General features: G+C 37.1%; 4 protein-coding genes, 5 non-coding genes and 1 pseudogene across 11 annotated transcripts; 7 read left to right on the top strand and 3 right to left on the bottom strand.

Annotated features, from left to right (window-relative positions):
* Positions 1-3,965: 3,965 nt before the first annotated feature.
* Positions 3,966-12,216, top strand: LOC130418277 (Y+L amino acid transporter 2-like; annotated as a pseudogene).
* A 5,024-nt stretch (positions 12,217-17,240) lies between these two features.
* Positions 17,241-30,967, bottom strand: ccdc39 (coiled-coil domain containing 39). Its single transcript, XM_056742126.1, has 23 exons — positions 30,519-30,967; positions 30,314-30,433; positions 30,072-30,218; positions 29,755-29,913; positions 29,363-29,455; positions 29,152-29,280; positions 28,763-28,954; positions 28,315-28,418; positions 27,639-27,771; positions 27,063-27,257; positions 26,801-26,965; positions 26,399-26,536; positions 25,997-26,205; positions 25,511-25,634; positions 24,943-25,102; positions 24,397-24,503; positions 23,356-23,496; positions 22,292-22,471; positions 22,055-22,143; positions 21,047-21,918; positions 18,371-18,649; positions 18,017-18,108; positions 17,241-17,878 (listed from the first exon to the last, which is right to left on the bottom strand). Exons 1-20 carry the CDS (start codon positions 30,606-30,608, stop codon positions 21,753-21,755), a joined length of 2,841 nt encoding a protein of 946 aa, XP_056598104.1. The 5' UTR covers positions 30,609-30,967; the 3' UTR covers positions 17,241-17,878; positions 18,017-18,108; positions 18,371-18,649; positions 21,047-21,752.
* A 150-nt stretch (positions 30,968-31,117) lies between these two features.
* Positions 31,118-37,712, bottom strand: dcun1d1 (DCN1, defective in cullin neddylation 1, domain containing 1 (S. cerevisiae)). Of its 2 annotated transcripts, none has more exons than XM_056742168.1 (8): positions 37,578-37,712; positions 36,974-37,087; positions 36,183-36,396; positions 35,925-36,093; positions 32,512-32,642; positions 32,338-32,420; positions 32,150-32,246; positions 31,118-31,839 (listed from the first exon to the last, which is right to left on the bottom strand). In XM_056742168.1, the coding sequence occupies exons 2-8, from the start codon at positions 37,049-37,051 to the stop codon at positions 31,763-31,765; spliced, it is 849 nt and encodes a 282-aa protein (XP_056598146.1). In that variant the 5' UTR covers positions 37,052-37,087; positions 37,578-37,712; the 3' UTR covers positions 31,118-31,762. The 2 variants fall into 2 exon arrangements, with proteins under 2 accessions (XP_056598146.1, XP_056598155.1); XM_056742177.1 differs by having other exon boundaries at positions 37,617-37,710.
* Positions 37,713-37,987: 275 nt separating this feature from the next.
* eif4a2 (eukaryotic translation initiation factor 4A, isoform 2) lies at positions 37,988-46,719 on the top strand. Its single transcript, XM_056742137.1, has 11 exons — positions 37,988-38,053; positions 38,829-38,886; positions 39,824-39,956; positions 42,651-42,790; positions 43,236-43,404; positions 43,597-43,706; positions 44,798-44,941; positions 45,251-45,388; positions 45,681-45,770; positions 45,846-45,925; positions 46,010-46,719. The coding sequence occupies exons 1-11, from the start codon at positions 38,025-38,027 to the stop codon at positions 46,152-46,154; spliced, it is 1,236 nt and encodes a 411-aa protein (XP_056598115.1). The 5' UTR covers positions 37,988-38,024; the 3' UTR covers positions 46,155-46,719.
* LOC130418567 (small nucleolar RNA SNORA81) lies at positions 39,094-39,279 on the top strand. Its single transcript, XR_008906376.1, has one exon. It is a non-coding gene; the product is annotated as a small nucleolar RNA SNORA81 (small nucleolar RNA).
* Positions 43,066-43,133, top strand: LOC130418572 (small nucleolar RNA SNORD2). Its single transcript, XR_008906381.1, has one exon. It is a non-coding gene; the product is annotated as a small nucleolar RNA SNORD2 (small nucleolar RNA).
* Positions 43,463-43,529, top strand: LOC130418575 (small nucleolar RNA SNORD2). Its single transcript, XR_008906384.1, has one exon. It is a non-coding gene; the product is annotated as a small nucleolar RNA SNORD2 (small nucleolar RNA).
* Positions 44,990-45,175, top strand: LOC130418565 (small nucleolar RNA SNORA81). Its single transcript, XR_008906374.1, has one exon. It is a non-coding gene; the product is annotated as a small nucleolar RNA SNORA81 (small nucleolar RNA).
* On the top strand, positions 45,536-45,606 carry LOC130418576 (small nucleolar RNA SNORD2). The gene has a single exon (XR_008906385.1). It is a non-coding gene; the product is annotated as a small nucleolar RNA SNORD2 (small nucleolar RNA).
* A 449-nt stretch (positions 46,720-47,168) lies between the features above and the next one.
* On the bottom strand, positions 47,169-52,249 carry LOC130416054 (lactosylceramide 1,3-N-acetyl-beta-D-glucosaminyltransferase B-like). 2 transcript variants are annotated; one of them, XM_056742149.1, is made up of 3 exons: positions 52,112-52,223; positions 49,566-49,653; positions 47,169-49,454 (listed from the first exon to the last, which is right to left on the bottom strand). In XM_056742149.1, exon 3 carries the CDS (start codon positions 49,228-49,230, stop codon positions 48,094-48,096), a length of 1,137 nt encoding a protein of 378 aa, XP_056598127.1. In that variant the 5' UTR covers positions 49,231-49,454; positions 49,566-49,653; positions 52,112-52,223; the 3' UTR covers positions 47,169-48,093. The 2 variants fall into 2 exon arrangements, with proteins under 2 accessions (XP_056598127.1, XP_056598134.1); XM_056742156.1 differs by lacking the exon at positions 49,566-49,653 and having other exon boundaries at positions 52,112-52,249.
* Positions 52,250-71,312: the final 19,063 nt, after the last annotated feature.

The following is a 71,312-nucleotide window of genomic DNA, read 5'->3' as shown; positions in this document are numbered from 1 at the left end:
AAGTGCCAACTAGTTCACTATTCCTTCTTTTCTGACACTTTTATTTAGACATTTGAAATGCTATTGTTACATTCTCTTAATCACAGTTGTAATCTTTTACAATTCTTCTGCCCAGAAGAAGCACAGAAAGCCCCTTGCCCTTTGCTTTTTTGACTACTGTAGCAATACTAGGTGCCACAAATGATAAAACTGTATTGACCCTCAGAATGTTACAATAGAGTCTGTAACTTTATGAGAGCAGGCACGATGCAATTCATCTAAACTGGCCAAGGACAACTTTAAACTTTGTGTTAGCAAACAAGCACTTCTATCTACATTAAAGGGATAGTTAATCCAAAAATGAAAATTCTGTCATCTATCAGTCAACCTCTTGTCATTTCAAACCTAAAAGATTTTCTGTCTTCTGCAGAACACAAAAGAAGATATTTTGGACAATGTTGGAACCTTACAATGTCGATACCCATTGACTGCACTAGAAGTGTATGGGTAACACCGATGTTTGGTAACCAACATTCTTCAAAATATTTCATTCTGTGTTCTGGCGAAGAAAAAAGTCATACAGGTTTGAAATGAAAGAAGATGGGTCAATTATGACAGAATTTTCGTTTTTTGGGTGAACTTTCCCTTTGAGTTCTTGTCGTTCTCAAAGATACACTTGACTTGCATGTGTTTGACCTCATCTGCCTATCAAACCATATGCAGCCATTCATGTTAAATTCCTTAGGCAAATTCTGCTTTCATAAATTAAGTGTTGTGCCATCCTGCGTAAAAGCAGACAGGTGTACGCTGGTCATGACCGGCTCCAGATGTAGCAGAATTTAGACCGTTTATAGCACTTTGAGCATAGAGCAACTGTCAACATCAGCACAACTGGATATATATTAAAAAGCTCCTACTGTCAAAATGTTCATTTAGGAAGTTTTGAACAAATAGTATCTAAGTCTTTAGAACAGAGTTAATTGTTTAGACCATCTGATTTTCTGTCTTGTTTGAAGATATTGTTTGTAACTCTTAGTTGTTTTTATTATAAACCAAAGGGAATGTTTTAAATTAACACAGACAGAACACAAATTTATGATGTCATGAACTAAATTTGTGACTTTATTCTTCAATGTGTTTTTGGTCTACGGGATCAGTCATGTGCTTGATAAGTTTTGTGACACCTCTTATTTATCCTTTTTTCAGTGTTGAGACTTGAAATTCCTGTGACAGTGATTGTGCATGTTACTGCTAATTTTCCCTTTATGCAAACAAGCATTATACAGGCCATTGGGTGGACTTCATGTCCTGGAATGTCCTGAAACTGGCTGCTCCATTCATGTGTTCCTCTTCTAAGCTTTTAATCTGCTTTGGGACTTTTGCTTTCAGTAGTCATACAGAAGACTCACAAATAATGATTTTAGAAAGTTGGTGTTTTAAGATCTGTAGATTTTTCTTTTGTGAGGGGTTGGGGACCATTTACAATATCAAGAGTATGTTTGTTTTGTATTTATTTATATAGTCATGTATACCATTTAGTGATAATTAACATTTAAGTGGTTTGTGATAAGTTGTTGCTGTGTCTTTTTTTATTTTAGTATCAGGCTTTAAGTGCTGTGCCAATCCAGTGATGCTGCATTGCTGAATGCATCTTTAGTCTCATTCTCTTATTCGGATGCTAAATAAACAGTGAGTGTCGGCACACAACTTAGCAATACAGTATGACGGCCAAATTCTGAATCGCCTAAACAGAATTTAGGCTTGGATACAGAAGACTTGGTTTATCACAGTGTTCTACATGTTCTGTAATATGTAACATCACACTGGCTGTGGATTTACAGTTGAAGTGTCTGTGCTACTTATTTCAACATTCATGTCTGCCTTTGAGCTTTTAGAGTTTCTTAGAGTGTTGTCTTTGACAAATTTCAAAATATAATGACAATAATGTTAAACTTATGTAGCACTGTACAAGTAGCATCTGGGTTCTGTTTCTGTGTGATAAGGAACTTCCGAAAATAGTCAAGTTTGAAGTGTTATTAAAACCTGTAGTATTTACTGAATGTAAGTGTGTTGTCTTGTTTTGTGGTACCTGATGCACAGAAAAACTTTCTGAATCTGAATTCGTTGCCAGTTGTTTAGACAATGACTAGGTTACATCCAGTTACAGATACCTTTTGTATCTTTTACAAACGTGTGTATTTGAACACCTGTTGTCCCACTGAATTACAAAGAGGGTTTTCTTTGCACGTTCTTAAAAATGAATGTGCCGAAAAGACTTGACATTTATAGTTTAAGAATGAATGTTTGAAGTTTTAATCACTTGATACATTTTAACCTCTTTAAACAATGTTGTCCTTTTAAAACCAGGGCTTGAGAAATATTTTATGATTAAAAAGCTTTTATGTAAAGAAACAAGGCTGTTCTGTATACATGTTCTGTATACATGTAACAGTTTTGTTCATTTCTAACGAAACTTTCTGCTTCTCTGCAACGGGATACCGCAGGGATGACATTTTTTTTAATGCTAAACCCAGAGACGAGTTACAATTTAGCAGTTCCAGTTCCATCGCCCCAAAGTCAATGAGTGCGTTAACATTCACAAAATATACAGATATCTATCAAAAATCTGCTTAAAAAGAGACAAGGGATTCACCGATATTTTACCGATAATCGATAATTCTTTAACATTGGAAGCCAATAACAGATGTATTGTCCGATAAACAGTATCTAAATATTAATATAAAATTCCCTAAGTCTGAAGCAAAAGGCATAAAGTGAACATCTGCTTTTATTAAAATGCAGCGGGAAAACTGTCAGAAGCTATATTTTTATATCTCTTCTCATGTCCGCACTGCCTGCATATGCAACAATAGTTCTTAATTTTGACGTTTCTACTTCAACTGCATGATTCCAGAGTGGACTTTTATGTGTTCTTTTACCATTACTTCCGTTAGGGACTTTTACTATTGCGCTGTAAGGCATGCGCACATAAACAAAACTAAAGGAAACCCTGTAAATGCTTTTTACATGCAACTGTAAACTGCAAAAAACTACCTCTGTCGATCGGGTTTTGCTTACGCGATTTATGATTTTTCACCGATAAAAGAAAAATGTTTTACGCGTTTATATGACCTACTTTTTATCAGCGTATTAAGCATAATTGGAATAAGATTGTCCATGTAGATGTACTCGATGGGGATTTTTTTTTTATGGATTTTTGGTTAATGCCTAAAATCAGGTTTGTAGTTAACAAAACGTCGAAATATTTTCACGTTATGTTCTATGACGCAACACAACACAATTATAAACTGCTTGTAATTTGATTAAAGCTTTATTAGGTCTTAAAAATGCTTGTTGCTGACATGTTGCTAAAAGCGACTGCATCCTTTGGCAGGGAGATTAAACGTGATCACACAATAAAATCGTTTAAAAAATACATCATGCACAAAAAAACTCTAAAAACATGGATGGGGATTCATCCACAGAGTAATTACTTGCCAAGGAACACAATTTTTACAAAATCTGAAAAAGTAGTTGAAGGTCAGGAGAAGATAATGTTGAGTGACCGTAGTGTAGTATGTTCATAGTAATTAATAATTGTTAGGTGGTTGCTGGCCCAAATCAAAATCCCCAAGTCTGTAATATTCTGGTCCCTATAATACCAGGTCCCTTCTTTAATGTAGTGCTTCCCCAAATTCTTTATGTACTGTAACTTATAGAAGTAATAACACACCGATCTACAATAAGATGCCTGATTTGTTTTACCACACATATAGCACACACATCTAAAATGAGTTTTTAAAGAGTACCTAGGAGATGAAACGGATCAAATAACAAGGCATGCTACAATTTTACAGGCTTTAGTTTTGAGCTACTATACTATCAATGGGAGGGTATGGACATTCTCTTGCACTCTCTCTCTCTCTCTCTCTGTCCCTGAGAACAGACCTCTTAAAATAGACAGAGGAACTCTAGAAGCCATCTTACTTGTGGTGGAAAACACATCAGGTTCTCTATGCGGTCAGGGATTGCGACAGCACTTGTTGTCACAGTCTAACTTTCTCTGTTCTAACCGGGATTACCATTGTACTGTTAACTAGCATAACCCATCTGTTCATTCTTACTCTCCAAAATCCAGCCGCTTGATATTTTTCAACAGCATTCCATCTCGCATGAATAAAGGTAAAGTATGACTTAGTTTATTGAAAATGGCCCTCAGTGTCTGTGTTGTGTATTGCTGTCAGTAAGTTCAAACTTATAGCTTCTCTTCTACATACATGTTATGGTCTTACTAACCTTAGACCTCGATAGCTACAGGAAGATAACATATAATCCTCTATACACATCATGAAGTTTGCTTGCTTGCTGAAAGATTAATTGTAAAATTAAGTAATGAAGTTTCTGGCTAGAAGTCAAAAGCAAGAAATCAAGTTGATTATAAAACAAATGAAATATAATGGAGACAAAAATAATGCCTTTAATACTTTTCGTGTTCCTGCAGCATGAATAATCTAATGTCTATAAGACAAAGGCTATGTCCGGGGTCAAAAGAAGATTCAAACCTGGATCTAAAGAAAACAGCTGATTCCAGCAATGGTCGAGATAAGCAGGACGAGAAGATGATCATGAGGAGAGAGATATCGCTCTGCAATGGCATCTGTTTAATCGTGGGTAACATGATTGGCTCTGGGATTTTTGTGTCTCCAAAAGGTGTGTTGATGTACAGCGCCTCCTACGGTCTTTCTCTGGTTATCTGGGCTCTCGGTGGCATATTCTCTGTATTTGGCGCTCTGTGTTACGCAGAACTTGGAACCACCATTACAAAGTCTGGAGCTAGTTATGCGTACATCCTGGAAGCTTTCGGTGGTTTCCTTGCCTTTATCCGACTGTGGACATCAATTCTACTGATCGAGCCGGCCAGCCAAGCTGTCATCTCACTGACGTTTGCCAACTACCTGGTGGAAGCTCTCTACCCCACGTGTCAGCCTCCGTATGATGCTGTTAGACTGATAGCGGCGGCTTGTCTCTGTGAGTTGTCAATGAAAGAAATCGTGATTGCCTCTTCCACCCAAATGTTCTCTCTTATTGTATGTATATATTTTTTTCTGTATATTTGTTCTGCTGAACCCAAAATAAGACAATTGGAAAAACTGTCGTGGAGTAATTAATGACAACAACATTTTCATTTTTGGGGTGAATATCCCTTTAAGGTCAATGTAAAATTGACCCTATTCACTTCCTTAAAGGTGCCATTCCCCGCGTTCCCATTTGTTAGTGTAATGCCAAGCAAGATATTGTTTTTAACAGAATAAATTTTTCAAGGACTACAGAGAACGCCTGGAATCGTGCTACAGCCCTTTACTTCCCAGCTTATGTCACTACTCTGAGTGTTTTAAGTAACCTCCGCCCACAGGAATACTTGTGAAAAAATGGCCAATGCTTTCCCTAGAGAAGAGTGAGAATGTGGAGTAGTGTTTGTTATCAGAGATTCTAAACATTCAACTGAGCTGCGCGCTTTAATATTTTCACTTTCATCACAGTACAGCTGGTAATAAGAATTCAGCTACACACATTCTAAGATAACCAACGGTCAAATAAAAGCTTCCATGACTTTAACATCAGGCGAGAAAGCTGTTCTGTGTAATACACTGATATTCTGTGTGTGCGCATACCTCTAAAACACTTCTATGACACGGCCTTTGAAGTCCTGCTTGCAAATGTCTCCTAGTCAATCTGCTTGTTTTATTATCCAACTCGGGTCCAATATAAAAAGGAAAAACTAACGCTTCTGATATTAGTGTTAATTAATATAACCAGTCTGAAGCCAATCAGTCAGGTGTCACTTCCCTCGCCATAGCAGGAAAAAAAACCTGCAATCTCTAACAAAGATTGAGGTTTGCACATGCACTAGCAGACCTCCGTTACACTTCGATCGATCGGCATGTGTTTAACTGATGAAGTGAAGTTGACGCCATTGTTACTGTTTATTGCTAAAAGTCAACTTTTATTACTACACGTGCACTAAGAGGGGACCGACCAATCACAACAGCCTGAGAAGTGTAAGCTCGCTGATATGGTACGGGTGGGACATCTTCACACACTTTTTATTTTCTTCTTTTCTTCTTGTTTTTATTTCATATCCTGGTACTGAATGATTTCAGTAGGTGCTACAAAGAATGCAAGTGCAAACAGATTATTACCTTGAAAGTGTATCATTTCTTCAAAAATGTTCTTTAGTATGTTATCAGTTTTTGCTGACCCTTAAAAGTTTAAACTCTGCCACCTGCAGACCCACAGCTATGTTCAATATTGCATCATCAAATCTGTAAGTTTTGGAACACAAAACTGGACATATATGGCATATTTTATAAAGGCTAGAACCTCAGCTTTCTTGCAAGTCCTATCAATTTTGCATTTATGTCATAAAAGAAAATAAGGTCTGCATTTTTCTATCCAAAACCAACCCCACTCCACACATAACGTTGAATAGTTGTCAAACTATTGTTAAACAGTCAAAATTTAGATGATTTTCTGTAAAACGAGACCATTGATACACTAATGTATGTGGGAGCCGTCTTTTAAATTCAGACAAAAACTGCACCATATGCAACAGAGCTGAGGAGATTCAGGAAAATTAGGAAATTCGGTCTGTTGAATTCATAGCCTACAGATACAGTATACAAAGAAACTTTAATAGGCAACTTTTAGTTCTTCTTTCAACTGTCTGGAGATAATTTGACAGAACCTATTTCAACTTTTTCTATTGCTGAATTGACACCAAAGTTAGCATTTCCTTGAGACTGCCTGTCTTTCACCAGATTTATTGCACAACCCATGGGGAAATTCTTAGTAAGCTTTCCACAGGCTTTTAATCTTAAGGAACTAGAGGCATATCTGACAACCCATACACGAGGACACATGGATGTTTAAGAGTGGCTGTGTCAATGCTTCAAAATAATAATTTGTGGAACATATTGGGTATTGGCATCTTATATCTAGAAGCGTTTTCAATATAGATGGACACTGTGTTGTGACCCCTATGTCTCTGAGAACCAGGCCGGATTTATTATTTTAGTTGCACTCAAACCCTTTTTATGACTCAGCAGACAATTCTGGTATCTAGGTGAAAGATCAACAACTGAGACATCCCTTGAAAACCATGGTACAAAGGCGCTATCGGTTTCATGCCACTCTTATATATAGTATACATCATAGAATTGAATAATAGTCATAGATGATATAATTTGAATACCTAATACATGCTAGTATAGAAACCTCTGTATGTATTTATTTTGGTAGGTCTAAACCACTTTTCCCATGTATTACAGTAGCAGTATTACTTCTTCATATTTCTGCCACATTTTGACTGGTATAATACATGTGACAAAAAGTTTTCTTTCTCTTTCCTTGGCAGCTGTTGCCTTCACACAGTTTCCAGACAGAGCAGAATGTATTCTCAGAAATCAGGGATATGATCCACCCAATGCACGTGGACAAGTTGTAACATCACAAACAATTGACTTACAAATCATGCAAACCTAAACTTGTGGTTGCTGAGTAAAAGGAAACCAAGACCAAACAAAAGAGCTGCTTTCATAACAGCTCTGTGTGTATTTAGAGATTCTGGGAGTGCATGTTTGCAAATGATTTTTGGAGAATCCTTTAAAAAAAAAATCTTCATTTCGAAATGCACTTGGTGTGAACTGCAGTAGTGAGCGTATTTGACAGACATTTTAATTTTATTGATGTTTCAGAGAGAAAGTAGTCATTGTTTATTCACCCTCAACCTGTATATGACCTTTTCTTCTGTGTAACACAAACATGATATTTTGAGAAATGTCTTGGTGGTTTTGTATCCATACAATGGAAGTCAATGGGGGCCAACGTTGTTTTGTTACCAACGTTCCTCAAAACTCCTTCTATTTTGTTCTGCAGAAGAAAGAAAGAAAGTCAATGACAAAAGAGAGAGTAAATAATTAAAATTATTTTATTTTGGGGTAAACTATCCTATAAGTGATGGTAAACTGTTGTCTCTCATCTTCCCGCAGGTATTCTGATCTTCGTAAACTGTGCTTATGTGAAGTGGGGCACTTTGCTTCAAGACATATTCACATATACCAAGATCATGTCACTAATCCTTGTCATCACAGTGGGCATCATTAAGATAATAAATGGTAAAAGAAAGTTTGGATGTAGTTTTGTAAGAGAGTTTTTCTTGTATTTGGGTCGTTGACAATAAACCGTAAATGTGTCCTACGTGTGACAGCACCAAACTGTTGATTACATATTATTTATATGATTGTTATTCATATCTATAATATTAAACAGCATTAGAGATTTTTTTGCCATGTCACACCATATAGCACAAATGTACAGTATGGTTTATTTGTCAACTACCAAATTACATTTGAACAGTGAACAAGGAAGTGTTTTTTTTAAACACGTTTCAGATTCTGCAGACTGGTTATGTTGTTTGACATAAACTGGTACCTTAAGCACTTACGGTCTGATCAACATTTAAATTTTCTCTCTCTTTTCTCTCAAACGTTAATGTTCTCCACAGGAGAAACGAAGAACTTCAACAGTCCATTTGAGGGTTCAACTATGGAGGCGGGCAACATTGCTCTTGCTCTTTATTCTGCTCTGTTCTCTTACTTCCGGCTGGGACACGCTTAACTTTGTCACTGAGGAGATCAAAACCCAGAGAGGGTCTCATCACAAGACGTTATTTTTACTTCACTTTTTTTACTTAACTCATCAATTCAACGCATAGACCACTTCAGTTGATGCAAATGATGCTGGCTTAACACTGGTCCAGAATAACTTCTTGTTTCAGTTTTTTAATGCTTCACTAACGTTTGAATAAAATACAACAGGACAGAACAACAGAACATGTATAACCACATCAAAGTGTATAAATATATATTAAGATGACATAAAGGAATAATTGACCCAAAAATGTAAGTTAAATTCAAATGAATTATCGAAATATCGAAACATTTCATGACCAAGCACATAAGGCATCTACATTTATAGTTTTTTTTCACTTACAAGACACTAAACTTTAAACTTACAAATGAGAAATAACACAACACAAGTGATTTATCCTTATTCATTTTCTCCCTGTTTGTTTATAGGAATCTACCTCTCGCCATAGCCATCTCCATGCCAATAGTTACCATCATCTATCTACTGACCAATGTGGCGTATTATGTGGTTCTGGACATACCTTCTTTTATGGGTAGTGACGCAGTGGCTGTTGTAAGGATTTTAATTTGAGTATATTATATTGTTTCGTGAGTGAACTGTATTGATTTAGTCCTCAATTTCTGTCTCTAAATTTAGACCTTGGGGAATCAAGGCCTTGGTCCATTTAGCTGGATCATGCCCATTGCTGTGGCCATGTCTTGTTATGGAGGTCTCTATGCCTCTGTTATAGCTGCCTCGAGGTAAGATGTTCCATCTTAAATTAGTTGTTCACCTTCAAAATGAAAATTCTGTCATCATTTACTCGCCCTCTTGTCAGTTCAAACTCGCACGTCTTTCTTTCTTTCCTCCGCAGAACACAAAAAGAGGATATTTGAAAAACGTTTGATAACAGAACAGCACAGCAGCCCCCCTTTCACTTCTATTGTAACCAATGTAAGTGAATGGGGGGGCTGTTAAAAACATTCTTCAAAACATCTTTTGTGTTCTGCGAGAGAAAGTCAACAGTTTGAAATGACAAGAGGGTGAGTAAATGATAACAGAATTTTTATTTTGAAGGTGAACTACTCCTTTCACAAAAATACAAATATCAAAATATCAAAATGGTTATTCAAATCATCCTTGCTAAAGCTATACAGTATATGTTCTATATTATGTTATGTTATGTTCTTTAACCAAAGCATCACTGTGTCCTATCAGGTTGTTTTTTGTGGGGCAAGAGAGGGTCATCTGCCCAACAGTTTAAGTCTGATTCATGCTGAGCGGTATACACCAGTACCTGCTCTTCTCTTCAATGTAAGTCATAACAGACTCTTTATTTCTACTTTAAGTATCGTGTAGACTCTTTAAACCAGATAAATAATACTAAATATAATTAGCTGTTACTGGTGTCTTATTCAATACTGTTTAGAATTTGCTGTTTACTTAAAATGTTAGTCATAGATTCTAACCAAAAAACTGTAATTAGTTTTTAAATGACGCGTCACCTTTTTTACACCCTCTCAATGATTTTTATTTACATTTACATTTATGCATTTGGCGTTTTTATCCAAAGCGGCTTACATTGCATTATCCTACACATTTGTTTCTAAGCTTGAACCCACAACCTTGCGTTGTTAATGCAATGCTCTTACCAACTAAGCTACAGGAAAGCTAAATGAGTAAATGAGGTTTATCATTTATAACCTAATCAAAATAATAAACAAATATCTTTAAGATAAAATAACCCATCCATATTGTAGTAAATGTGCTTTTATTCCAAATATGCCTTTGTTGTTATGTATCAAGATTACATATTTCCTTTCCTGTGATCTTGTTCCATTACCATTCTGGTTTTACTTTTTAAATTAGCCATGTGATACAAGATATATTGTAGCTTTTGTATCGCAAATTTCTTGTGATGTTCCTCACTGATGTTAGTAAGTTAGTAATGTCAATTCCTCCTCACAAGCTCACAACCCTTTTATTTTCAACCCCAACCCTTCAAACCGTCTGTCACAAGCCTCTATCCAAATAATCCTAATGGATAATCTCCCACCTACATATTTTTTCATTGAATATCCTGTTTCGCTCACAAATATGTTACGTCAGATGCCTTTTCAGGTCTTTATGAATGACTTTGCTATATATGATACTGTATGAATAAGAGATGGGTGTTTTGTGGGTGTGTTTGCAGGGTGTGATGGGCCTTATATTCTTGTGTGTGGAGGATGTGTTTCAACTCATCAGCTACTTTAGCTTCAGTTACTGGTTATACGTGGGTCTGTCCGTGGCAGGACTCATTTACCTGCGGATCACTCAGCCTGACAGATACAGACCTGTCAAGGTAACGTGATTCATACGTTTTTATCCAGTTCTTACATGATGTGTTCATTTGAATTGAATTATTGGCGTACCTGGTTATGAGAATATATTCCTCTGTCTTTTGCAGTTGTCATTGTTCTTCCCCCTTCATCTACTGCTTCTGCAGTCTGTTCCTGGTGATTGTTCCACTTTACAGCGACACCATTAACTCACTGATAGGAATAGGAATTGCACTGTCTGGAGTGCCTGTCTATTATCTGTGTATCTATCTGCCAGAGGAGAAAAGTCCCAAATGGGTCGCTAAATTAAATGGTGAGCATTTTACACATGTATTAAATATATTTTTGTGATGTAGCAACCACTAAAAGCTACATGCAATGCAACTTTTTTGGAGAATCTATGGAGAGAAATGCAATATTATATACATAAATATGTCTTCAGAGGCGTATCGAGATATAAGATAATGAAGCGTTATGTTTTTATTACCTTCGAATGAGCTATTTCTGTCTATATTCACCGCGGTTCCCCTTGTGTGTACTTGTTGTTTCTACAGTAGCCCTAAATGGACAAACTGCTCTACAAAGCGCGTTTTGTAAATACTCCTTTGGGAAAGAAGCGTAAACATGATGACATCTTGAGCCATTGGTTGCAATTCGCAACCTCACAGCTAGATGCCACTAAATTGCATACGCTGGACCTACAAATGCACATTTGAGATTTTGTGTTATATTAACATACTCAAATGAAATGTGAGAGAAATGTGCATTCTCTTTTACAGTACTGTACAATAGTATGATTGTACTGTTTTACAGTTTTAAAGTTCACATAGTCATGCGGTATAAGAATGATAGCAACAGATGCCATGTCTCCACCCCAACAAACACATGACTCTAGTTCATGCAAGTTCACAGTTCTGCTTCATTTCTGCATCTGTGTGAGAGCATGAAGGACGTGGCGAATTACAACGTTGCAGTTTATTCACAACCAAAACACAACCAACCATCAGACGTGTTCTCATTTAACAGAAGAACAGCATCACATCTCTCAAATGATCTTCTTGGCTTATGGCTTGTGTTTTTACTCTCTCTCTCTCTTTCCTCTGTGCCAGCTTCTGTCACCAAATACACTCAGATCGTGTGTTACTGCTGTTTAACTGACCTGGATGAGGTGCTAGAGAAATCAGGAGATGCTAGGACTCAATAACAGTTTCAGGAGAATGTACCTGGGGGAATACATTTCAGCTCTGCATCACAAAAAAAGGAGGAAGTATTTGTCAAATACTGCATATATCTGATTTATAAAATGTTCAGTAAATATCTCATGGAGATTAAATTCTTTGATTTCTCAGATATATCTATCTTACTCAGTGTAAATACAAAAGCAAAACACTGTGGGAATGCCTGTTTTAAGTTGGCTATAGTGTGTTTAATCACTTGTTTATTGATTTTTACCTGCAACCAGATCGTTATGTTTTGCAAGGAAGAAATTTTGATGTCTTTATTATTCTGATTGTCAATTAAAATAGATGTTTTGTTCAACTAAAAAAAGATCTTTGTACAAAAGTATATTGGCCAATAAGAGACTATGAGGCAAAAGACTGCTTTTGGAGCGGATCGAAATAATATACATCTGCCATCATGGGACATGATATGTATATATTAGGGATGCACCAATGTGTCGGCCGCCGATATAAATCGACCGATATTGGATCAATTTAACACCATCGGCATATCGGCAATAGCATGCAAATGGACGATACCGACGCTTTATTAGGGCCCTATGATTTCTGTGATGCGGAATAATAAAGTAGCAAACACGGATGGAAAGTAGCAAACACGCAGTGAATGAGAGGGGTGTTTTTGTGTAGGCTACTGTTGTGGACTTTTTAGCATCTGGTGGACGCGAACACATAACCTGAATCAGGCTTGCTTAGAGTTTACCTCGGGCAAGGGCAGGGAATCAATTCCAAAAATAATTGATTATCTCGATTCCAAGGCATTGAGAATTGAATCGACTCCTCTTTGAGTGCCTCCGATTGTGAGAGAACACAAGCCCCGCCCCTTAGCTGATGTCATTGGTCAACTAAATAACATCATTTTCTTGTTTAAAACAGTACAGACTTTAGACAAAAAGTGGGATGAAATAAAATATTCTGCATCCATAAAAGCAAAAGATTTGTTTGCAATGCAGATATAATTACATGTATCCACATATTTAACAAATCATATAAACACGTTTGCTTTTAAAACGGACTGTAAACGGCCGCCTTCTGTTACTCTCGATGAGCTCAGTATGTGCGTGAAGAGAATCACATGTATATAAAGCACAGTCTTAAAACATATTTACTTGGACGTCTGTTTAAAGCTGTTAAGGATAAAATATAACAAACTAAAATGTAATTTATCTTAAACTAATATCAAGATGCGTAAGTTACCGAACTAAATGACTCACACAAGTCACAAAAGCTAAGTTATAACAACCTGGGCATAAGGTTACAGACTAGCTTTCCAAACCTAACGCAGCAAGATGGTAATATTACGTCGTCAAAATAAAACTCCAGTTAACCGCATGACAAAACTGCCACAAAAAATTTACAATACTTGTAATTAATGTAAGTAGACTTAAAACAGAAAAAAAACATAAGATGTAAGATACTGGTTCATATTCACATACTTGTACACTATAAACAAAAGAAAAAAAAGAATTCAGAAAAATAAAAATGAAACTGGGAAAAGAAATATTGGATAGCAAAAATCACCTTTGAAGATTGTCATGTTGTTTTTTATCTCAACTTACATTTAGGCACATTTACACTTGTGCCTCTATTAAAATGTTTAATGGAATCATTTCATGTTCAGTAAAATTAGCGGGATCTGCAGAAAAAAGAATCATTTTCGGTGCATGCCTAATATATATTGTTGAATCTCTTTTTTTCTCTCCTCCTTTTTTTTTGTTTGTAAAATCGAAGTAATGAAAAACCAAGTGGAGATTGTAGAAATTACTTTTGTAAATTTGTTATGTACTTTTTTTGCATGACCACTACATCATTTTTGAAAACAGGAAATGTTGCTTAGATGTGGCTTAAATAAGCGTCCCACGCATTCGAAACATTTATTTTTTTGGTTCCTAAGTTTTCACACAAAGTTTACCTTGGATCTGCTGTCCTGACAGTGATGTTCATTTAACACTTTATGGGTTGTGACATTTTTGACCGTGTTGTACTTGATCAAGCATGGTTTGGTAACTTACAGACAAATAGAAAAGAAAAAGATATGGCACTGTGAAAGATCTGGTGTCATTGTAAAAGATGGATGTTTCTACAGCACAACAATTTGAGCTTTTGGTACAATGCTTTTATGAAATGATTTATAATTTAAGCAGTTTACTTTGTTAATGATGTATTCTGTTAAATTTAGGCTTGCATTAAGTTAGAACTTTAGAATAGTATTCAGGAAAACATTAAACCCTGTTTCAAAACACTAAAGCACCTCACTGCAATGCCTCATTTTCCAATATCTTTTGGAGATCAGAATTTATAATTTTGTAAATGTTTATATCACTTGAAAATTTTTTATTGCAATGTATGTTTCCTGTTGTGGTCTTTGATTATAGAAATACAGTTTTACATTGGTTAAAATCAATGAAATTCACAGCATGAGTCATTAACTTTTATGATTTCACTTTTTAACAGAAAAGAAATTGAAGAATTACACTTTTCACATTGGCAGATGAAAATATACACGCCATACAAAAGATGTTCTGAGGGCCAACGAAAAGTCAATTTGGTAATGAAAAATAATGCGTCACATGTTTAAAGTTTGAATGTTTTTTAATCAACAAGTAGCCCTCTAGATGATTTTATCTCTTCAGGTAGCTCTCGCTTACAGAAAAGTTGGAGGCCCCTGATTTAGAATAATGTAGAATAATGTTAATAATATAGGGGATAATATCAGAGAATAGAAATACTCGGTAAAGGAAACATCTGTATCATATTTTTATACAAAATGCATTCACCATAATGTCAAACACGTGAATGCAATTCAAAACTTCTAAAATAACAAACATTATTTGTTCAACTTGTTTTAAGTAATTTGAATAAAGTGTATAGACAAAGGAGATCAATCAAAAACTATGTCTATGTCTATGACTAAACTGTAGAATATGTCTACAAGACAGATCACAAACTTGTGACTTGCCACAAGGGGTGGAATAATCTCTTGTTCACCATGCAAAATAGGCAAAGTGAACCTTTACTAACTAACTGATACCAAAGGCCCCACCATTACAGATGAATAATGTGTCTCAACATATATAAATTGTCTGGATTATGTTCCATGTATGAGAACAGTAGCTGTTACAAAACTTACAAAGCCATAGGTCTACTGCGTCTAGTGGTCATAATCAAGTTTTATACGGATCCAGTTTTATTTTTTTGGCCGTTTTACTACAAAGATTGTCAAAACAGAAGATCTAACTCACCAAGTCAAGGAACATTGAATTGTCTGTGTTTTCTCCAAAAATTCATTAGGTTGAACCACGGTAAGATTCTACATGAACATGCCATTATGTTAAACCGTACCTCTCTCATTTCTAATAGCTATTTGGGATCCCATGCCAAGATGTTTTGATTGTTTTGGTAAAGGCTTGGAGAAGTGTGGCTGTATGCTGCATGTGGTAAGATCATCTGTTTTTAAAGTATATTAGGATTTCAAAGTCCCTGTAGTGAAGTAGGCAGGACGAGACTGTGAGTCGAGGCCGGTGAGTGAGTGATAATGAGCATCAGCTGTACGCGCACCGGTCTCGTATCACGGAGGAGATCGGGAGCATAAGACGACGAGCGACTGGACCGTCAATGAGAGAGGACCAGGCCTGGATTTTAATTGTGGTTTGTGTTATGTTTGATTGGATGTACATAAACAGCCATTACATTTTGAAATGGAACTGGCAGTAGTCTGAAAGTTGAAGGGGATGAATAAACGATGCTAATATACGTAATTTAAAATGGATGGTCACTACAGGACGGAAGCACATTTTCAGATTTTGATTAAATTTTATGAGGGCATACGATTTTTAAAAAGAGATGGACCCACATTGATAAACTATTTTAAATAAACGCAGTAATATTTCATCAAAAAAATACTAGGTATTGTACTTTTTAATTTCACTGGGACTTTAAATAGCTGTCATCTTCTTCAGCTGGTTTCCTCCTAAACCTCCAGCGTCATACCCAAACACACCTCCAGAAGGTGGAAAGCAGGATATGAGCTTTGACCTGGTGCCCACCGAGGGATCTTTAGTTTTCACAGTCATGGAAAACTCTCTGCTGCCACTATATTGCTTGACTGATAGTGTTTGCAGTGATATTCTTAATTATCACGTAGAACACTTTTGATGATTATCATGTTTGTGATGTTTACATTTTTTATATCTTTCAACATGTAACAAATCATTCTGAGCGAGTGCAAGAACATTTGTATTTCTCTTGTGTCTGTAGGCAGGAAGCGTTGAAGGTTATAAGGAGTTTACAATGAATGGATTTGTCTAGACTCAAGAGCATTCTGCCAACTGCACCATCTACTGATCAGGGGTGTGTTTCCCGAACATCGACATAACTCGCTGGTTAACCACCATAGTAAGATGTATCGTTGGGTAAATGAGCGATGGAGCTCATGACGACTGTTTCCTATTTTTGTTATCTGTTGTTTCATTTCATGATATTTAATTCATTTACAAGTTTGCTCCTACGTCTTTCCGAACATGGATTCCCCAGGGTCCTAGCGCACGTTATATACGCACTTTTGTTATTTCCTTAACAAACTTAAGGATGTCCAATTAAATTTGTATATATTGAGTGATGGATATGGAATGCAGTGCATGTTGCCTGCTTAATTTGATCAAAAGCTTGATGCATGTAAGTCTACATGTAATAATAATAAGGAACGATGCTTCTAACCACAGCTTTGCGTTCCTGCTTGCGATTGATCGTTGAACTGTGCGGGAATGACGGAACTTGAGACCATAGTTGGCTAACGATGCTTTTGGGAAACGCACCCTAGATGTGCTTCTTTTCATGTGCATAAATAACTTACTGAAAAACACCTTGCAATATGATGTTTTTGAATTTCCTGGAGCACTTCATTTTTTAAATGTTTTATTTCTCATTCACAATGGTTAACAAATTCACCATATATGAACCAGCATGTATTATTTTTTTAATGTCAAAAAATAATCTCAGGTTATACACGCATATATGTTTTGCATGACTGGATTTTGAGTGTATGACATTTTGAGGACATCTTCTCAATACAGTGGTTCTCCAACTTTTTTGTTGTAAGGTCCCCTTTGTGTAGATAAATTGCTTTGCTTTTTCAATTTCAATATTAAGTAAAATGACACACAATTTGTGGACCCCCTGGATCCATCTAGGGGCCCCCAGTTTGAGAACCACTTTCCTCAACATCTCAAAGTTTCTAAATCATTTTTTAACAGTGTGTGCAGCACAACAGCAGAATTGTGTGACATTTCTATTGTTCTATAATTATAATAACCAAATAATGACTGGTTTGGTTATAGCAGGCTAATATATTTATTATGGAGGGGAACTCAAAACATGGGTGGTGAACAAGTGCACAATCAAAACAAGAAAGACAGAAATTAGAATGATAAAACTACAATAATTTTTAGCATCTTATACTGACAAATTCCTCTTATGCAAAAGTCAACCATAAGTAAAGTGCTAAGATCAACTTGTAAAACTAAGTTTTCTACTCATTGGAAAAATACCACAGTCAAAATAGCTTACCAACTAATATGAACATTACAAAATAGGCACTTTTTGGATGCTTTTCACGGTGATGTTAGTTTCTGCAGGAGAAATTAGATCCTTAATCTAGAACAAAATATATACATAATAAATCTTTGTACACAGTTCACATGTATAGACACATGTTGACACAAAACATTGAAACCCAACATTTGTGTTTGTATTATAGATCTATGCTTTAGAGTCATGTAAATATAACTATACCGTCTGCAAAAGGAACTGAAGTTCAGGTGAATCTCTGGACAGATCAAGTGTAGATCTGACCGCTATTCTTAACATAGCAAGTACTCCAGGGCCTGTGAAAAAATCAACAAAAAGCTTTTAATTGTTACAGTAATTGTGACCAAAAATATCGTTTCAAATAGCTACATGAATTAAGAATATTACTTAAATTACTATTTCTACAATTATTACTATTTATTGTATAAATTACTAAAAGAAGGGTGGTGCTAATTCCACAGGTAAACAATGAAAACCTAATCTTTTGCTTGTTATTAAATGGTATCCTATCAACATGTTGTTTGGTTTTTTAGAAGCTAAAAAGGACCTTCTTCATACCAGAGTTGGGTGTTGGTGATAGTGTTGGTGGAGTTGGTGGAATTGGCCAAGTCACAAATGGTTTGGATGTTGTCAGTCCAACTGTTGTATTCACTTCGAATGCAGTATTTCCAGGTTGTGTTGGTGGAGTTGACCACCCATCTGTTAATGGTTCAGATGTTGTCGCTTCAGATGTTGTATTCACTTTGCTGGGAGTGTTGGCTAAAGTTGACAAGTTTGTTGTTAATGGTTCATATGTTGTCGTCTCAACTGTTGTATTCGCCTCAGTGATATTGTTTGCTGTGAATGACATTAGCCGAGCAAATTAGAAGGAAAAGTACAAGTTTCAAACTTTTAAATAGCATACAACTGCTGTAATAAGTAAAAATCACCTATTAAAATAGAACTATATTAGTTTTAAATATAGCTGGTTTTAAAAATATAAGAAGGGGAGAGCGGGGTAAGTTGTCACATGGGTAAGTTGTCACACTGTTCATAACTCCAACACTAGAGGCTCTATCTCAAAAATCAAATAGCCACTTTGTGTGACTTCTTTTTCTATAGTCAATTTCCTGTTCACATGTGGTCAAGATCACTCTAATCTGATATTAGCACAACTTTCTTATTTTTCTGCTTAAAAAGTAAAAAATTGGCACTTTAAATTTTATGCAATACAACTTTGTTAGATATGAATGATAAAAATAATTATCTTGCACAAAATAGCGTGTCTTTTGATACTTTAGCTGACGTGCTATGTTGAGCTAACCTTAAGATTTAGCCAACATTAGCACACATGTCAGTTTGGGGCAAGTTGTCTCAATGGCTTTGGGGCAAGTCGTCACATCTGACAACTTGCCCCAGTACAAAAATATATAGACATTATAGACAACTCCTGATCAATGGGCCACCTGGCAGCAAAGGAGGGGCAAATTCCTCTGGATGGATGAAAGACACGCACTTTGTTGACTTCCTGAAACATTTTAGTGAACATACCTAGTGCTCAAACTAGAAGCCCTGTATACTCCTTTTGGACAACCACGAGTCTCATCTGTCCATTGATGGACTCAATTATGCAAAAGAAAATGGCATAATCATGCTGTCATTCCCAACCCACTGCTCAGATCGGCTCGAACCATAAGACAGGTCTATCTACGGGCCACTAAAGAGGCACGTCAACAGTGCGTGTGATTCCTGTGTGAGGAACATCCCAGGGAGGACAATGTCAATTTATGACATTCCTGGGTTTGTGGCAAATGCCTATCCTCTGGCTGCAACCCCCTGAAGATTCAGGTTAGCTTTAGGGTGGCCGGGGTTCAACCTTACAACAGAGATGTATTTCTGGAAACCAAGTTTGCACCATCCTAGGTCACAGATCGCCCCATTTAGAACCCTGCCAGGCCCAGCACCAACTCTGCTCTTTCTAGCATGCCCAGTAATGCTTCTGCTTCCACCAGCTCACCCTTATCCAGCAATGCTATTGCTGACAGCAGGCTACCAACTCCAGAGGACATCCGGCCATATCAGAATGGATCTATGTGCAAGCCACCGAACGTTTGAGTTTAAAGTTCAAAGTAATGCGTTTTGATTGAAATGTGTACAGTTTGGCTTGAAATAATTGTTTTTTTGAATTCTCTAGGCAAGATTGTTTATATTTCCAGTTCTGGTTTGAATATAAAAATGAAAGTCAATATTCACAATTATGTTGTTGTGTTCTTATTCTTAGATAATCTAGTGTGACAACTTACCTGCTGATGGGGCAAATTGTCCCAAGTGCACATCCTCTATTCATCTCCTCTATTCATCTCCTATTCGTCTACATCTCCATGAGATAAGATATGAAAATGTAATGAATACAAATTATGTGCCCAAGAAGTCATTCTTTCATTTGGTATAACATTTATACCGCTGTGATGTATGGTGCTCAGTAAATGTTACACAGTGTGAAAAGTGTGACAACGTGCCCCACTCTCCCCTATCCAAAAGTACAACTAAGAGTTCAAATAAACACTTAATTAAAATAAAATTAATTTATCTGGTAAAAAGTGAGGATCCATAGAAAATGTTTAGTAACATTAAATCAGTTCAAAACACAGTCTTGTAAAGAAAAACAGAAACACTTTGCAATAAGGTTGTATTTTGTTAAATTTGAGTTAATGATTTCACTAACTTGAACTAACAATGAGCAATATAGATTGTCAACATCTATTAATATTTGTTAATGTTAGATAATATCATCACAATCTCTCATGTTAAAATAGTGTGCATTAACTAATTATAACAGAAAATTTGGATTTAAAAATGTATTAGTAAATGCTTAAATTAACATGAACTAAGATTAATAAACGAATAGTAAATTTCTTGTGAATAAACAACCTTACTGTAAAACAATATTACAAGAAAACAATATAAAAATATACTTAATCATTTAATTCAATTAAAATAGATATATTATTATTGTCTTTTCGTGTAGAAAAATAGAAAAAAAAACACACTGTTTAATCAATCTCTCATGTGCCATTAATTTTCAAAAATGTGATTACATTACTTTACCTTTAAATAGTATACATACGTAAAAAATAAAATGTTATTGCAACTAGAACTGTACCATACATAAAAATGAACCTTAATCTGTTATGATAAATTCTTCAGTAGTTTTCAGCATATTGCTACAAACAGTTAGTTTCATCAATCACTTACCAGCCACTGACAGCCCCATAGATAAAAAGAGAAATCCAACAAGCAAGATAAAGTGAAACATTTTCGCAGATGACCTGCAAACAATCCGTTAAGAAGGAGTATGTTCCTGTAGAAACAATCTGTGACGCAGCAGGTTTATATGCTGTACGGGGGCGTTACAGACTCATGGGTTTCCATGAATAGCGAGACTGGACACACCCCAACACTGCCAGTCCAAATACAATATGCCTTAGATAATAGCATTTCTCTAGTTTCTTTAAACAGATTCTCCTGGGGTTGAAGCATTTCGTGCAAGTATTGTTTATTGCATCTTTGTTCAAATGATACAAATGAACACAGTCCCCAATAGACTCTTAGTAGAAATGAAGGAAAAAAGAAATAAAGCAATGAAAGTTACACATAATAAATGGTCAGTAATTCCAACGCACAAAGTGACTTTAGTCAGGTTTCGTTTCATGTATTCTTGGAAGAGGTTCAGTGTGACCCATCAACAAATTCTTTTGTTTACATTAAATGTCTAAAGTAAAACTCCTTGAAACTTCTAGGAAGTTAAACATAATAAATCATAGATTGTTTCTGTCTTCAACTTTGTCAGGAACTACAAGTGAACCTTGAAAAAATATAAGACGAATAAATCAAAATAATTGAGAGTCGTTTACAGTGTTAACAGCCCTCATTGACAGCCTGTTCTTTATGAGGGTCCGAGTTATGAATCTGTCTTAGGGCTCTTGCACTTGTTGCTTCTGCTGCTGCCACTGCTGGATGGGCGAGACCCTTGAGCAGATGTGACGGAGAGGCCCAGGCTCAGATCCACTATCTTCACTGGAGCAGATGTGGCAGATTGACTTCTGGGGCTGCTGTTAACTGAGGAGCTGATATATGTGCATACAAGACAACATTAAACCATGTCAGAAAATTTGCACTTGATATGACTGTACTGTTTAATAACATTGGATGAAAAGGTGAAAGCTTGATATATGTAAATAATAATGATAATACTGTTTTTACCGAAGTGAAGCAGAACTCCGTGCTGAGCTGATCTTTGAGCTCATGCGACTGGATGGGGTGGACGCAGGAGAGGGCAGCGACAGACCAGCCTTTAATGTGAAAAATAACTTATTAACCAGAAACACGTGGATTGTTGAAATCAAGTTCATCAGTTCCTCAAGCAATTGCAAGAACAACATGAATTGCATACAGTTCATTTAAGACCACAGGGAACATTTTCATCATGTCAAACTGTACCTTCTCGAAATGCATCTGTAATAGAGATGACAGCTCAGGATTTTCTTCCATGGCTTCTAGGAGCATCTTGTTTATGGTTTTGTTTAGTTCTTTGAGTTGACGTAGCTCTATGTCACGCTCCTCAAAGGTTTTCTCCTTGGTCTTTTTAGCTGAACGAATTTCTTTGGTGTATCTGACACGCTGCGAGATGACAAAGTATAATGTATAATCAAAACAATTGGGGTACAGTCGGCCATCAGTGGCCCTATTAAGCAAAGATATACAGTATAAGGAAGAGCGGGACAGTTTTTAACATGACCTTTCATACTGTAATTTATATGTCTACTATTCTTGTTCCTGTTGTTCCTCTCTTATCAGCTGAAAATAAAGCTTTGAAACATGACTATTGCATTCTTGCATTCCGATTCAAAGCTCACTATGACTTTTAAAATGGTGTATTTTCTCAAATGGTAATTGTTTAGTAAAACAGGAAAATAACTAATAATATCTGTGATTTAACACATGGGCAATTCCAGCGGTATGGACGTGACATAAAAATGCTCAGACAATGAATTTGTTACGATTATATTGAACCATCTGTTTATATTTTTCTGAACCCTTGTTGATCAACAAATGTCAGTCTATGACAAAATAATATATTTAAAAAAAGGGAAAAAAACATGCGACAGGATGTGACAAAAAAGGACTGTAAGTCTGTAGGATTTCTGTCAAATAAAATGCACAATCCTAAAGTAATAATACCCAAAAAATGGAGAAGGGATGCCTCATCATAGAAAATAAAATAGTTACTTATATTAACTTATATTAATTGGAATATGTAGCGTTACATCATGGCAATTACCTGACTATGAAAAAACATGCACTTAAAATAAAACAAATGCTTTACAAATTTGAAGAGAGATCTCACATGGGTATTTGAACCACCAAATATTAAAATCTTTGCTGATACCATAGTAAAAAACACTGGTATGAAATCTTTCGTGGTAAGGTTGACATTTTCGTGGAATTGCCAATGTGATTTTCTAAACACAGAGAGGTATGTATTGTAAGTTTCAGTGTAAGACCTGTTTAACAGCTCTATTTAATTTCTCCTCCTGAGAGACAAGATCTTTTCTGAGACAGGAGATTTGTTCTTGGATTTTCTCATTTGTCTCATTCTGGACTTTTTCCTCCTCAAGGAGAGCTTCGAGTGTGCTGGACATTCCCTGAAATATAAGACAGATTCTTAATATGTCTTTAGGTCTCTTAAAAATTTGCTTCATATGTAAACCAGTAATCCAGTGGACTATTGTAAACAAACTTTTAAATACTGAGTTCGAAAAATCTAAATTCTTTAAAGTCTATTCATATAGTCTAAATGGCCCTTTTTATTAATAGGTTTATATTATGTTAATCATGCAGAAAACTTAACATATAACAACATTAAATAAAATGTGACATACAATATCATGTGATATGAGAATAAAATGTTTTAGTGACTTATTTGCTCATGTGAGCATGACACAATACAAATCATTATCACACTAATAAATGCTAAATACAAAATAATATTTGCTTATTTTTGCATGATTGTTAGATGTTTCTTTGTTTAAGTGTAAAACCAAAGCCCTAAAACAAAACCAGCTGAGTATCCCTGATCCAAACAAACTGATTTTATTTTATTCAAAGTATTTTGGTCGAACGGCATTTCAAGTTAATTATACAGGTACAAATGTCTAGGCTAAGAACATACTTTTACTTTCAGTGTTGATTCACAGAAACCTGCTTGATGAGTTGTGACTGAGGGGTTTTTAAAACATGTTTGATGGCTGAATAGCAGTTTAACACAATAAAAGGGTCACAGTGCACAGTTTAAAGTTGTAAGCCCATGTTAATACAAGATAATTAAATGTTCTATGTAGTTATTTAGAGGAACTACTTATGCCTAATTGTTATTAATTACTGTTATTACTAAAATCTTTTAATGGGGAGAAATTATTGCCCCACAGAAAAACATCTATGATATGAATCATTAAATATTTTCATTTAAACATATTAGTAGTATTTTAGTTCAATATTAGGTTTCAGCTGAAAGTAATTTGAAGGGTAAACAGAAAAATATTTACTTCAATGTCTTCGTCTAGTTCTCTGATTTGTCGTCTCTTGTACTTGTATTTCTCCTCAGCAGCTCGTCTCTCTTCCTCCAACTTTAGTTTTTCCTGATGCTCTGGACCTGCAGCAACATCATATCAAAGCACTGAGAAGTCTGAGTAAATGAAACAGTTTTTTTTATATGAACTTTGAAAATCCATATGTTGTTAATATGCCAAATTAAACCTTACGCTGCATAATACTGCAACTACACTGTTAGCAAGTAATGTTTGATTACAGAAATGGTAAATTATAATGTAGTAATGTTCATTAAAATGAACAAGTCAAATCTGTGGTGCTCATGAATAGCCAACCACCCACTCTTGTTTTAGAAGCAGATGTGCAATAGGACAAACAGTTTAAATTGTCATTATACTGATCAGTAATGCACAAGCATTATATACGATTGCCAAACACCACTTGAATCAGAGACACCGCTTTTCCTGCAACTGTAGAAAAGCTCCATTTAACATGTACATTGATAAACATACATTTTTTTTTACATATTTTAATGTACATACTAGACTCTGACACTTTGCCCAGGGCTTTGCGATAAGTTGAATTGCGATCATTGACAACTTTTAGGGTGTTCTCCAAAGCTTTAATCTCCTTCTCCTTCTTGCGGATTTTAGCATCCAGTTCATCCCCCTGATGCTGGAGTTCCTCTTTCTCCTGAGCTGCCTTTGGAAAAGTCAAGAGTTAGTCAGATTTTTTCATCTGCTATTAATTCTAATATTGGGGTAAAATACTGGTGTAAAAGTTACATTTATACAAACTCAATGTTTTGCATTTGTCCCCCACATACAGGAGAAAATAATTACTTTTATAGCATCGCATTTTTCTTTAAACAAAAATCTTCTTCAGAACAGGGTGATCAGAAAATTTGATCTAGTTTAAATAATTAAAGTAATTTCAATAGATTGAAAAAGTTGGCCCAGGAATCAAGAGAAAGGAAAGTAAACAAAACGACGTAAAAAATTAGATTAACTTGCATGTTTGAGAGAATCCATTACTCGTCTCATAAAGATGAAAAATAATGAAAGATGGAAGGAATAAAATTATAGAAAACAGGTAAATACAGCTTAATACTTTTATTATGAAGTACGCCTGTGATTTCTCTTCTTCGCCTTCAGGGGCTGCCATGGAAACAGTGAGAATCTCGTACCTCTTCTTCATCTTGTCGATTTTGGACAGTCTCTCGCTGAGTTCGGCACTAACCCATCAACATAAAAACAAAAGGTATTGTACACTTGCAATTTTTATAATCAGAGGTAAAGGACACATGTTTATGTACTTTATGTTCAAAATCACAGTGGAATTCTATCTTAAAATATTTTAGAAAGCAAAATCACTATTAATTAATCTTCCTGATTTTTTTTAGAGTCAGGCTAAAAATAAATACAATTTCAAAAGACATGTAATAGTGTATACCTAACCTTTCACACGATTTTGATCATAACCAAAAACTTAACTCAAAAACTATAGGTTAGGAGTGGACTAGTTAGGTTGCTTTAATTTAGCCAGAAATTCAACTTGAATTTGACTGTGCATGACAAATTTCATTTTAGTTTGTACCTGAGCTTTTGTCTCTCCTGCTCCGTGAATTTGATCTGTTTATAGAGCATCTCTCTATGCACATGGATCTCCTCTTCTCTCTCCTTCATGGCTGTCTGGAGCTGCAGTCGTCTCTTCTCCAGACTCAACACTCCATCTGCTCGGTCATACAGCAAACCTCTCCGACGTTGTACATCCATCTTTAGCAGGTCTTTCTCCACCATGGTGTCCTGTACAAAAGTTTATGGATGATGAGCATTCGAATTGTGCATAAATCTGCAGATCTTCTGCGAAACGCAGGCTATATTAGTAATTGTATTCTGCACTGAGCTTTTCACTCACCACGGCACACGTGCTGTTGGTGATGTGACAATAAAAATGATTCAATTTGATTTGATTTGATGGACAATCAAAATTATTCACCTGTTTTTTTAGCCTCAGCTTCTTCTGCTCTTTCTCTGATGTGTCAATGAAGAGCTGCAGTTCCTGGATCTTGGAAGTCAGATCTCTCTTTTCATTTTCGGTTTTCTCTGTCTCTTTCTTAACACAACGGATATCGTCCTGGAAAAACAAATATATCATTTTTAAATTACAGACAAACCCAAAACCATATCGAGCAGGGTAAATCTCTCATCACATTCAAGAAAAACGTTGTGCACTTACATTTATGTATTTGGCATACACTTCTATCCGAAAGTGCATAATACTACACATTTTTTGTTTCCGAGTATGTGCAATCCCCGGAATAGAACCCGTGCCAATCGCCGAGCTCTAACCACTGAGCTACAGGAAAGTATAATCATTCATAATCACACATGCTCTCACCTGAAGTTTCTTTAGCTGTTTGGTGAGGCTGGTGGCTGTCTTCTTCTTCTCCGCCAGGGCTTCAGTTAGATCCGAGACCCTCTTCTCCAAAGCCTCCTTCTCATCAGTGTTCACCCGTCCCTGCAAACGTGACATCTTCCTCTCCAGCATCTGGATCTGAAAGTCCTGGACCAAAGAAACAACACTTAACCTCAATGCTACAATAAACAATCATCTAATTCTGCATTTATTCAGAGTTCTTGTCATTTCACTGTACTCTTGCCTGGTTAAAAAGTATTCCCTGCTGTTTTAGAGAGTTCTGGTCCAGTTTGCGGAGTCTGCTGTCCTGGTTGGAGAGAGCTGCCCGGGTGCCATGGATCTCAGCTATGGTGCTCTTCTCTTTATCGCGCAGCTCCTGCAGTTTCTGATTCTCCTTGAACATGACGTCTCTCTGACGGAGCAGCTGAGCATCAATTTCCTACACACACAAAGCCATCCTTATTTCAAACAAAGCCAGATTTACTTAAATAAGAAAGTCACAGTTATTTCACCCAAAATGGACAATTTATCATTCGCAAGTGTAAATTCGGTTTGAAGGGCAAACTTTATACTTAAATGTACACCAATCATAATAAATCTATTCATCATTAAGTTAGACATAATAAAGGTAACCCGTCATAAATTAAATGGTTTGTTGGACAAGGAATATCAATGCATGTTGAGTAATATGGAGATTATTGTGTTTTACAGAGCATCAGAGCATTACAAAAAGATCTCAAAATATCATTGGGGTTACACGGTCTATGTTAGTCTATCGATGGAGGTGAAATGCTGTAAAGTGTCTCATTTAGAGTTCAACCCTGATTCTGAGCTCCTGATCTTTAAGCAGTTGGTCCATCTGTAGCGCTTGCTCCTCCCCGTCCAGCGCCGCCTCCGTCACATGTTGAAGTTTCTCCTCCAGAGCAGCGTTATGCAGCTTTGCCTCTTCAACTCTACACAAAAGAACAATCAGTGTTGTGTTACAACTTCTGACTTCATATCATATTCTGTACATGCATTTATTTACTATAACGGTGGTGGGGTGGGGTTGCATGTTTATATACAACGTGCATTTATTAGGAAAGTGAGAAAATGAGATTGACATGAAATGACCTTTAATGATTAGACTCAAATGTGCTTAGATTGTTATTTTGAAACATGTTGGTAACCTATGACCCCGTTTACTTCCGTTGTATGGACACAAAACCACAGAGACATTTCTCAAAATATCTTCTTTTGTGTTTCACAGAAGAAAGAATCGTAAACAAGTTTAGAAAAACATGTGGATAACGATGACCAAATTTTTGTTTTTGGAGGAACAAATCTTTTATGATTAAGGGTATACGATTTGAAATTGTTACAACACTGAATAACAAACTCGCAAGCTTTCAAAACTAAGCAAGGACAGATTGGTCAATATTAGCAGTATGTCTCGAGATTTAAAGAAAATCATGACAAACATCGATTGATATGATGCAGTGATAAAAAGGTATTACTTGGCAGTCTTGTCCTTAATTTCTTTTTTCATACTGGTTAACTCAGATCTGGTGGTCTCCACATCTCCGGCAGTTCTCTCTAAATTTCCCTTCAGGGTTTGTAGCTGAAGAAAAATAACACATTAGTTTAGTCAATTTTTTTACAATTTGTGTTTGATTTACTAGAATACAGAAAACGCTACGTTACTATGAAAACACTGTAGCACTGTGGTACAGTAATGTATCAGATGACAAGATCATTGTATTGAATGATTGTCATATTTATACGATAAAAATGTAAGAAATAAAAAAGTATATATAACAATAAACAATCATCAGAAACAACAAACAGCATTGAAACTAGAATCATTTAGACTAGAATAACATCATAAACCGTATATTGGTTTGGTCATCAGTTTTAGTTGTTGAAGCATGAGTTTTAGATAGGGTTAGAAGCTGTAGAAGATACCTCATCCTTCAGACGTCTGTGGTTACTCTCCTCTTCCTGAAGCTGCTGTCTGAGTCGAACTGCCTGCCGTTCAGCTGTGGCTATCTTCCTCTCCAGCTCCTTATTGTTTTCTATCTCACGTTCCATGAAGTCCATCCTCTCCTTGATCAGATCGTTCTTCTCCCTTATCATTTGCTTTTTCTCTGCCAACATCTGCCAGATTAAGTGATTCAACAGTTGAATAAACCCTATTTATAAGGTAACAGTCTTATATTCTGGAAATGATTCTCAACCTTTGCCATGGATTTAGTATGTTGAAGAATACATTAAAATGTTTCCTTTCGTTCAAACCTATTCCAAATAGTGTGGATTTCAAGAAGTTTAGTATAAAAACGCCATCTTCAGGTTACCATTGCTGACTGCTGTATCTCTTGGTCTCTCCTCCTCATTTGTTTAACTGTGTTCTCCAGCTGGCTGAGCATCTCTTGTCTTTCAATGTTGGCTTGACGAAAACTCTCTAGTGTCTTGTCCAGAGCAACCTGCATTCCAATTACATCAGCTCAGACTTCACTTATCTAATTTCAAAGTATTCACAAGCGAACACGAAATTACATTTATTACCTGTGCCATAATGCTCTCTGTGAGTTCACTGTCTAAGGTCTTTCTCTTCTGGTTGACTTCAATAGTCAGTTTCTCAATCTTTAGTGTCAGCTCCTAATTGAAAATAGAAAGCAGATATTATCTCAGTCAAGGAATGATATTATTAAAAAAGCTCATTTTATTTTACATTGAAAAAAACCCATTTGTATAGAAAATGGATTAATTTACCTTTTTATTTTGGGATAAATATGATGCAAGCATGTTTTTGTGAAATTTACCCATGGCACTCAAACAAGGCAATAGCATTTGTGTTCACTGGAAGCGTTTAAATATTATAATGTCTGATTGTAAAAACAATCTCCACAATATCATTTTGACGGTAAGGTCCTTAGTTATAAGACTATTGAACTCACTCGAATCTTGCTCTCATCTTGTTTGGCATACTTAATGATTGCCATGGTGTCTTCATCCTTTTGTGCTGATTCCTGCAACCAGGCATCCAAAGTCTGCTGATCCCAGTTCAGTTGATTTTTTAATTCATCAAGGTTCTGGGTGGCCTTAAAGATGTTGTTCTGTGCAAAAAAGTTGAAGGCAAAGGTTGTGTTGCACATGCAGAATTGTGATTAAAGCATTCAAAGTGTTATTTCACGTGTCATATTGTGATTTCTTATTGTTTTATTGAGCCACTCAGTGGACAGGAAAGTGTTGCAGTGGATAGGACAACCGGAACCTCTTGGGAGTTTTTCTTCTCATTCAGTGTCTTCAGTTCATTGTCGAGCGCCTTGATCTCCTGCTTCAATCGACCCGACTCCCTCTCTGCCAGCGTTCGGAAATGCTCCTCTGATTCGGTCTCTTTCTCTCTGGCTTTGCACAGAGCCTGAACTCGTGCAAACAATGACATTAATCACAAGCTCTACTAAAGACATACAAAAGTCATAAATTCAAGTTTAACTAACAATGGCAGACCGATACCTGAGTTTGTGAAAATTCCTGTCTTAGGTTTTTGAGATGTTCTGACAGAGCATTAATGATGTCCTTATGTTTATTTAGTTTGTTCTCGAGGTCGACGTGTTCTTTTTGCTTTCTTCTGACCTGCGGATTAAAGATATATTTAAATACACGCAATGTCTGAAACATCAAGTCATTTGTCAGATAGATAACGTTAAACTTGACTGACCTCCTCCTCTAGCGTCTTGTTTTCTGCATTAGCTACAGGGATCGCAAAACCCTCGTCCCAGTCAATTTCAGCTAACAGAGAGTCGGACATTTCTTCTTTATGTTTTGGAAACTTTAATGGAGAAAGTCAGAAAAATACAGTTCAAACGACGAGACGTTTGCCAATAACGTCGCTTTACGGCGGTGTTGTCACGTTTCGTTTCCTAGCAACGACGTTAACAAATGGCCTCCGCTGTGCGCTTCTGCAGATAGATGGCTCCAAATGCTTCTCTTTGGGGAAAATGTGTTTTAATAACAAAACTGCTGTCGTCGATCTTAAGTAATGTGACGCGGAGCGATATACAGATTTAAAACGTGTATTTCTGTGGATTGTATTTAGTTGTAGTGTGGAAAGTCTTAACTGAAAATTATGACTACGCTTTGAATTATTTCCACGGCCATAGGACTTTATTCATTAACCTGATTTTTAACTATAACCTTATTTTTTAAGTATTTACTGATTTATTGTGTGAATTGTGTTACTTATTTAAGTGCTCAACGGACTGCAAAAAACAGTGCATCAATACATCGAATGGAGTCATTAATCAATGAAAACTGAGGAAATGTTCAAATTAATATTATTTCTATGATTGTAAAATATAATATTCTCAGTTAATATGACCTATCCGTATTGATCAAAACAAGCAATGTGAACTCTGGATATCAACAGAAAACATACATTATCACAATAAAACAAAATGGAAAGAAACTCTGACTGGTTCTCACCAGTAACTGTTTCATAAAAAAAAGAGTTCAATCAAAATTCTTTGACTCACATTTCCATAAAAAACAAACAGAAAAAACAACATTCAAAGCAAGAATGCACATGGAGTATTAAAATTAGGATTTTGAATTTTGACATTTCCTATCTGAGCTCTGGACAAGGATTAACGTGTCATTGTACATGTCAAAGTATCTGTGACAGCTTGCTCTTGTCAAACTGCTTCATCTGGATAAGAATACTGCTGTCCCAGAGATTGAATCAGATCCTGCATGATGTCGAAAACAAAACAGATAATAAGCCCAAACCACCATTAGATGACTGAAGAGAAACGATGCCTTTACAATGTCTCTGGTTTGTATAAATGTCTCAGTCCTGAGGGCTTGTAGAAAAGGCAAATGCAAATCCCACTTCAGTCCACTGTGCCCAGCAGAAGCTGTGTGTGTTTTTGTCTGAGGATCAGATGTCCCTCTGAGAAATTGCAGTTATACAGCTGTACTTTTGGTGCCAATGTACGGCCTTGCAAACTCCACAAAGTCATCAATGAGAACTGGCCATGCTCCTGAGGAATAAAGAAAAACCATTAAAGGGAAATTCATTTTGAACCTTGATAAGCGTGTTCCTATGTGGACTAAACACATGGATCAATACTATCCATTCTCACTTTTATCTTAACCACCCCCAATCTTGAATTTGCTTAGCAGTCACTATCTGTAATATCTGGAATCTCCCCTTACGTTTGTCAACTTTAAAGTTTATCTAGATCATACTCCCCCCAAGTTAGAGCCAGGTCTTGTTATGCTTGGGTCGGATTTTATAGGCAACGTAGGTCAAGGATTTGGTTGAAACTTATTTGCCAAAGACAAACTCACCTTCCTCATCATAGTTTGACATATCGTCTGTGATCATCGTGCTGAAATCTAACAAAAGGTTCCATGTGTCTTTGGGAATGGATCGCTTATGGTGCTCCTGCAATGCATAAGTACATTTTCTTATTCTTACCAGTAAGACAAAGTCGTTTAATTGTTACACCCAATGACCATGAACCATCAGTACTTACCAATAAAAACTTGTTCCATAGATCTAGAAATTTAAAACGCCCAGCCAATATTAAATTCCAGTATGCAATTGCCATTTCTAGGTCTGAAAGGGAGAACAGCAATATCAAAAAACACTCCAGTTAACTACATAACAAACTGAAGACAAATGAATGTCAATAATAATAGAAACATACCTAAACCCTTTTGTCCTGGATTCTTGGCAAAGTTGAATGTGAACTGGTAGAAATCTTTGAATTTTCCTTGGTCCTTTAACTCCTGCTCCATCCTGGGTAGTTGTGCTTTGAGTTTGTCTATGCTGTCACACCTTGACAAGAAATACAAACTTAATGTGAACATAACACTTAAATTCAATTGTATGTGTCATGAAATGAAAATCAAGAAATGTAATCTAACAGACACCAAATTAATAGATAAGACATGATGGGAGGAAAAAATGATTTATACATGACCTAAGGTTAGGGCTGCAACTAACGATTATTTTAATAATAGATTAATCTGTAAGTAATTTTTTCGATTAATCGATGAATCGGATAAAAACAAAAACCAAGAAAAGCATTCATTTCCAACCCTTTATTCAAAAACAGAACTAAAATCTTTAGAAAGTGCACAAGCATGTTGCTCCTTGAACATCCCTGAGCTGTTATAAAAATAATAAAATCAAATAAAAATGGACTAACACAAAAAACATACACATGTATGCTTTACATCTGCCAAATATATAGACTTTTTTAAAATAAAAGTGCCACCTGAGCTGCCAGAACAATAAATAATTTATAAAAACTAAAGAACAATACAAATCAGAAAACTTAACAGGATTAGGTTTGAATGTAAGAACTTGTTCTCTACACTACACTGCAGACAGACACTCGCAGATGCACACACTCGCAGACGCACATACTTTTGCAGACGCACACACTGACAAACACTGACACACACACACACTCTATCTCAAATTCACTTGAAGCTTATTCATTCAATTACTACCATCATTGTAGTAAGTGCAAGCTTCATTTATACACCACATTTTAACAAAGCTTAAGATGACCAAGAGCTATAAAAGAACTTTAAAATTAAATTAAAAAGTACAACACACAGAAATATATTTGTCAATAATAACCTATATGGGAGAAAGCACAGAATATACACTGCAAAAATTGCTTTTCTAACTTAGTAGTTTTGTCCTGTTGTCAGTCCAAATTAAAAAAAAAATCTTATATCAAGAAACATGTACTAGACACATGAAAAAGCATAAGAAATTATGTCTTGTTTTCTGAAAAAACACCTCAAATTAAGTGATTGTTTGCTTAAAGCAAGAAAAATTATCTGCCAATGGGGTACAAAAATAATCTTAATGAGATATAATTTCAAACAGAAGTTTTAAGCATCAATCAATTTTCTTGTCTAGTAATCTTGATTTAAGATTTTTTACATATTTTGACTGGAAATTAGACAAAATTACTAAGGAAGTTTTGCAGTGTAGCTATACATGACAACAGATTGATAAATGAATGGTCCAAAAAAGGCGAGTGAATAAAAACGTGTCTTTAGTCTTACAATGCAAAGCGCAAAGTAACTACACCACCCCTGATTATACTGTTATTAACGAGCTAATGCTAACTTGTGATGCTTGTCAATCTGGATAACGAGTAAACATCCGCACCAGGGACATTGAGAAGGGGGAGTCTGCAGACCTGGAGCATGCAGTTTTACGCCCCTGCAGTTTTACGCCCTGTGCAGTTTTAAGACCCTGTTGTTCCTTATTTCTCCAGTAGGGGTTCGCTGTTCATTATGAACCACCAGAACAGACCTAACAGATAACTTCATCGTCTGTCGGGAAGTAGAGGTATGGTTAATAATCGTTTTTGTTACTAAGAATTGGTCCAACAATGCATCGTTTTTTGACGATTAATTGATATTGTTATGAATTAATTTAAACATCTTAACATATATATAATATAGATATTGGTGAGTGTAATTTAAACTCAAAGACAATACAATTAATACTTATTGGCCACCAGGTCAATGTTGTCTCTGGATCAGCCTTAGCTAACCACGTGTAGGCCAACTCGATATCTCTTACTCATTCTCATATTTATTTTCTTTATAATTTATTCTCATTTTGTCTCCGTAGTCAATGCGAGATGGCCTGTCCTGGTATTCTTCTGACCCTGTCAACTTGCATTATATATTATATATAAACCATTTCAGTTTAGCTGCACACATCCTCAAGTTTTTTTTTAAATAAAAAAATCAATAATTGAGCACCAACAACCACAAACATGTTCAAACTCAAATTGAAAACATAAGTCCCATATGGATCTTGATTTGAGTGGTTAGAGAGATGATCCCATTATCTATTCTAAATACAATATACCTCTTGATATTTTCCATTTTATATTTCAATTTAATGATCTGGATTAAATTGTATGAGCACCCTATGTGGGTTTTATCACGTTTGTGATTGTTAGTGCTCAATTAATCCATCTTGTTTTCTTAATAGTAGTTGTTGGCTGGCTAATTAATCTCATTGATCTCGTTTGTAATAATACTTGGAAATAATTAAACAAATATTAAATGATCATGCAGTTGTACTGTCTTGTTATTTGAAGGTAACTTTATAACATGCCTATACATTCACAACAAACACTCAAGTCTTATATATATATATATTTGTATATAACTAGGCCACATTATATTATATATTATTTTTGTACTAAGTATCTGATCCAACTGTGTGTATTATTAATTTTTCAATTCACTAAAACACTTTGCACTTGCAATTGCAAATCAATTGTCTCCTCTAAACTGTGTATTAAGACCGTTAGTAGATATCTACAAATATTTTAAACTGTTCTGCATATCGTTACATTGTCAACAAAAAATAATGGTAACTAAAGATATTTGGTTAGCAGTTTGATTCATATTTTACTTTGTCAATCAACTCCCCCTACTGGAGAAATAAGGAACAGCAGGGGCGTAAAACTGCAGGGCGTAAAACTGCCTGGGGGCGCAAAACTGCATGCTCCAGGTCTGCAGACTCCCCATATAGGGGACATTACGTTCTTCACTTCGAAACGGAACAAAAGTAGGATTCTGTAGTGACTTAACCTGCTGTTGAACTCCCTTCCTCCTCATCACAGACTCCAACATGTTTGAGTTTCAGGTGCTGGATCATTGCCGCGTTGCTCCCGCCATGTCGCGTTTGCATGTTTTGTAGTTAACACAGTTTTTCTGTTTATTTAGTGTGAAATGCTCCCGCACCTATGATGACTTGGGTCGCGCTGATTTCTCTGCCTCCGTCATGTATCTTTCCTCCGCTCGTTTTTTTATTTTTGCTCCGCCCTGTATATGAGGCGCCGAACTCTGCTAGCATCAGTGCGCGAGAGAGACCGAGTGTGTTTACCTCGCTCCGCGCTCAAATAAAGTTTTTTTTTTTAATAACCAAACGTCTCCGCGTCGCGCGACACAACGAATCGATAATGAAATTCGTTGACAACTTTTTTACTAATCGATTTTTATCGATTTTATCGATTCGTTGTTGCAGCCCTACCTAAGGTGAATATAAAAATAATCAAACACTTCTTACCCTTGCTCAGCCATTCCCTCTATGAATTCTTGTTTGGAAAACTCGCACTGTGTTGCAGCCCTGAACTTCCATGCGATTAGTAGAACGCTAACACTGGCTGGATCAAGTCCCAAGTCATCACAGAACTGTTGTATTCCATCTATACCAATCTTGTTGTCATCTTGAGGGTCTGTATAAAAAAAATCACAATGGATGTTATTGAATTCGAAAAGTTCAATTCTAATCTGTACGATGGAGAAATGTTTACAGAGCACATACCTCTGTACCGATTGTAGAGCTGTTCTAATTTTTTCCGATCTAATGTTCCCTTTAGATTCTGAATGTAGAGGTCAGGATTTTGGAAAAAGTTGTCTGTAGAAACATCTAGCTTCCAATCATTTTGCGACAAACAATTCAATGCTGTTTTCTCATTTGACTGGGTAAAGATCATAAACTGTCGAACTTTATCCTTCTGAGAGGATTTCAGCTTGTTCTGTGGAGAAAAAAAGCATAAAGATATAGTAGATATTATGTGTTACAACACCTTCAGTCTGTAGTAGCATGCACTTATGTATATTCATAATCTCTGTAAAGTCAACATCATAGTGACATGCACTGTAAATAGCTCGTCTCCCTTCTTAAGGGTCTAACTTATATGTTTTTTTAACAGGCAATAAAACAGTCAACTACTTTTCTGTAAGTTATGTAACACTTCTACAAAACCGACGCCTTATGTTCAGCTGCTTTTCAGCAGCATTTTGCCGTGTTTGTACACGGATAGCAAATAAACATCATTTTGAAGTTTCACAGGGGCTCATTACTACATCTTCATAAGTATGACATGAACTTGACACTCCAGCTAACTAACAGCTTTGACCTCGCTAGCCTTAAAGCTACCTGCTCTGAATAGCTGCCCAACAATTAATTATCAACAAACCAACAATCTCCCAATAAAAAATTGAATGAATGTCGTGGTCAATAACCGATATATAAAAAGGATCTGTCGTTTAAGTTTTTGGCTATTTTGTATTTGTAACGTAAATTTAGAGAAAGAACTGTTTCACATTTACCATGTTTGTGATTTCCAGACTCCCTCTTCCGCTATCCCTCTCTGTCCTGTGCCTACTTCCGCTCATGCGCAGCGTCATTTGTGCGGCATTTAGCTGTTAATTATTGCGCCGCAGCTTGGATAGGAAAGACATAAATAAAAAGACATTAGGCCAAATATAAAATAGGATTGAAATATTTTTTAGATGCCACAATACTTTGATATATCTGACATCACTTTTCTTGTATTTGCGGTTCTTTTTCAGATTTTATTGAGTGTTCAAATTTCACCATACGCTTTTTGGTTTACAACAAAACTAGCATCTTAAAACACACTGATACATGTATTGTAATTCGTAGGCTATATTTTTGGGAAACTCGTCATAGATTTGAACATTGCTGACATGCATTCCAGAAACATACGTTGTAATTTACTCAATTTGCAACACAATTCAAGTCCCCAATTTCCCAAAATGTTTTAACACACATAGATGTCTCGCTTCTCATATACAGTAGCGAATATAAACGATCCACTTAAATGTCATTGGCTGTGTTACTGTTAGTAAATTACTGTTCGCAGGATTAGTGTTTTGTGTAATGCTAAAGAAAAGACATCAGACGTCATACCTTGAAAAAATGAATGCATTATACAAATAAAACGCAAACCTTTAACATGTACATTAGATTTGCAGTTTCGGGGTAACGTGATAAAAAAAGAAAAGTACACCACATTTGTGTGAGTCCCATTTCAAGGCCAGAAACGTGGAGACCCCGTAGCGACTCCACTACACACTATCAGTGCTTCAATATCCTTGCGCTTCTGCATATAGTTCCACGCCACGGCATTTGGGTCTAAATAACTTTGACATACATAAATAAACACTCATAAAATTGTAATATACTTAACTTGAATTATATATTTTAACGTATACGATTAAAAATAAACCATGTGTAGCTGTTTTGTATGTTTTTGCAGTTTCACTCTAAAAGTGAAAACGAGTACCGGTTAGATAAAACCGCCTGAGATACACATGTACTTCCTTTCCAAGTGAATGCTGAAGACTTGAACGGACCATGTCTAGCGGCTCTGCTGATTACAACAGGTAAAACGGTTTCATTATATACACAAACTTCATTTAGTGTAGGTTAATGTTCGTATATTTGAATCAGAATTGTGTCTGGCTTATTACAACGGCGGTTTTAAGGATTTTTGTTGACATGGCGCATGTGATCTTAGTCAGCTCGCGCAGCTGGCTTACTTGCTGTATAGTAACTTAACTGTTATGTGTGTTCTTTCACGTTTAATGCTTCGCTTTAAGTTACTCGTATCTTAAACAAATGTTTTCATTACAAACACTCGTATTTTAAAGAGTCTGTGTAGTTTAACTTGTAGACCGATTCGATGGACGTTAGCTTAAACCCAACCTGAAGGCTAACGCGTGGCATCCATGCTCTAGGCCTCACATTCATAAGGGCTACATTTCTTTCACCTTAAAACCTCTTTCTTGTACCGTTTGAAGTAAGAAGCGTGTCTGCTTTTGATTCATTTATTTATGATGTTGTGTGTAATTTGTGTAAACTCGCGTGTGAAGGATAGATCGAAAGATACAAATGCCTGCAATTCAATTCAGATTCGGGCATAGCATAGAAACTATATCTGTAACCAAGGAACATACCATTTGCAGAGAATGTTACAGCGAATTATTTAGTCAGTTATATATTTGTCGTAGTCCTCATTAATGTTATTCACTCCACGTGGCATTTGTTCGAGCTAGCGCTTTCAGGCACAGCGGTGTCGTGGAGGTTCAAGTTATGCAATAGTCTCCAGTGGAGTGAGAAATGTTCATAATAAACACTATCTCTTGTTTATTTTTTTAGCTCACGAGATCGAGACCATGGAGGGCCCGAAGGAATGGAGCCTGATGGTGTCATCGAGGTTTGTAAATTGAGATGTGGACTCCAATGGGGTTGTTGTGTTTACTAGTGTTTTTTTTTTTAAAGCCCCACTTAATTAGAATCTTAATGTAATCTGCAAAAGGAAATAGTTTTTATCTTTAATATGTAAAAATAAAGCATAGTTGGTAGGTATTTTATTATTAACTCTTTGACAGAATAAGAGGATCTATGAAAATCTCATGTCAGAGCCTTCTTTCAAAAGCACCATGCTAAAACCATCAGCTCAAGACCTTTGGGCCTAGAGCTGGTGTTCATGCTAGTACTGGTTAATCACAAAGAAGGAAGATCAAAAGCACATGGTCGGAAATGAGACTAGAACAGACCTCTTTCTTAATGTCCAGTGTACTAGGTCTCAAGATGCTGTGCCACACGTGAATCTTCTTTTCATATTTTGCAAAGAGGTCATATGCTAAAGTTTGCCTGAATTTAATCATTGCGTCAGCGAATAGTGGAATGCATTTACACCCGGTTGTTAAACAACAACGTTGACTAAGGGGGAAATGCACGTGTTCGTGCAAATGGTTGGATGATAAAGAGTTGGAATTATGGCTGAGGGCTGTCTCTGGGTATAACCGTGAGGCGTAGCCTACTGCTCTGTGTCGGAATGCGATTAGATTAAATTCGATTCTCTTTCCAATAACCCTTGCTTAGGGTTAGTCACTCAATGAATCATCTTGCGCTTCGTTCCCACCCTTCTGAATTGTTGCATTGAGTTGTCACAAACTAAGATCATTTAGATTTTCTATCCTACAATCAGTATATAGTAAATGTAGGAGGTAGATTACCCAAAAATGAGAATTCTGTAATTTTAAAAGTATTACATTTAACTCCATGATATTTGTATATACACTGCCATTGCATCTCATAAGACCGATGCGCGAAGACGTTTCTCATTTATTTATGCTGCTGTTTTGCAGAGCAACTGGAATGAGATTACTGACAATTTTGACGATATGAGCTTGAAGGAAACTCTCCTTCGTGGAATCTATGCCTATGGTTTTGAGAAACCTTCAGCAATCCAACAGAGAGCTATAATTCCTTGCATAAAAGGTACACACACTAACATTCACATGGGACGTCAGCATCAATGCTCCTCATTTACTTTGAATGGGTGACGTCATGTGTTGCCTAACTGAATCGTGGGTCCGTCGGCGTTGCTTGTGGCAGAAGTTGAACGTTTAACTTCAAGTGCCAGCCCAGTCATCAGCCAATCAGATCGCCTTCTGCAAATATCCTAGTGCAGGTGCTAGAGCTGCAACGGATCACAAAACTCACAGTTCGGATCAGTTGGATTATGGGTCACGGATCATTTTTCGGATCGGCCCATGTAAATGCTCATCATAGTTAATTACTACATAATATTATAATAACTATAATAACTTGTATTTGCAATCAATTAAATGCTCAAAAATGATGGTGTTTATATTAGGGTTGAGTCACGAATTTCGAATATTCGAATAGTATATTTAATTATCGAATTTCAAAGTGTGTGCGATCTTAAAAAACTCGCTGTGTTTTCACGTGTAACACGTGCATGTAACCAAAGGTGCCGTTAATAAGTGCCGTCATTTGGTTGTTAATATATTTGTTTCAGCACATTATTTTAATGTATTGCTTAACGTAAGATTGCCTATTCCATAATACATAAAGCAGTGTGCCGTCATACTGATTTGAAGCGTAAATGTTCTCTCTCTCTCTCCGTTTGTGTGTGTGTAATACTGTAAATGCGTCTATGTGGGGAGGGGTGCGAATTTCGAATAATTTTCGAATAATTCTCATCGATCTTCGAATATTATTTTTGCTTTAAATGCCCATCCCTAATTATATGGGGTAAAATAATTTCTATTAAAATGGTGTAAAAATACCCTAAAGATATCAACAAATTAATTTAAGATTATTTATCATAAAAATTTATATTCTAGGCTGTCATATACAGTTTCTATGCATACAAAAATGACTGTGTATGATATAAATGTGCAATCGGAGTAAACGGCTACTGGATCTAGAGCTCAGATTATTAATGTGACTGGTGTTATGAACTAGGAATCATGACATGCAGTATCTCGAACGACATTCTCCCAAATGTGTTACTGAATCATGAGTGGGTGGTGCGTCAGAATTCCTCAAGTGATCCATTTGCGCATGAATCGTGTCATTTGCGCTTTGACACAACAGAACATTGCTGCTTATGCAGCAGTTTAAATTAAAGATCGCAATCCCATTTTTCAACCTTTAGTAAGTGTCTAATTTTGCTCTTAGAGGATTAACAATACAAAATGACAAAGCTCAAAGTCTAGTGCCAAGTGAGATAATGTCTTTAACAGAATTTGCTTTTCAAGGACTACAGAGAACGGCTGGAAATGAACTACGGCCCTCTACTTCCCGGGTACATGTCACTAGTAATAGTACTTTTAATAACCTCCGACCAAATGGAAAACCCAAAAAAGGGGCAAGGCCTTCCTTAGAGAATAGAGAGACTGGAGTTGTTTTTGGTTATCATCACAGTCCTACAGCTGGTAATAAGAATTTAGAACCGACGGTCCATGACTTTAATATTGGCTGTAAAAACTGTTTCGCGTAATAGACTGATATTGTTTGTGTGTGGGCATACTTCTTAAACACTTCTATGAAACCTCCTTTGAAGTCCTCGTCACAAATGTCTCCTGGACAGTCTGCTTGTTTTATAATCCAACTGGGATCAAATATAAAAAGGCCAAACTAACGCCTTTGTTATTAGAATTAATTACAAAAACCGGTCTGAAGCCATTGGTTTCGGTGTCATTGCCCTCGCCATAGTAGGAAAAAAATGTGCAGTCTGACAAAGAATCAGACCTCAGTTGCATTTCGATCGTTCCGCATGTTTTTAACTGAGTGAAGTTTATGCCATTGTAACTGTTTATTGCTAAAAGCCAAAGTTTAAGAATACATGTGCACTGAGAGGGGCGCCGGAGAAGCAGAAGTTGGCTGATATGGTATGGGTGGGACATCTTCACACACTCTAAGCTGAGAACCAATCACGAAAGATCTGTTCAGCTTTACCAATCAGTGTTTCGGAAGGAGGGACTTTATATAGACTGGAATAAATCCACTCACTTTGTTAGAAGGGGGACAGCAGTGAACAATAGACTTGAAATATGTGAAATATAAAGCATTTTTGAAATTGGAAACATGAACATCCCTTGTTAAACACCCAAAAAACATAATCAAAGTAAAACAATGGGTCCTTTAAGATATACATGAAAATGCACTTTAATATTGTTCTCGTCAAGAGACGAGACAGTGTTCGTGCTAAAACTGGAGTGAGAGCGCATGCGCGCTGATACCATTTTTTACTCTTAATGAATAAACTTGGCTAATCTGCGGTTCACAACGTAGTTTGAGTTAAGATGTACACAAGAATGTGCTGTAATATTGTACTTTTCCAGATACTGGAAAGATAAATAAATTTACTGAATGTGTTCCAAAACCGTAGAGCACGATCCACACTGATCATCTGTGATCCGTTTCACCAATAGCAGGCGCCAGCAAATTGCGTTCATGCAAGACCTGAGAACAATTTGATTGGCTGTTTTCAGTTTGACGATTTTGTCTGCCATGCTTCAAACACGCCTTCCATCAAGTGCTATTGTCTGTTTGAAATGTTGTAATGTAAGGGTAATGTTGTTTGATCTGCAAGTTTCTTTGAAAGCAATAACATATCAATAGATTTGCCTGTATTAAATCTTTGTTTTTATTACTTCATAGGTTATGATGTTATTGCTCAGGCCCAGTCAGGTACTGGTAAAACAGCCACATTTGCCATTTCCATCCTGCAGCAACTGGAGATTGAGCAGAAAGAGACTCAGGCTTTGGTCCTGGCACCAACCCGAGAGCTTGCTCAGCAGGTATGCTGGTCCTGAGGTCATGATAAACTTAAATGTGTCTCAGACCAAGGCGGCATATTCTGGCAGTAGCTCAATACAAGGTATTCATTTTGCTGTTCTTCCTGCCACATCAATCACTAATTGTGGGTGTTTTTATGTTTGCAAATTTGTTAACATTTACAGCGGGAGGCATTTATGTAGCTAGTTAATTGTCATTCATTCTGTAATTGCCAGGAGTATGTCTCTTATAGAAACATGTCCATAGAATTATTGTAACCATGCAGCTCTGTGGACAAGTGTGAAATGATGGTATCATCTTTCGGGACTGACCTGTCATGGAGACTACCTTTTCAACTGATCACACTTGTCCACTCATTGTTCTCAATGAGAACAAGTACCATGAAGCCATGTTTATTTTATTTAACTGTATAAATAAACTATGTACCTTCATCCATTGCCTCTGTAGATTCAGAAGGTCATCTTGGCCTTGGGCGACTACATGGGTGCTTCTTGCCATGCCTGCATTGGAGGTACAAACGTGCGGAACGAAATGCAAAAATTGCAGGCTGAAGCTCCACACATTGTTGTTGGCACGCCAGGCCGTGTGTTTGACATGCTGAACAGGAGGTACTTATGTAAGTAAATTATTTGAATTTAAACAGACTTGTGTAAGGGATTGACTGTCGGGATTAAGTATGACGTGATGTTATCATCTTTCGGGACTGACCTGCAATGGAGAGAATTACTTGGCTGATCATACATTTCCACCATCTTGATTGCAGGGGGTGGTTACCCTGATGATTTAATTAGATTTTTTTATCCTGCAGCTCCCAAATGGATAAAGATGTTTGTCCTTGATGAAGCAGATGAAATGCTGAGTCGTGGGTTCAAGGATCAAATTTATGAGATTTTCCAGAAATTAAGCACAAACATCCAAGTAAGTCAAGGCCCTGAGAGAGCACTAGACATGCACTGGAAATGAAACTGGGTCAGACCTCTTAATGTCCCATGACCTGTGTTTCAAGGTCCAGAGCAACATTTAACACAATGGTTTCTTGCATAAATGGTGGTTTAAATGATGTTCAGAAGTTCAAAAAGTTTGTTTTTACAGAACGCAAATTTGTGACCTTGACTCCCTTTGTTACAAAGTCAGTTTGGTTGCATTTACTGTGGGTCATACCCTAATGCTAAGACATATGTATCTTTTCAGGGCTCCAGGCTTTACTTTTTTTTTTGACTTGGAGCACTGCAGACCCTGACGGAAAATTTAAGGAGCGCTAGCAAAATATTTAGGGGCCTAAATATTTACCCCAAAATAATGTTTACTGATACTGACAAAAAAGTTAACCTAATGAAAGGAGATGTGGTTCTGCTTATTTAAGAGTCAGAGTCTACAGAGAAGCTTTGTTTTTGATCGGTGCTAAATAGAATGTAATCTGAATTGATTTGAACCAAAAGAAATTGTGCCTTTCAAAAAGTATATTCATGCCTCCATTGCATTTCGATCGATACGCATGTTTTAACTGATAAAGTGAAGTTAAAGCCATTGTAACCGTTTATTGCTTAAAGCCAAAGTTTACGAAAACGCGTGCACTGAGAGAAGCACCGAACAATCGCAGGGAAACTTTTCTTTATTTTCACACGACGCATGTAAATATGTCAAATAAAACATAACAAGAGCATTCGCCTGTCATTTGTTCTTTCTGTGAATGGGTTTATGATCCAGTAAAAATGTTGCGCTGTCTCAAACTGGTCAAAAAATGCGACCATTTAGTAGAGCGTTTACTGGAGCCCTGCTTTTACATAAAATTAAGTCATTAACTATTTTCCACTAATGCAGCATCATTGTAAAGATGTCGCAAGCTTTTTGGACCCCACTTTAAATGGCCTTCCTTTTATGCAAGTGCTCCAGAAGCTGGTTGATCCCCTGAGAATGCCACAAGTCACTGTCTCCCAATTGCATGAATGTAATGTTTAATAATGTATTCTTGTTTTTGACGGTTATATTGTACTTGCTTGTTTAACCAGGTTGTGCTGCTTTCGGCCACCATGCCTGCTGATGTGTTGGAGGTGACCACCAAGTTCATGCGTGAACCTGTTCGAATTTTGGTGAAAAAGGAGGAACTGACTCTGGAGGGAATCAAGCAGTTTTACATCAATGTAGAGCGAGAGGTGAGGTGCTGGTTAACATCCATGTATATACAAAACAAAAATGTCATTCCCTTCTTTCAAAAGCACCATGCTAAAATCATCAGCTCAAGGCTTTCGGGCCTAGAGCTGGTGTTCATGCTAGTACTGGTTAATCACAAAGAAGGAAGATCAAAAGCACATGGTCGGAAATGAGACTAGAACAGACCTCTTTCTTAATGTCCAGTGTACTAGGTCTCAAGATGCTGTGCCACACATGATTGAAAAATATATATATTCTTGTATGCTTTTTACTAACTAACTAATTCTAATGAACTTTTTTGGGTTGTGTAGGAGTGGAAGTTGGACACGCTATGTGACCTTTACGAGACCCTTACGATCACCCAGGCAGTTATTTTCTTGAACACAAGAAGAAAGGTTGACTGGTTGACTGAGAAGATGCATGCGAGAGATTTTACTGTGTCTGCCCTGGTAAGTACAATCCAGATCTGTAAATGTTCGTCAAATGAAATGCTGAGCTGGAGAAAACTCATTTCGGCCATTTAGTTTGGAAGTAGTTATCCAAGTTAAACACATGGTTTACGGTCCTGATATGGGCTATGTGCAATGGTAGATCAAGTATGAAATGATGGTTTTCATCTTTCGGGACTGACCTCTCATGGAGAAATTTTAAACATGACTGATCGTACTTGACCATCATGAGTGTTCAAAAATTGTAGTATGCTGGCTTTTTTACATTTCAAGCAATTTTCCTTGCTTTCAGCATGGAGACATGGACCAGAAGGAGCGAGACATAATCATGAGGGAATTTAGGTCTGGTTCTAGCAGAGTCCTCATAACTACAGATTTGCTGGTGAGTTTAAAAAATGTAAAACATAATACCCAAGAATTCATTGCAGTACAATACTGAGTGCAAACTATTTCTCAGGCTCGTGGAATTGATGTGCAACAAGTTTCTCTTGTCATCAACTATGATCTACCAACAAATCGAGAGAATTATATTCATAGGTGAGTGAATGAATGAGTGAAAATGTACAAACCCCTTGTAATTTTAGATTTAAGTATAGTTTTTCAATTATTCTTCTCTTGCAGGATTGGCCGTGGAGGTCGTTTTGGCAGAAAAGGTGTGGCCATCAATTTTGTCACTGAAGAAGACAAAAGAATTCTTCGAGACATTGAGACGTTTTACAATACAACTGTTGAAGAGATGCCCATGAATGTCGCTGATCTGATTTAAACCTGAGATATTAATGCAGGGATGGCTATTGAATGATCTCCATTTGTGCTTATTTTATTGGAAGAAAAACACTACACCAAATGCTGGCTGCGGATCCGACTTGCGAATTCAATACTTAACGTGACTGTGTGGACGACTGTAGACTCCAACCATATCAGTATTAACTGTTGGTAGCGTTTACAAAACATGGGTACTTTACATGTATTTATCAGGTATTTTTTCCCTAGTATGTTAAAAATGTATGTGTTAGATGTTCTTCATCGTTTAGTGATTTACTTGTGGACTAAAAGATACAAGTGCTGCATCAAGTCTGCCAATTATGTAATGCTAACATATGTAAGCAGCTTAATTTGATCTACTTGACCTACCTTTTCCGTAATATAAAGCACTTTTTAGTTTTGTGAAATGTATTTAATTGTATATTGTTTATTAAGTACTATTTGTGAAGTCCTCTTCAAAAGTTGGGTCTTAACATCTGAATACTAAATGTTTCATGTACTGTTGGCCCAGTTGACAATAAAGAGGATCATGATAAATCTGTCTGTAAAATTTGTGTAGTGTTTTGATTAACTAGTTTAATAAATGAAAATGTCAAGCTTATTAAAGACATTAATGGGTGATTTTATGCTCGTCCTGTATGGTTCAAGTACCCAGATTTACATTTGTTTTTTAAGCATTGATATGTTTAAGTTGTTCAAGGCTGTCTGGATTTCTCTGGGGTCAAACACTGATGTTTGGTGATTGCATAAAAAATATATATTTTTGTGCAGAAGGTTTTTTATATGAACTAGATTGGTCAAAAAACCATTGCCGTTTCAGACATGCATCCGCACAAATTTGAAATGTTAATCCAGGCCATTTCCACATGTCTATCGAGTGTCCCATAAACCAAAGGTAATCAAATAGAATAAAAGCTTTTATGAAAAGCATAAAATCAAATTTTATTAAGATTGTCACATTCAAGTATAAATAAAATTTGTTTGGCCTGTTAATTAAAGATTGCACATAGCGATTTTAAAGTGATGGTTCACCCAAATATTACAATTCTGTAATTTACTCACCCTCAGATTCCTTTATGAATTTCTTTGTTCTGCGGAGCAGAAAGGAAGATATTTGGAATGTCTGTAACCAAACAGATCTCATCCCCCATTTACTGCCCATAGTAGGGAAAATAAATACTATACTCATTCTTCCAAATATCAAATTTATACAGGTTTGAAACAACGATAATGACACAATTTTCACTTTTGGGTGTAGTATCCCTTTAAAACCTGAATTATCCTAAACAAGTTATTTAAGAGTACATTTTACAGTTCTTATTGTTAACTTTCTTGTGCTTTAATTAGTTATGTTTTTCACACCCTGCTTATTTTGTGCTCACTACATCTGTTCCAGTAAGCAACACCCACTTTTCACATTCATTTTTTTTAGCTGATCTATATCTTGCTGTAAAATTTTATATTATGTAAATCCATTTGACTTCTAATATAAACTAACTGGAAATATTATATGCCATCCCATACTCAAAAAACAGATCCTACTTTAATTCAATTCAAGGTTATTTATATAGCCCTTTTCACAATGTGCATTGTTCCAAAGCAGCTTTACAGGAGCAAATTAGAAAATCACAGAAAGTTAAAACACAGCCCTGTGCATGGTGTTTATAGAGCACTTAAGATCATTCTAATGAGTAATATCTAGTTAATAACTAAATGCATTGTCCCGGTGAGCATGCCTACACTGCCCTGCTGTGGAGAGGAACCCAAACTCCAATGATTGATTAACTTTAGTACTTTATAACCAAAAGGTACATGAAATTCAATGTTTGGTTGCTTAAAAGTGTAAGTGAGTAAGTGAGAAGTTTGACAGTCATAACAGCATAGTTTGGTCAGAAGAACCTGCGTTTCTTGATACATAAACAACAAATAATGGTCATGTTTTACTTAAAAGCTGCCTTGCATGGGTATGAGTATGACCAAAATGGCACGCATAAAAGCCTCACTTTCACAAGGGTGCAGTAGAGCCTCGAAAATAGTCCTGAGGAAATTTGACAAGCTACAGGATCTGTCACGCGCCCCCACAATTCATAGATGTCACTCACATGGCCGTGCGAGGTCATCATCTGGTTGTAGATACAACAGTGATAATGAGCTTTTCCCTCTCCTGAAAAGAAAACATGATCCCTAGGAGAGATATCCATGATTTTGGCACAAATTCCAAGGAAGACATCGTCGATGTGAAGGGAAGCGTTTAATGTACGTGAAGCTTGATAGATCTTGGTAGCCACATCTTTAGAGAGGACATATCCAGCCCCAGGGGTGTAGTCTGGGTAGGATAACCACGAGTACATATCTTGCGACACGTAGTACTTGCTAGATTTATCCCGTACAGGTGGAGACCCGCGGTGCACCCTTCCTATCCAAAGGTTTTTGTTGTCACTGCGGGCAATCTCTTGCAAGTAGCGAATTAGGTTTGGAATGTGGATGAAGACGTCATCGTCCGTAGACATGAAGAAGTTGGCGTGGCGACAGTAGCTTTCTTTCCAGCTGAGCTGCAAGAGGAGCTTGAGTGTGAGATTGTGGAAAGTGTCGACGAAGTCCTGCTGGATGAGGTCTTTGTATTTTTGGTTCTCTAAGATCAATTGCTGGTGAAGGATTTTTCTGTTGTTTTGTTCAGGATGGACACCAAGAGCAAACAGCACCTTTATAGTGACCCCCAACGTGTTTTCAACGTACACCTCGTTCCCCCATGTGGCGCGGATGGCGTGTCTTCTCTCAAAGTTCTGAGAGGAGCTTTTCACGAATAACAAGAGCAGAATGTCTTTTGCACCACATTTCTTTTCGTGGTTTAAGATGTATTTGTGATTGCTGTACCTTATAGCCTCCGCAGGACTGACTCTAACGCTTGCGTTGATAAACTGGAAGCCATTATGTAGGTAGCGGTATGTGTATGACTTGACATGGGCTAGAATTCTATTGTCAATACTCTCCCAGTTTACCATGACCAGTAGGGTAGCAAAAAACATAACAATCAGCCTTAGATGAAATTTTCTGAATCGACGCATGTTTACGAACATCTCAATGACTTCAATTTTTGACTCAAGTTTAGACTTAACGGACAGTAAGAGATTCCTGGCTGATGTGATGTTTGGATTCAAGGCATTCTCGAAAACCTGTCAAGTTTGAGTTCCAGTGATGAACTGATGGTATTCTGAAGATTGTTCAGATCCAGCGTTCATGAATGTTGAGACTCATCATCACCAAGGACCATTGAGGATCTTCCAGTGTGATTGTGAGAAGCCTAGAGAAAAAGATGGGGCATAACAAATGTATTGTTATATAGGGTTATAAAGATTCAACAGATAATAACTTTTTACAATGACAGCCTACAGGCAAACATTGAGAGACACACCTTTTAAGACTATTCAAATCTGTACACATTTTGTAGCTCAATGTACGTAGGCCTGGAAAACAGATCAAGTAAAGGAAGAGCAACGTACCTGCAGAGGAAGTGAGAACATGTTGCACTTCTTTAAAAACAATTCTAACCAAAATGTGTAACGTGCGACACAAAGACGTCGTTCATGTGTCACCAGTGTCTTGATGTCTTTTATGCAAAGCATATGGTTTTACAAGCTTTGCGAGGGATTACTAATGCATCTCATTTTGAAACCCTTTCCTGTTTTGCATAGACCCAGTCTGTCCAACTGTCAACTGGTGTTTGTACATACTACTAGTAGTCCTTCATGTGACATGTATCTTTGCAAAATATATGGTTCTTCTGAACACAAATATTGAATAATTCTTCAAATATAAAAATTATTTTGACAATTTTGCATTGTCCTACTTCAATATTATTGAATGTGTAGAGTTGTCAGTCTCGGCAGACGGCTGGCAGATTATGCATTAACCGGCCTTTTAACAGCTGTCACAATGATTGTCTTGAAGAACACCAAAAAACCTCCCCTCACATCTGAAGTGCTTGAATGCAAATGTTATGCAATGTTAATGCAAATGTTAGGAGACATCAGGAGAGAAAGGGTCACAGCACTGAGCTTCTATCACTCACAAAACCCAAGACATCAAGAACATAAACAAAAATCATTAACTTCTTTCAGTAGTTTAGCACTAAGAAACAATACATGCCTGATTTAATTTAAATATTTATCGACTTCACAAAAGGAGAAAATGCCGTATTTAATTTCTGAATGATTCCCTGGTACTTCATTCCCTGCTCAACCATTGTATAATAGTATAGGGCAATACAATCCACTGTCTTTTACTATCCCTGAAAACACAATCTGTGCAATAATAATTCTGTTTGCAAAATAACAGGTGCAGTAGTTTTGTCTCTTGGCACTGCTTTATAATGCTTCAATTTACTCTTTATTCAAGAGTCATAAATATTATTATAGACCTATGTGCACTATATGTTTATAAGAAAGTAAATTGTATGTATTGTAAGTATATAGAGTGCACTATTTACTTTATTGTGTGTCTACTGATGATTCCAGCAGATTGTCTATGAGTACTTTTCTCTCTTTCTTACACAGTGCTAATGCGCCTCAATTTCTCATGTGGGATCAATTAAGTGCCTATCTATCCATTTATCTAAATCCTCTGATGAAAGTAACTCTGAAATACAATGCATAATTCAAATGGAAGTATTAATGTTTCGTTATCTTCTCTAATAATAAGGATTTTCAGCAGTTTGATGGATGACACAAAACTTGATAAGGCTCAAAGATTACTTTTCGAATAAACCATATTCAAAATACTTATGAAACAATGATACATACCTGAATTTGGGATACATGTTTTTATGCATACAAAGAACAGATCCAATTAAAGGGGTGATATGGTGCGGACACTTGTGTTTCTGTTTCTTTGTTTGTTTTTAAGTTGGCCATTCATGAATTAGACACATAAAATTGCAAAAATTAACGTGTCTGAACAAAAGATTAATTCTATCTAAAAGCGTATGCTCACCCAGACCTGCGTGTAACCACACCCCCACAAATCTACGTCAGTTTGTGGTATGAGTTGACTAGGACCGCCCACACGTATGCGCAAGTAATGTGGGCGTACCTGTCAATACAATTGCTTTGGAACCTGATGTTCCAAATACGGTAAGAGGCATTAAATTTACATCACAGACTTGCAGTATTCGACCAATCACTACGCATTGGTTAACTGGTCAATCATAGCACACCTCGCCTTTCAGAGCGATGAGCTTTGTTAAAAATCTGGGCGTTTGAGAGAGGCGGGGCAAAGAGGAGGTACAAACAACGGTATGTTGAAAATAATTCTGTATACACATGGCATGAAGTGTAAAACAAATGATAATATTATATTGGTTTTAGCCGTGTCATACGACACATTTAATTTTATATTTGTTCAGATAAGATCAAATGATTGCTCAAGGTTAAGTGTCATTGCACAACGATAAAGCAAAAAAACATTTCAAAATGACCCATGCAGATTACTAGACTCTTTGACTCCCATGCAGATTACTTTGACTCTATGAAGTAACAAGATTAAAGTAACAAAATGTATGAACAGTATAACAGCAATCTATTTCTGATAATAAAGAATATCAAACACTCACAAATTCTGCCGATCTTATCACCGAAAATATTAACTCCACCGTTTCCGAAACACAGGACACAGTTGCTCCTCTGCTCTTAAACGAGATTAAAGAGAACAGCCCTACCCTGTGCTATAATGAACACACTCAGGGTCTAAAAAAACAAATTAGACTTCCCAAATGTCAACAGATAAATTAAGAAAAACCATGGCCAATGCTGTAATGAGGTCTTTGGGCATCTCGGTTACACTTTAAATGAAATGTTTGCATAGAAACCAACATAACAAACCAAGTGACAACTTCAACCTCAAAAGCTTCAAACTTGTATAAACCTAACTTCAGCATCCAAAGAACATGATTGAAGGTCTTACCTAATAACAATGTCGATTCAGACCAAGTTCCGATCTATAACAGGTTTTTAAGTAGGCAACAGTCAATTTCCTAAAACATTTAGTTTCAGACATCTGTTAATAGAGAAAGCGCCTTACACTATGCTCACGATCTCACACACAAACCCTCTCTGTCCGTCGTAAAAATTACGCCGTTAGTGAAAAACTATGGGTTGGGCTCCAGATGCTGTGTGTAAGTAGTACAGTTTACAACCGCTTTTAAGGTTTTAACGTTAATTTTGAGACATTCGTGTATAGGCACTGAAGAAAAAAAGGAAAGGACTAAATGAAAGTAAGTCTTTCCAACTGGGTTGGTCAAATTGAAAATGATGAGAACTTTAGTAAATGCATTTTATTTTGTCTTCCTTTATGATTGAGTCCATGCGTAATGCGCAGGCGCTACTTCTAAATACACGAGAGCAAGGTCCATCCTAATAGCAGAGCATATTACACAACATTGCCGTCTCATTCGTTTTTTTATGCAAAAGTAGCCCGGTTAAACAAAACATTTGTAATATATTTTGTATTGTATGGGCCTTAAAAAGTATAGATAATTATTAAATATTGTATAAAACGTTTAAAGTAATATTTATAAATATTAATACATAATAGCAAATAAAGTCAATATTTAATACAAAGCACTTTCTAATAATATTTCCTAATATTGTATTCTGTATTTATTCACACTGTATAGCCTGCACTTGCTAATTGCACTTCTGGTTAGACCTAAACATTTCGTTACACTGTACTTGTATATGTGTAATGACAATCAAGTTGAATCTAATCTAATCTAATCTAATCTTTCTCAATGAAATTCAGCCTAATGTTTGACTCGGGGCGTAGCAAGCTTTTCAAAAGTGTGGGGGATGGATGTAGTTTGTTTGTTAACAATAAAAACCATGAATACATTAACAGAAGGGTGGAAAAGGTATAAAATAAAATATATAAAAAGCTTCCCATTTAAATCAGTGATAGTAGAAAAGTATAAAAACGCACTCGGAACACACAAAAAATAAGTCAAAACTTTTTTGTGAAAATACACAAGAGTAGACTTGTTAAAATAAGAATCAGAAATACATTAATAATCCCAGGGCGAAATTATTTTTGTTACAAACTCCAACTTTACAAACAACATATATTAGGAACAAAATATAAACATTTATTTATAGGCTATATCTATATACATGCAACCAACAACAAGCAACTGACCAATGAACATATGACCAACTTCCTCTCATTTAAAAGAACCAAAAGTGCTCTTTCTGCACTCCTTACAGGAGACAAACTGTGCAGCAATATTATTTCTGTTTACCCTGTCCAGCTTGTCTTTATGTACATGGCACATCGCAACACTGTTGAGGCGGGTTTGGGTCATGGTGCTACGTAGCCATGTTTTCAGCCTCCGGAGGCTGCGGAAACTCCATTCTGACTCTGCTGATGACACAGGTACAACTAGGAGGAGTCAGGCTACTGTTTCGACTTGGTCAAAGAGACCACGGACGTCTGGATTCATCGCTTGAAGAACAGCAACAATTTCAGTACTAGACTGGAAGCTGTACTTCATTATGAACAATGCAAAACTTTGAGGATGTCTGGGTTGATTTCTGGGTACCGTTGGACAACACCATGTATCTTTCCAGTTAAGAGAACTTGTTCCAGGTGCCTTAACATTTGCATTCCCTCCTGCTCAAATCTTTCTCTAAACTGCATGTCACCAACATCCAGAACTTTGTAGAATTCAGTCCTGTTGTAGTCAGAAGGGGACACATGTACATGTGCAGGAGCACTACCTGTGAAGCGCTGAGGTGGGATACGGACACAAGGTTTGGCAATAGGAGTGAGATGGAGTGTCTCACACATCCTTGTTGCTTTTCGTGTAAAGAGCCTGAAAACTCTCTGTGTTTCTCTTTTTGCTGAAACATTCCTTAACACAGGAAACCGCTGAAAGCATACCATCTAGGGACTGTGTTCTGCGCTGGAGGGACATATCAAAACCTCCAACTCCCCTGGGATCTCCAAAGCAGACACAAGTCCAAGGACAACCTTTCCCTGCTGAAATGTCTCATTTAGCCCCTTTGCCTTACTAGCCGCATCAGACTCACTTACTGTCATCTCAGCCAAAGTCTTGATTATTCACTCGTACTGGTTTAGCACAGTGCGGATGGCACTCATGCCGACCGTACACCTCGTTGGACACAGAGGTCTTATAGAGTGACATGGACCCTCACCCTCCTCAGACCTTGAAATTCCCTTAAATATGTCCATTAGTTTCCCTGACTGCCCAAACAACACTCCCAAGTCATTGACCCAATCCAGAGAATTTCGGATAAATATTGAGGCTGTACAGGACCTCTGTGTAATCAGGTTAACACAGTGGGCAGTACAATGATCATAGGGAGCCAGTGGTTGTATTTTTCTTTAAATGGCCTGTGCTCCATTGTTTTTGCCAGCCATATATGGGGCCCCATCGTATGCTTGGCCACACATCCCAGTGATAGGCAAGTGTAGGCGCTGAAAAATGTCCATGACTACTTTTGCTAGATTTTCTCCAGTTGTAAAAGAAACCTCATAAAAACCAATAAATTCTTCACGAGGGTCTAAATCCTTGTCAACATATCTCAAACACACTGCCTCTTGCACTTTTCCAGACACATCTCGTGTCCCAACCATCATCACAGAGTACTGCAGGTGTGGATCTGGTTGATTGGGCATACTGAACTGATGGCGAGTAACAGCCACGCCTGAGTTCGCTGCTCCTCTTTTTACCATTTCATCTTCATCCTTATCCTATCTGACCTCTCCCTCACTGTGTTCATCTTGTCTGTCTGCTTCTTGTTTGCCTGCTTCTTGTCTGTCTGCTTCTTGTCTGCCTGCTTCTTGTCTGTCTGCTTCTTGTCTGTCTGCTTCTTGTCTGTCTTCTTCTTGTCGGTCTGCTTCTTGTCTGTCTGCTTCTTGTCGGTCTGCTTCTTGTATGCCTGCTTCTTGTCTGCCTGATTCTTGTCTGTCTGCTTCTTGTCTGCCTGCTTCTTGTCTGTCTGCTTCTTGTCGGTCTGCTTCTTGTCTTTCTTCTTCTTGTCTGCCTGCTTCTTGTCTGCCTGCTTCCTGTCTGTCTGCTTCTTGTCTGCCCGCTTTGTGTCTGTCTTTTCGTCACTCTTCATCTCTCTCTTCCTCAATCCTGGTCACATCCTCACATACACCCTAATCAAAACATTTGAAATGAAATTGTGAATTTGATATAAACACACATGCGAGCACCTGGGATGGAAATAAGCACCACCCGTGAAACAATACCACCTGTGAACCTTCCTGTGCACTCTCTGAAACTGATGCCTCCAGCAACTTCCTCTCCTCAACAAGGGTGCAGTGGTAAAGGAAAATGACCAAACAGTTACAACTGTGGCATTAGCAAACCTCAGTGAATATTGAAAAATAATAATATAAAATAAATGCAAACAATATCTATTTGCAACAGCCTACTGTTGTTTAATGTCAACATTTTTCAACTTTCAGATTTCAACTTCACTTACAGGATTTCTCTTGAAAAAGGTGTCAATCTTCTCCTGCCTCTTTCTTTTCTGCATCTTAATTATACTGTTTGACAAAAAGAGAGTGGTAAGCTTGATAGTGAAATGGGTCTGACAGGACTGTGACTAGGACTGCTAAATTTTGCTTACTAGGGCCTTGAAAAGGGGAGATATAAAAAAAATACACACAAAGGATTTTCTCTGGTGGTATAAATAATGTAACAATTTACTGTTTTTAAACATTAAAATAATATACACCTTTCTTTCATAGTTCTTCAACAGGTATGCAAACAATGACATAATTTCTCACTTTTTTCTCCTCAACAGGTACAATCAAACGAGGTAAGTATGCACAAAAGTATTCAGCTAATCAACAAACAATGCTCAAAATTTCAAAATCAATTCCACTGGGAATACACTGAGAAATACAATGCTTAACAATGACAATTTGTCCCTCCTCCTCGTCAATTCCCTGCCTTCTTCATCACAGTTACTTTATACATTGCAAGCCACATACATAACCGAATTTAGCCAGCTGCTGAACAATATCCCAATTAGCAATTTGTCTAAAAAACGAAATATAATACAAAAAACTTTTGACATGTCAACAAAACATAAACAGAACATCTTCCCAAACACATATCAAGATTATTTAAAAACCTCGAAAGCATAAACACTCATTCAAAGAACCTTGAATAGGGAGATGTAAATAACCATAAATTCCCGCCTCCTCAGCACGAGCTGACCAATAAATCTAACACACCAAGAAAGGCGGGACTTAAGGCAGAGCAGCCAATCATCAGCTGGTGAAGCCAGTGTCACGTTTGAGAGGAGGGGGAAGAGTGCATGCGCAGACAAAGAGCGGACACGGAGGAGTGACTGCTGTAAGGCGTTTGTGCAAAATTGCGGAAAAGCTGAATGCCTGCATCAAATGTCTGGGCGTCCAGCACGCTGAAGCAGCGTTCATACAGATGTTGCAATCATGGGTGGACCGTCCTCTTGGTCCCCCTGTCTCAGTCCCTGGGAGCTTGGCAAGAGCTGCCCACACTTTCTCGGTGGCTACAGAGGATGTTCCGTCTTGGTTACTCGATCCAGTTCGCCAGAAACCCTCTCAAGTTTCGGGGCATCCTCTCCACATCAGTCAGAGGCAGGGACGCCCCCGTACTCCGGGCAGAGTTCGCCACCCTTCTGGTGAAACAGGGCGTCGAGTTCGTCCCTCAAGCCAAAATGTTCAGTGGGTTTTAAAGCCCGTAGTTCATCGTTCCCAAGAAAGAGAGTGGGCTGACTCTCGTAAGCGTACGCCTCGCGGAGAGGGGTGACTCCACCCCCGCGCTGTCCAGTTCATTTGGATGCGGTTCGGGCAGGCCCAGGTAGACCTGTTCACCTCCCATGACACCACCCATTGCCTGCTTTTGTACTCCCAGTCCGAGGCCCCCCTCGGCACGGATGCCCTTGCGTACAGCTGACCGCGAGACAGGCGGAAGTACGCCTTCCCCACAGTGAGCCTCATTCCACAGACACTGTGCAAGGTCAGGGAAGAGAGGCACCAAGTGATACTAGTTGCGCCGTATTGGCCCAACCGGACTTGGTTTCTCAAAGCTAATGCAATTGACAACGACTTCCCCTGGCCCATTCCCCTGACGAAGAACCTGCTCTCTCAGGGGAAGGCCACGTTCTAGCATCCCAGGCCAGACCTCTGGAACCTCCATGTCTGGTCCCTGGACGGGACGAGGAGATCCTGAGTAGACTACCCCCTCTGTGGTGGAGACCATCACCCAGGCTAGGGTCCCATCTACTAGGCGGCTATGCCTATAAATGGTGCCTCTTCTCGTCCTGGTGTCTCTCTCGACGAGAATATCCACGGAGGCGCTCGATCAGGATCTTGCTGTCCTTCTTACAAGAGAGACTGGAGAATAACATCTCCCCCTCCACACTGAAAGTGTATGTAGCCGCTATCGCCACTCATCACGACGCAGTTGATGGAAAGTCTCTAGGACAGAAGAACCTGATCATCAGGTTCCTAAGGGGCGCGAGAAGGCGGGATCTGCCTAGTCTCTGCTCCATACCCTCTTGGGACCTTAATGTGGTCTTGGCGGGCCTCTTTGGGCCCCCCTTAGTGCCCCTCGGAGGTTCTAATCATCCTCACCTCTCGAGTAAGATGGCCCTCTTGGTGGCGCTCGCTTCCTTCAAGAGGGTAGGGGACCTATAAACATTCTCCGTGTCCCCAGATTGCCTTGAATTCGGGACCGGCAACTCTAACGCTATCCTGAGATCCAGGACCGGATACGTGCCCAAAGTTCCGACTAATCCCTTTCGGGACCAAGTGGTGAGCTTGCAGCCGCTTCCACTTGGGGAGGAAGACCCAACCTCATCCATGTTGTGTCTAGTACGCGCACTGCGCCTCTGCTTGGACCACACGCAGAGCTTCAGGAGCTCTGACCAGCTCTTTTGTCTGTTTATGAGGACAGCAGAAGGGGAGGGCTGTCTCCAAACAGACACTGTCACAATGGATCATGGATGCCGTCACGGCGGCATACCGATCACAAGATCTCCCGTGCCCATTGGCAGTGAGGGCTCATTCCACACGGGGTATAGCCACCTCCTGGGCACTGGCCAGAGGCGCCTCTCTGGCAGATATTTACAGAGCTGCGGGTTGGGCCACTCTGTCGGCTCGACACAACGTGTCCCTCCATCAGGGACCTTAGGTCACAGAAGTAACCGAGACGTTTTCGGTTCCCAGAACGTTATTTTCTAAGGTTCTTTTTTGGTTCTCCAGGTTTTTTACGTTAATAGAACGCTAGTTTCTGGTTTCCATAACGTTCGTTACCCTAACGTTATAGAAACCAAGAAACTAACGTTTTATTTCCGTAAAGATAACCAAAAACAAACCAGTAGTGTTATCATATACTGTCAGTGTTGTGGAAGTTACTTCCAAACTGTTATACATTACAGATTACTTGTTACTGTTATTTAATAGTAATCCCTTACTTTACAATATTAGTTGTAATATTATAGTAATATTACTAGTCTCAGAATTGTATATATTTTTTGTTCTGTTTAACTCAAAAGATGTTTTGGGGGATTTAGGAAAGCAGAAACTTCTGGGTCCCCTTTGACTACCATTACAATCTTTTATGCTATAGTAGTCAATGATGCAAAATCATTTTCAGTTCTACCAAATATTTTTGCGTTCAACCGAACAAAGACATTTGAACAGGTTTGGAACGACTAGAGTAATCCATAACAGAATTTTCATTTTTGGGTTGGGTGTCCCTTTAAAAAAGACCCATGTGTGCTCGAGGCTACGCACGGAAATGGAGGTATGGTAGAGGTTAGAGGTATGGTAAACAATCATTTTTGTTACTAAGAAATGGCCCAACATGCATATTTTTTTAACAATTAATTGATATTGTTATGAATTAATTTAAACATCTTAACACATATATATAATTTAAATATGTCTGTGTGTAATTAAAACTCAGACAATACAATTAATACTTATTGGTGACCAGGTCAATGTTGTGTCTGGATCAACCTTAGCTAACCACGTGTATGCCAACTCGATATCTCTTACTCTTACTCATTTTCAAATTTATTTTCTTTATAATTTATTCTAATTTTGTCTCTGTGGTCAATGCGAGATGGCCTTTCCTGGTAAGATATTCTTCTGACCCTGTTACCTTGCATTATATATCATATATAAACCATTTCAGTTTAGCTGCACACATACTCAAGTTTTTTATAAAAAAAATCAATAATTGAGCACCAACAATCACAAACATGTTAAACTCAAATTGAAAACATAAGCCCCATATGGATCTTGATTTGAGTTGTTAAATAGATGATCCAATTATCTATTGTACATACAATATACCTCTTTGATATCTTCCAATGAATATTTTAACTTAATGATCTGGATTAAAATGTATGTGCACCTTATGTGGGTTTTATCATGTTTGTGATTGTTAGTGGTCAATTAATCGTGTGTCTTGTTTTCTTAACAGTAGTTGTTGGCTGGCTAATCAGGCCTATTATGTTGTGATATTATTGATCTCATTTGTAATTATACTTGGAAATAATAAAAAAAAGATTAAATGATCATGCAGTTGTACGGTCTTGTAATTTCCAAAAGTTTTCGCAAAATAAATTTCTCTGAACTTGTATGAATTACACAGCAGGGGCGTAAAACTGCATGCTCCCCCTACTGGAGAAATAAGGAACCCCTGGGGCTGCATGCTCCAGGTATGCAGACTCCCCATATAGCCTCTGGCGCTAGGTTTACAGCGCACCGGGCGGGGCTAATTGCCTCAGACTTTTAGCTCAGAGACTGAAATCATGTCAGCAGGAAACAGAACTTACTTGCGGGATTTTTGAGTTTTTAATGTCTCGCGGGCAAAAAGTTTGTGTAACGCAAGCGTTAGTGAACATGTACAGAGTAAAATATCACTGAAAATTGATTAGTAATGCCTTACACTACTGCGTTAAAGCAAAACGTTATACGTTACTGTAATACATTTCTTTTGTAACGCATTACTCCAAATACTTCAAAATGTTGATTTATTTATGACCACCTGTCAAAGTTTCTGTCAAACAGTCAACCTGATGACAGTTATGTTTTATGGCTGTTGTTGGCGACTCATCTGACCCCAACCCTTCCTTAGGTGGGTCTTGTTATGAACGACTCAAGAGTCAGATGCAGGTGAAGGTTGATTTTATTCGACCCAGCACAAAAAGGGCTTGTACAGGGAATCATAGACACAAGACAGATAATCAGAACGTCAAGGCAGCAAAAGTCAAAGGCTCGAGGGCTCGGCCGGGACTGCACAGAGAGGTGCCTATATCAGCAGGGAAAAAAATAGTCAGAGACTTAACTCACAAAAACAAAACGAGTCCGCCCAGAAAGGGCAAAGGAAAAAGTTCACCTGCTGCAGACATGCTAAAAGGTAATTCCGCCCCGTGAGGGCCAAGGATAATTCCACCTGCTGAAAGCAGATCAAGACACATAATTCCGCCCAGCGAGGGCTAGGAAGAATCCCCCTGATGACGGTTCAACTGGTTTAATTCCTTCCAGCGAGAGCCAAGGAAGAATCCACTTGGTGATGACAGTTCAACTGGTTTGATTCCTTCCAGCGAGAGGCTTGAGACAAACTGCTGTAGCTACCTCGAGCGGGAGATGACGAGCACAACCCTGGTAATCCTGTATGCTTGACAGTGGAAGTCCGTAGCCACAATCCCCACAACTAACAGCCGGTTAAGAACCAAGAGGTCAGATGTCAGGATGGCAATCACATGTGCAGCAAACCAGTGGGCTCCCCAGGCAGCTGGAGGTAGCAGCAAGATCCCTTGAGAAGAGATAATGGCAGTCGTAGATACTTGAGTAAGCAGAGAGTGAGACAAGTGTAGATTCCGGTTGCAGACTAACAACTCTGGAGACTGGACAAGACAAGGTGATATTAATCACAAGACTGGACTGGACTGGAGTGGACTGGAGTGGACTGGAGTGGACTGGAGTGGAGTGGACAACCCACGGGTGATTAAACCAAACGGACTGACATCGGACAAGAGAAGACACAGGGAATATAAGGGAAAGTGGGCTGGAAGAAAACAAGGAACAGCTGGACAAAGAGAGGGGAAAATCAGAAAATCCAGGGGAATAGTATAAACTAATGATGAAGGAGTAAACAAGGTAACGAGGGAAGTGGGTGAAACGCAGACACTGAATAAGTGACAAACTAGGAATAACAAAACCCAGGTGCCCGACAACCCTAACAAGACATAATTAAAAAAAAACACAGACGCTAGACCAGAGACCTGACAGGGTCTAACTTTCTACATCCACCCCCCTCATCACTCCCAATCAAAAAGGTGTGTTTTCATCCTGTTTGATTGTACTACAGGCTATATCTGAAAGACGTTTTTAAAATAGAGTGAGATAAAATAGATGTTGTATGTGGGTTTTTCTTCTAAGAGTGTTGTTTCCTTGTTTTATGGCTTGTATCATGCTATTGAGTGAACCTCAAGTCTCAATTTGCAATCTTATCAAAGTGTGACTGTCCCCTACTATCTCAGACAAGTCATTTGACAAGTCAATCAAAGTAAACTGTGGTTTTTACGATCTGTCATTCGTGTTTGACAGTTTCTATTTTACTACTTTTGTTGTTGTAGGCCAATCCCTGCAATTCATTGGGATTTAATCCTGCTGGCATGTAACCCTGCAGCTTTCATGTCACAGTTTGAAACCTGACAGTTGTGTTTTTAAATTAGAGAGAGATAGTTGTTTTTCCATCTAAGAGTAAGTTGATTGTGGGTTGAAGGTTTTTATCTGATAAATGATTAAAGTTTGTGGGTCACCATTTCATCATTGTGGCATAAACTATATCTTTTTGATTCAACTACATGCCCTGTTATGTTCTTCCTGGTCATGGAGGAATGGGGGATTGTTGTTTGTTATCACCTCTAAGGGGTGCGTTTCTAACAAATGGTATAGTCTTAAAACAAAGAACAAAAAAAAAGGTTTGGGTTTCCATCCTGACTGATTTTCTTTTTGTCTGTGTGTCTACGATCTGGTGTGACAGAAAATCTTTAATGTTTCTGTTAGTGACTCTATTTGATAATTTTGGCATACAAAAAGTCGAACATGTACTACACGTGGTTTAGGGTTAAACTTTTAAAACCAGGAATAACAAAAACAAAAACTAGTCAATATCTTCATCTTCAATTGTCATAGTTCTACACTGTTTTATTGAATAAATGTTAAGTTTCAGATGATGTCTTAAGATCTACAAGGAGGATGGTGCTATCCCCTATAGTTAAATGTAGCTTCTGTTACTAGAGTTGTTGCTATGATTGTGTTTATGGTAATAGATCAAAGTATTTTAGGAGGACTCAAAAACCCCCGCATCCACCTTTCACAGCTCAACTCATGAGACTGCATCAGACTGAGAATATAGTAGTTTCACGAGTTCGCTTTAGCAAATAATTAAATGGGTGGCAGATTAGTTTAGCAGATTATATAATATGCGTATTTGGTCTGTGCTGTCCGGGGAGAGGGCTCCGATCTCTGTGTTTGCCCGAGTCCGGGCGCTTCTATTTGCCCGAGTAAGGGCATATATTTGTAAGTGTTAACCAAATGGTTAAAAGTTGTTTTTTAACGGTTCTCTTCAGATCTAAACTTTACACGAACAAAGTATAAGTTGAATCAACTGGGCATGTTTTATATAATTGTCATTCTTTTCTTGTGTTGCATGCTTTTCACTCACATGTCATGAATATAATTCCTTTTCTGACAGAAACCAGCAGAACGTATTAAAAATAATAGCAAGAGAAGGCCACTCTGCAAGTTTTATTTAAGTACCACTGTATTTTCCTGTATGTGTTAAAAGCTTTTAATGTTTTTCCAGACAGATCTGACTGTTTGTGTGCTGGATTGTGCATTATATGTGATTGGTAAAGTGTAGTTGCATTAAAGTATATCTATCAGAGTAAAAGGATGTGTCTTGTGAAACGCTGTAAATGGGGTTTTAAATGTTTAAAAAACATATAGAGCTACCGAGATAGATTTGCCAGGGTTTCCGCTTTTAGAAATTTCTTAATTTTAAAAGATTGGATGTTACCTCTTGTTTTAAGCCTAGTCTTATCTGATTTAGACAAATGTTTTGGTCTTTTCATCTTCTTTTCTTAATTGCTCTACAAGTATTGGCAAACATGCATATCAATAGCATTTTAATTGACCTTCACCTTATGTCTTTCAGTGGTGTAGACAAGTGGGAAGTCCATGGGCACTACCCAATCCGAATCTTACGCGTTACTTAAGGTAAAGATGGATGTAGTCATATAGAGACACTATTAACATTGTAACAATATCTCTATAAACCAGTGCGTCAGTAAATGAATCAGTTGATAAATAACTAACTACTTGAAGGATGAATCCAAGTTTTGTGTTGACACGTTGTCCCATTAAATAGATATGCTTTAAGAAATGAGTTTGTGATGTAATCCTTATACTCTACCCTCGAATAGTCATCATGCACGCAACGTGGATCCCTCACTATATATCAACAGTGTTGCTCAAAACTTTTGACCCATTTTACTACACAAGTGTGTATCCTCACCATGTGAAGTCAAGAACATTTTTACATTTCTTAAATTGCATGTTTCTTTCGTGTTTACTTTTTGTGATTTTTAGTTTAATTTTTCAGATAGCCTTTGTTATAAATTGTTATATTATACAATATAACATAACATAATTGTTATACAAAAAGATAATTCTTACGTTTTGACCTGTTCATTGTTGTCAGTTCTTGTTCAATTGTCTTATTTCCTCACTCATTTATCCAAAATGTCTCACTTTATTGCTTGTAAGATCAGCTGTTCTAAGTTTTCTCATTATTTGAGCCGAGCTTTCCTGTAGCTCAGTGGTAAGAGCATTGCGTTAACAATGCAAGGTTATGGGTTCGATCCCAGTGGATTGCAGATACCTAAGTAAAAATGTATAGGATAATGCTAAGTAAGTGGCTTTAGATACAGGCGTTTTCCATAAATGTGTTTAGGGTTGATGTATGTTTGCTTTGATTTAATAAAAAAAACAAGTATTTACTTCCTACTCTTAATGTCTCTATTTTATTTCACATCTAGTATTTTAGCTACTGAGTATGTATGTTTTATATTATACATCGGCACCAATATTTGGCACAAACTATGCATTTTTTTACAGCTAAGCTGTAGCTCAGTTGTATTTTACCAAAGAAAGCATCTTGACTTGGATTAGTTTTTCTTTGAAAGGAGGAAAGAAAAGTTGTTTGAAATGTCAATCAGATAACCTGTTTCAATGGGAAGTACATAGAAAACTTGTTTTGTTACTCGATTTACGGCACACCCAGCATTTGCGTGTGTCAGCACAACACTTTTTACGTTAGAGATGAAAGTCTGATTATTTATTGTTGTATAGTCTGTATGCAGTTCTTATGGCAATTATAATAGCAAATAAAAGAAATATAATTATTTGTCCTGAAGCCAGAAACTATTCAAAGGTAACTCTCCCAATGCAATGTGCATTTTCCATGCCGTCGTTCAGACTCAGGATTGGTTAACTGTAAATCAATTCCTGAAAAAAATAGATCAAAATTAGATCATAATATTCATTTTCGTAACCGAGCAAAAAATTTTAGATTTTTACAGACCACTTTGACCCCACCTATCCAAAATCATAAAATTTTAGCCCAAGCTCATCCATATTAAAAAACTTTAATAATAATGTTTAGTGTACCTCTGAATAGCCACCTACATATTGAACAGTGACACTCATTTGTGAAGTGTCAATGAGTTGCTGACAAGCACTGGTGAGATAAAAGATTTAACGGCTAAATGTTTGTTGTTTTTGTCTTTGGCGGCATTGTAAGTTCTGGTTTTGTGTCTGTTGCTTCATCTGTTGATTAATTTGTATATGTCCCAAGATGTCCCAATCTTAAAAATACACAAAACATTCGTTTTGACGAAATATTTGGAAATGCTAATATCCTTACATACCACATGTGCTACATGTAGCGATTTTAGCTGCACGTTAAAATAAGGATGAGTTTAACTAAACAAATATGATGCTCCACCAGATCTATCGAGATCATATCCATAAAACTTAGTTATTTAAAACGTCAATTTCAAGGAATTAGTTTAGCTCAAAGGAAAATACGTATAATAATTGTCATTACACATAAATATCTTACAATTTTTTGATTAGCAGTATAGTGATAAAAATCCTATATGTATTCGTCCTGCAAATGCATCAATGATTTTATACACTAACGCTATCTCATGACCATTAGTAACATGACTTTACCAAACAGAACTTAGAACAGAGGTAGCATAGATCTAAAAAATTAAAACACAGTTTAAGTGTCCTGTTTGTGAGCATGAGCACAGAAAACCCATCACACATGCCTTTTTTTTATTAAACTCTTCTCTATTTGGTAAACATAATGACGATTGCATAAACACAAACAAATACATGAAACTCAAACGCGCTAGGAAGCGCAGAGAGAGTGAGAGTAAGAGAGAGAGAGAGGGCATGGCCACGAGGCAGGTAAAACATGTCTGAAAACCAATAAAATCATCTTTAACAAAGAAGCAAGCTCTTAACGCAGCTATTTTATATATAGAATCGGATACTTGCTATCTTGGTGCTGGACCAATATCCGTATGCGCGTGGATGGAAATCTTGAATGGTTTCAGAATGCAGTCCTGTTGAAACGCTGAGTTTAGGATCTGAGTCCGAAGTTCCATGGCCTAATTGAACTTCCCAGAGAGGAGCCGTAAGAGGAGCCGTAATCCCTTGGATTGTCCTCCGCGTTCTCCTTCTTTTCCCTTCCAATTCCTAAATTCCCCCGAATTGGATCGGTGATGGTGCTTTTAAATGCATACCTGCCCTAGCCCCAGGTAGCCTGCGGGCCAATGCCATGAAAGTGATAAGTGGGCCAGAGAAAGTTCCTGTTTCTCATGGTGCCTCATTTGCACAGCTCTGAAAGTATGGTCAGTTTGCATTTAATACCTAAACTTAGTTATGTACATAGTGTGATGCATGCTATGTTTTTATAACATAGCACATCATATAGGGAATTCAGAGAGGTGTAGTTACATATGAAACATGCAAGGCATTGAACTGTGAATCATCCCAACGTATGAATACATCAAATGAACCCTAAATCAAAACTTGTATATTTAACAGTTACAGACTATTTTAAATGGGACGAGCGCCAACACACAACCTAGACATTTAGATATATTTGCACAAAAAGGATAGATTAAATCACATACGTTCCCATTTGTCAGAGAAGTTTCTCTGGTTAACCTTAGATGTTAAGTTACAGATGAGACAGAGACTTCTCACCAATGCTTTGAAGCTTAGTAGTCGTAAATATCCTACAGAGAAACCAAAGGGTTATCACCCTCTCGGTGAGAGTTCAAAACCTAAAACCAGACCCCTGGAGCCAGGTTTGCTATGGTCTTTTGATGATGGTATCTAGAAACCAGGACCAAAGGGAGTGAGAGGGTTTATGGCTCTCCTCTCAATGATCCAGTCACTACATACTGTCACAGTTGTTTTATGTTTTGGTTGGTTTTTTCCTTCCGGGGCTGATTTCATTATTAGTTAATTAGTTCCTCACCTGTTTCAGTTTCCCTTGATTACGTTTTCCCTTGTATTTAACCTCAGTTTGTTGTCTGCTATTATTTAATGTTAATGTGTGTTTTGTTTGTGGTTCCTGTTTTTCATTTGGATTGTTTATTAAAAGTATATTTTTGTTGGATTACCCTTTTGAGTATGCCCTCTTCTGCCAGCACACGTGACGCATACACTTACTTTTAATTAGTATGTTTTAGTAGTTAGTAAATTTCAAACATTTGTTTCTCTTTTGGTAGTTTTCTGCAGTTGTAACAAGAGCTCTTGTCTTCAGATTTGACAATTTGTCACTGTTATAGAGTAGGCGGGGCGAGACCGTGGTTCGAGTCCGGTGAGTAATTGTGAATTAGCGCCAGCTGTGCGCACACCGGGCTCGAATCACGTAGGAGATGGGAGCATATAAAAGGAACGAGCGACCGGACCGTCGAAGAGAGAGGACCGGGCCCGAACATATGTTAAGTTTATATTTATTTTTTTGTGATTTGTATTTGTGTTTTGTTCGCCGGCGGTCGTCCGTGAGGGGCCGCCGGCTTTTAATATTTCTGTTATTAAATGTTTGCCGGTTCCCGCCTCCTTCCTTCCCTTTTATGGAGATTTATTACAGTCACTATTTTCACAAACATTTCATCTTTTAAATTTTTACTAATTTCACAACGGATGATTAAAAAAATGCATTAAATTCTTGTTTATGTCTCGTTTATGAGGAATTCTTTTTTCATACTCTATAAAATGTTTATCTCTGTTTTGCATTTCCATCTATACTTTTTATCTGCCATCAACGATTCTTTCACGGTTGGGCATTGCAAGGCAACGTTTATTTAGCACAATTGATACAAAAAAGTAATTCAAAGTGCGTTAAAAAGAAATGATTTCACAAAGAAAAACGATACTTAACGAATGAGTTCTTTAGGTAAAATCACAAGTGCTTAAGAAAATTGGTTCAATTCCACCTGACAAATGTGTTTCTAGTTAGATGAAGTAAAAATAATTAAATCGGACGAAGATAGAGGGAGATGGAGTGAACTCTAAACAGAGACAGAGTTAGAGTGGGAATCTGAACCCAAATGTGATTCTCTCCCTACAATAAACTTTGCTCATTTTATTAAAAAAATCACTTTGTCTCCTGCCTGCTGTTCTTCCCCTCTGACATCCATGTCTGTAGGATAGTCAGATCTATCAGGTTTGGCATATGAAGAATATGGAACACTACTATGGTATCATTTTGATCAATAACAAGATAGTAAAATCTATCAAATCTTTGTCCTTAGAAAAGCATTTATTTTTCATCCTGAGGTTGACAATTGCAATAATTGCCCAATCAATAATGGCCAACCAAAGAATGTTGGATTATATTCAACTCGGTGCACCCCAAGGAGTCTCAAGAGAGAATTCTGCTGTTTTAGGCCAAGGGATTCAAAGTTATAACCAGTAGCAAATTTTTCAGGACCAATAGATGGATCTGTGTCTAGTCTTCATTGACATGTATGTTTTGTATCAATATCCCAAAGAGTTGGCAAGAGACGGCCTCAAGTCCATTTTGATTTATCAATTTTATCTGTGCAACCTATTTTGCCCCCCAAAAAGCTTTTGATCACTTTTTTTGTGTGACTGTCCATCATTGTAACAAAATAACATAATTTTATGCAAATCAAACCATTGGTAGTAGTTTGAAATGCTTACTAAAAAGAATGACAACTAAAAGGAAAAGAAGGCAGATAATTTAATAGGTTTAAAATAGGTTTCATAGATAAAATTGATATATCAAAATGGACTTCAGGCCGTCTCTTGCAAACAACAAATAAATCAGAGTGTCATTGCTAATGTAAAAAGTGTTGTATTGACACACGCAAATACTGGGTGTGCCGTAAATCGAGTAACCAAACAAGTTTTCTATGTACTTCCCATTGAAACAGGTTTTCTGATTGACATTTGAAACAACTTTCCTTTCCTCCTTTCAAAGAAAAACTAATCCAAGTCAAGATGCTTTCTTTGGTAAAATACAACTGAGCTACAGCTTAGCTGTAAAAAAATGCATATTTTGTGCCAAATATTGGTGCCGATGTATAATATAAAACATACATACTCAATAGCTAAAATACTAGATGTGAAATAAAATAGAGACATTAAGAGTAGGAAGTAAATACTTGTTTTTTATTAAATCAAAGCAAACATACATCAACCCTAAACACATTTATGGAAAACGCCTGTATCCAAAGCAACTTACTTTGCATTATCCTTGCATTTTTACTTAGGTATCTGCAATCCACTGGGATCGAACCCATAACCTTGCATTGTTAACGCAATGCTCTTACCACTGAGCTACAGGAAAGCTCAGCTCAAATAATGAGAAAACTTAGAACAGCTGATCTTACAAGCAATAAAGTGAGACATTTTGGATAAATGAGTGAGGAAATAAGACAATTGAACAAGAACTGACAACAATGAACAGGTCAAAACGTAAGAATTATCTTTTTGTATAACAATTATGTTATTTTATATCGTATAATATAACAATTTATAACAAAGGCTATCTGAAAAATTTAAATAAAAATCAAAAAAAGTAAACACGATAGAAACATGCAATTTAAGAAATGTAAAAATGTTCTTGACTTCACATGGTGAGGATACACACTTGTGTAGTAAAATGGGTCAAAAGTTTTGAGCAACACTGTTGATATATAGTGAGGGATCCACGTTGCGTGCATGATGACTATTCGAGGGTAGAGTATAAGGATTACATCACAAACTCATTTCTTAAAGCATATCTATTTAATGGGACAACGTGTCAACACAAAACTTGGATTCATCCTTCAAGTAGTTAGTTATTTATCAACTGATTCATTTACTGACGCACTGGTTTATAGAGATATTGTTACAATGTTAATAGTGTCTCTATATGACTACATCCATCTTTACCTTAAGTAACGCGTAAGATTCGGATTGGGTAGTGCCCATGGACTTCCCACTTGTCTACACCACTGAAAGACATAAGGTGAAGGTCAATTAAAATGCTACTTATATGCATGTTTGCCAATACTTGTAGAGCAATTAAGAAAAGAAGATGAAAAGACCAAAACATTTGTCTAAATCAGATAAGACTAGGCTTAAAACAAGAGGTAACATCCAATCTTTTAAAATTAAGAAATTTCTAAAAGCGGAAACCCTGGCAAATCTATCTCGGTAGCTCTATATGTTTTTTAAACATTTAAAACCCCATTTACAGCGTTTCACAAGACACATCCTTTTACTCTGATAGATATACTTTAATGCAACTACACTTTACCAATCACATATAATGCACAATCCAGCACACAAACAGTCAGATCTGTCTGGAAAAAACATTAAAAGCTTTTAACACATACAGGAAAATACAGTGGTACTTAAATAAAACTTGCAGAGTGGCCTTCTCTTGCTATTATTTTTAATACGTTCTGCTGGTTTCTGTCAGAAAAGGAATTATATTCATGACATGTGAGTGACAAGCATGCAACACAAGAAAGGAATGACAATTATATAAAACATGCCCAGTTGATTCAACTTATACTTTGTTCGTGTAAAGTTTAGATCTGAAGAGAACCGTTAAAAAACAACATTTAACCATTTATTTAACACTTACAAATATATGCCCTTAAAACAATGTGAAATGGAAACACTATCTGTTTAGACTTCTTTACTATCAGATGTACAACATGAAATAATGGCGATGAAGAGGATGGAAATGAAAAAGAAACTACTATATTCTCAGTCTGATGCAGTCTCATGAGTTGAGCTGTGAAAGGTGGATGCGGGGGTTTTTGAGTCCTCCTAAAATACTTTGATCTATTACCATAAACACAATCATAGCAACAACTCTAGTAACAGAAGCTACATTTAACTATAGGGGATAGCACCATCCTCCTTGTAGATCTTAAGACATCATCTGAAACTTAACATTTATTCAATAAAACAGTGTAGAACTATGACAATTGAAGATGAAGATATTGACTAGTTTTTGTTTTTGTTATTCCTGGTTTTAACCCTAAGTTTAAGTTTTTAAGTTTAACCCTAAACCACATGTAGTACATGTTCGATTTTTTGTATGCCAAAATTATCAAAAAAGAGTCACTAACAGAAACATTAAAGATTTTCTGTCACACCAGATCGTAGACACACAGACAAAAAGAAAATCAGTCAGGATGGAAACCCAAACCTTTTTTTTGGTTCTTTGTTTTAAGACTATACCATTTGTTAGAAACGCACCCCTTAGAGGTGATAACAAACAACAATCCCCCATTCCTCCATGACCAGGAAGAACATAACAGGGCATGTAGTTGAATCAAAAAGATATAGTTTATGCCACAATGATGAAATGGTGACCCAAAAACTTTAATCATTTATCAGATAAAAACCTTCAACCCACAATCAACTTACTCTTAGATGGAAAAACAACTATCTCTCTCTAATTTAAAAACACAACTGTCAGGTTTCAAACTGTGACATGAAAGCTGCA

Source organism: Triplophysa dalaica, chromosome 3 (genome assembly GCF_015846415.1).
Source record: "Triplophysa dalaica isolate WHDGS20190420 chromosome 3, ASM1584641v1, whole genome shotgun sequence".
In the NCBI taxonomy this organism is placed as follows: domain Eukaryota; kingdom Metazoa; phylum Chordata; class Actinopteri; order Cypriniformes; family Nemacheilidae; genus Triplophysa; species Triplophysa dalaica.
This window is presented reverse-complemented; position numbering and strand designations above follow the sequence as displayed.

What these genes read in the sequence shown, in the direction of transcription:
- eif4a2 (XM_056742137.1), top strand. Translation starts at nt 38,025, where the DNA reads ATGTCTAGCGGCTCTGCTGATTACAACAG. An exon ending in GCTGAACAGGAGGTACTTAT is followed by an intron (nt 43,405 to 43,596) that starts GTAAGTAAATTA and finishes TTTATCCTGCAG; the next exon opens with CTCCCAAATGGATAAAGATG. An exon ending in ACATCAATGTAGAGCGAGAG is followed by an intron (nt 44,942 to 45,250) that starts GTGAGGTGCTGG and finishes TGGGTTGTGTAG; the next exon opens with GAGTGGAAGTTGGACACGCT.
- dcun1d1 (XM_056742168.1), bottom strand. Translation starts at nt 37,051, where the DNA reads ATGACGCTGCGCATGAGCGGAAGTAGGCACAGGACAGAGAGGGATAGC. An exon ending in GTCTGGAAATCACAAACATG is followed by an intron (nt 36,397 to 36,973) that starts GTAAATGTGAAA and finishes TTTTCTCCACAG; the next exon opens with AACAAGCTGAAATCCTCTCA. An exon ending in GAGGGAATGGCTGAGCAAGG is followed by an intron (nt 32,643 to 35,924) that starts GTAAGAAGTGTT and finishes TTTCTTGTCAAG; the next exon opens with GTGTGACAGCATAGACAAAC.
- LOC130416054 (XM_056742156.1), bottom strand. Translation starts at nt 49,230, where the DNA reads ATGTTCGTAAACATGCGTCGATTCAGAAAATTTCATCTAAGGCTGATT.
- ccdc39 (XM_056742126.1), bottom strand. Translation starts at nt 30,608, where the DNA reads ATGTCCGACTCTCTGTTAGCTGAAATTGACTGGGACGAGGGTTTTGCG. An exon ending in AGGCGTACTTCATAATAAAA is followed by an intron (nt 25,103 to 25,510) that starts GTATTAAGCTGT and finishes ACTTTTCCAAAG; the next exon opens with GCAGCTCAGGAGAAAGAGGA. An exon ending in AACTAGACGAAGACATTGAA is followed by an intron (nt 23,497 to 24,396) that starts GTAAATATTTTT and finishes CTTATATTTCAG; the next exon opens with GGAATGTCCAGCACACTCGA.